Source organism: Triturus cristatus, chromosome 6 (genome assembly GCF_964204655.1).
Source record: "Triturus cristatus chromosome 6, aTriCri1.1, whole genome shotgun sequence".
In the NCBI taxonomy this organism is placed as follows: Eukaryota; Metazoa; Chordata; class Amphibia; order Caudata; family Salamandridae; genus Triturus; species Triturus cristatus.
This window is the reverse complement of record NC_140589.1, coordinates 138,964,592-139,036,680: the sequence shown is the minus strand read 5'-3', so window position 1 is coordinate 139,036,680 and position 72,089 is coordinate 138,964,592.

Genomic DNA, 72,089 nt, shown 5'->3' with positions numbered 1-72,089 from the left:
CAAAACATGTCGACCCCTTCCCCGTTTTAAGCAAACTCTGCACTCGTGGGTCTCTAGCTCACTACACCACTGGATTCAAGCTAGCCTGGCTGATGAAGGGTGATGCCCTAAAACTAGTCTGTGGATGCTTGTTTCTGGTCTAGGGAGGACCTGGCTTGGCAGTTCGGGCTCAACTGTTCCCACCAGGAACAGAGTCAACACTGATTTGCATATGGCTGGGTCCAAACTGGGGTGGTGTGGTGAGCAAAAGAATGATGGATTTAACCCAGATCCTTTTGACTGGGGGTGAATGTTTGTATTGGCCAGCATTCCGTCCATCAATTGTTTCTTTTGCACTAGTGGGCCTGCAGCACTCCTTGGGCTGCCCACTTAAAGAATCACTTTAAAAAACCTGTCTCAGGCCAGCCATTCCAGCCTGCAGTGCAGTTTTAACCTGTTGCTAGGCTTAATCATTCCTTGTTAATACTTTTAAGTGACCCCTGATGTAGGCCCTAAAGGTTCCTAGACAGGGGGGAACAACCTTTACAACGCAACTGTTACAACGCACTACACTTACAACGCATTTTTTACAACGCATAATCCATTACAACGCACTACACTTACAACGCATGACACTACAATGCATTTTTAAAAACTACCTTTACAACACATTCCATTACAACGCCTACCATTACAACGCATAATATTACACTACACTATCCAACACTTACTCTACTGTTGCACCCCCTGGAGTTAGAATAGTAATTTTTACCCCTACACTATCCAACACTTACTCTACTGTTGCACCCCCTGGAGTTAGAATAGTAATTTTTACCCCTATACTATCCAACACTTACCCTACTGTTGCACCCCCTGGAGTTAGAATAGTAATTGTTACCCCTATACTATCCAACACTTACCCTACTGTTGCACCCCCTGGAGTTAGAATAGTAATTTTTACCCCTATACTATCCAACACTTACCCTACTGTTGCACCCCCTGGAGTTAGAATAGTAATTTTTACCCCTATACTATCCAACACTTACCCTACTGTTGCACCCCCTGGAGTTAGAATAGTAATTTTTACCCCTATACTATTCAAGACTTACCCTACTGTTGCATCCCCTGGAGTTAGAATAGTAATTTTTACCCCTATACTATCCAACACTTACCCTACTGTTGCACCCCCTGGAGTTAGAATAGTAATTTTTACCCCTATACTATCCAACACTTACCCTACTGTTGCACCCCCTGGAGTTAGAATAGTAATTTTTACCCCTATACTATCCAACACTTACCCTACTGTTGCACCCCCTGGAGTTAGAATAGTAATTTTTACCCCTATACTATCCAACACTTACCCTACTGTTGCACCCCCTGGAGTTAGAATAGCAATTTTTACCCCTATACTATCCAACACTTACCCTACTGTTGCACCCCCTGGAGTTAGAATAGCAATTTTTACCCCTATACTATCCAACACTTACCCTACTGTTGCACCCCCTGGAGTTAGAATAGTAATTTTTACCCCTATACTATCCAACACTTACCCTACTGTTGCACCCCCTGGAGTTAGAATAGCAATTTTTACCCCTATACTATCCAACACTTACCCTACTGTTGCACCCCCTGGAGTTAGAAAAGTAGTTTTTACCCCTATACTATCTAATACTTACCTTAAATGCAATTTAATATTATGCGTTGTAATGGTATGCGTTGTAAAGGTAGTTTTTAAAAATGCGTTGTAGTGTCATGCGTTGTAAGTGTAGTGCGTTGTAATGGATTATGCGTTGTAAAAAATGCGTTGTAAGTGCATGCGTTGTAAAAGTGTGCGTTGTAACGTCATACATCCCTAGACAGGGTGCATTGTATTAAAAATGTAGGACATGTGTACTTACATTTGATGTATCCTGACACCAAAGTCACTTTCACTGTTATAGGGCCTGTCTCTCGCTTTGACTAACATGATGTTACTTTATTACACTTAATAAGTGTTAACCTTGGATTGGAAGAAGGTAGAGATATGTTGCTTTAACTCAAATGAATTGTAATATAAATTCCTCTTTAAGAGTAAAGTTGGATTTTTAGTTAGAATTCTGAAAATACCTTCTGCCAGTGTCCTGGTCCCAAGACTGTGAATGGCTCCCTGTTGGGGTTTGTTAATTGATCCCAGATAGCGAGACAAGGGGGGGCCTTAGGTGTGGACAGGATTGCCCATCCTGCCAGGATGACAGGCGGGGGAGCTGTACCCAGCCTCACTGACACTACAAATGGCTTTGCTTCCTATAAACACAAAATAATCTGACACCAGGCCTACCCTGTCTTTTGTCACCCCAGACAGTTTGGAACCTTACAAGGGAAAGGGAAGAACTTTCCTGAACTAGATGCAGGGTCATGACAGGGAGGTCCCCCACACAAAGGCTGGCACTAGGTAAAATATTGGACCTGCAAAGCCCCTCTTGAGAACATTCCTGGATCTGTGAAAGTTACAGAAGGACTCCCTGCTGCCAGAGGACTGTCATGCTGCTTGAGGACTGCCATGTTGTCTAAGAAGGAAGACTGGACCTGCTTTCCTTCATCCCAGGCAAACCAGATTGATTCCAAGGGTTAGTTGGCTGACCTCCTGTGTAAGCTGCAGGTCCATAACAAGCTTTAGAGGCTTCTCTACAACTGCCCAGCTGACTTGCTACAAACGGACTTGCCTGGACCTGCCTGAGCCCGGCTGGCCTCTGCTGGCATGAGTCCCTGATTCCCAAGAGGTGCCTCCTCGAGTCCTGGATCCTTGGCTGACAACAGAATGTTTTCCTCTGCAAAAAAAGATGTAAAAGATGTTAGCATCAACATGAAGCTATAGCAAAGATCATTTGAGACGCCTGAATGGCTCTTTGTGATACAACAATGACAGCCTATGACTCCTGACCTACTATTTGTGCTACAGTGATGACCATTAGCGGCGCTCTATGTGCTCCTCACAACCTCCTTCACCACAAATAGAATTGTTTACGTCGGACTCAGAAGATAACTCTTCAGTGGGACTAACCTGGCTCCTGCATCCAACTCACACTCCACCGTGGGCAGCCTGTACTTGTGCCTAGATGACTACGAGAGGAGTTTTGTGCTTTTAGGTGCTATTTTTACCTAACAATTTTGAATTGTATACCTCCGGTTCCACTGATTGGATTTTTGTCATTCTGGTATCATTTTAAATATTAACATTTACTCTATTTTTGTAAATTGGTATGGAATTTTTATTGTGTTGGGTTTTCACGTTATTACTGTTTGTGTGCTGCATTAATACTTTACACGTGTGCCTCATAGTTAAGCCATGCTACCATAGGGTTAAGCCCATGGTAATTTAGTGACTTCTCGTGGTTCACCACTCTCAACTATTAACTCACTTTCTTACAGTTCTGTGCTGCCAAAACACAGCCAAATGTGCAGAAGCACATTTACTTTCTACTTTTTGTTCTCCACAGGGGAATCATTTTTTGGCAATAAATGGCTAGGTAAAAATGGAAAACCTATCCTTTGAAAGGACCAGCCCACTCCAGTGGAGGCAATTTCTCAGCTGCAGGTAAAAATATCTGTCCGCTTCACCTTGCAGAGCACTGTGAGCCTATTTGTTGCACTATAGTGCATGCTTATGGCATCTTCTGTTAGCAACGTGAGGCAGCCGTCTACTGTGGCTTCAATATTGCATCTGCGCTAGGTTCAGCACAAAAGTTCATGAGTAGATGGCAGTTGCTCTTCATTTGCCCTCAGGCACATCAAAAGTGGCTTCTGGACATTTGGAAAGGGCAGACCTATGTTTAGAAATATACTGATGTTTAGGAGCCAAGGAATAGACTGGAAAACTCTAAACTGCTGCTTAAATATCCCTGTGCATGTGTGGACTGTACAACGCCTGCTATAGCTATATGCCTGCAGAGGAGTGAGGCAAGGAGAGGGTTAGCACCAGTCAGAAGTTTTCAGTGTTACTTAAACTCTAGCAACTCTAGGGCAAGACTGGATTACCTTTGCTCTAGATCTGGTTTAAAATACTTCCCACAGAGACTTGCAATCAAAAGTCCCTTGGTACATGACTAAATCGACTCCTACGATAAAATCCTGAAACAAATGACTGAAAGCTTGCAGTACACTGCCTCCCAGATTGCCTCTAAAACCTTGTACCTACAGGTCCTCAAGCTGTACAGAATCCTGATTTAGAATGCCAAAGATATTAAAATCAAAACCATATCTTGTCAGTGTCAAATATCACCAAATACGTTTTCAATATCATTGAATAGTGAGCGGAGGGACTGTCTTCATTCTCTTGCACTCCTCCCTGAGTGTCTTTTTACGAAATAATGTCCCTGCACTATATATATTACAATATAATTTTACCATATATAGAGACACATAAATAATTCATTTACTTTAAAAAACACCTTTGAGATTCACTGAAAAGAACAAAGGTAAAAGTAATGTTATAGTTAGGTGTAATAAAAATATGAGTTTACAATTAAAAGAACCTTAGAAATTCCCTTGAAAAACAAAAGGTTAAAGTAACATTATAGTTAGGGGAATTCCCCAGTGACAATGTTAATGATTGCTAAAAAAACACAAAAAATCTGGAAGTTATAGTTAGAAGCACTAACTATATCTTGTGCTCCTACCATGCACTGCTTATGACCTCACATATAAAATCTCTCATGACATCTTTTATGACATAACTTTTGACATCACTGATGATATCTCAGATGACATCAATGCCTGAACTACTGTTTCATAAAACCTGGTGCAAAGTAGTGGGAGCATTTTCCTGAGAATGTTCAGATAGCGGAAACAGCCGGAGGACAGTTCACAGACCTCTGCCTTAAGAGAGAGGACATTTTGAAATCCTAAACTGCACACTAAGTGCTAGATTTACGAAGATGCCAGGCAACGCAGCACAGCAACGAACGATATGTTACTCTCCTCCTTTCTCCCTAGCGCAGCGCTCAATCGGGATACCGAGTGCCGCACACATACCTCTGAACCGTAGTGCAAGTGTGTCTGTGTGAGCCTAGCATATATTTTGTACTGGAAGGGTACCATTCCTGTACAAAGTTTAATACTTAGACTAACTTAAGAACTTTACTCACTTTGTTTGTATTCTGTACAGTGCAGCACACATGCAAAGCCAGAAAATAAAGGAGAAATAAAAGTATTTCTCCTTTTAGCAGCTGCTTTAACTGATGCTGTTTTGTGGTGCAAAACACTGTCTACTATTGTTCATAGATAGGGCTTTGCATCAAAAAGCATGTGTGGTAGCACAGAAATGCCACACTACAACCATTGCAACGCCCTTCTACAGGTGTACAAATGCCTGACTATAATAAAGATGTAATTGTGTGTTCTGTAGTGAAAGCGATGGTTTCTCCCTCTGTGCTTTCACAGACCCATGTCATAGAAAAACTATTTTGCATATTTCTCCACCACTCTTGTCCCTGTAGCTGCAGTGTTGTCAGGTTTGCCTAAAGGCTGTGGCCGCAGTTGTTGTCAGCTTTCATCAGTGTGCAGAAATAGTTATGGGATATCCCCTAAGGTTTATGGATCCCCATTCTGTTCAGAGTTAGCTCACCCGCACAAAAACACAGCACATGACATATAGCAAGCTCACCAAGTATGGACAGCTCATTCTTGCCGAAGATAATATCACTCTGGAGAGATTTACTAGTCTCAACTCTTCAACATTGTTGCCTTTGCCTGTGACTGATGAAAATGATGATGGTGTTGACCACGACTGCCTGGATGTTTCAGAATTGTACCATGCCAAGACCCGTGTTTCGAGACGTCCTTTTGAAGAGCCCAGTTGTATGTTGTTTGTGGATGGCTCTTGTTTAAGAGATATATAAGGGGTTTTGGAAGTAGCATATTCCATCTGCAACGTAGAAAGTTGTTGTAATCTCTCTCCTTTTCCCCTGGTACTCTCCTCTGTGGTGTTCTTCTCTTTTCTTTCCCCAGTGGTAGCTTCCTCCCCCTCCCCCGCCCCTCCTCCCTCTTGGAACGTTCCGCCAGAGTTCACCATGGAATGTTGACAGGCTGTCAGTTGCGGAGAGTGGATGACAGAATAAAGACGCTTGAACTTACGTGCCTCAGCTTTGGTCTTTATTATAACAAAAGTGTAGTGGATTCTTCTTGTTTGTGCAAAGTAACCTCTGCACAGGTGCCCAAACTGATCACACTTACTAGAGCCTGTTGTGTCTCTAATAATGTAAGAGTCAACATCTATACTGATAGCAAGTAAAAGTTTGGTGTGGTCCATGTTTTCAGACAGCTTTAGTCCCAGAGGACTTCCATGACTTCCTCTGGCTCCCCCATCTGAAACACAAATTATGTCATGAACCTGCTTGAGGCTCTACAGTTGCCCACTGAAATAGCGGTTGTAAAATATGTGGCAACCATGAGTGTATGTAATTTTGTGACTGCTGTCAACTGCTTTGCGGACAAGCTGCACAATTTGCATATCAAATAGAGACCATTCAAATTATTCTGAAACTGAGGTTGCTGCTTGCTTGTCTTTTTTTGACTGTTGCTGATACGTAGGAAGAGATCAAGTGTTTGCAGGAAGACATCAAAGGAAGTGAACTAGATGGGGGAGAGGAGTTGGCCTAATGGCTAGGGCGGTTGACCTTGAATCTGGCGAACTGGGTTCAAGTCTCGGCAATGACACTGAACATCCTGTTATTCTGGGAAAATCACTTAATCTCCCCGTGCCTAACAAAAATGAATGTGCCCTCATGTAATGCAACTGGTGCTCTGATACCCGACACCTTCGGGTCAAGTTCGCGCTATATAAAACTCCATAAAATAAAAAAAATAAATAAATAAAAAAAATGGATGGTTCAGAACAGGGTGTCCAAAGAATCAGGATGGGATCTGGGTTTCAACAGATGGGAGACCTGTTTTGCCAGATACTATGCTGTATGCTATGACTGAACATTTTCATGGCCCGATCCATATAGGTAGGGAAACAACGGTGTGCCTGTTGCAGACCCACTGGTTCAATGCTTGTTTCCGTGTCATTGCAGAGAATCTGTGTCATTGCTGTGTCGCCTGCCGGCAGTTAAATACAGGGGGCCCGATTCACAGAACTAACTTAAGACAAAATCCTAAACTTACTACTTTTGGTATTCACAGAAGTTAGGATTTTGTCTTAAGTTTGTCTTAAGACAAACTTAAGACAGTCTTAAAACAGACTTAAGACAGTATGTATGTATGTATGTATTGAGTTCTTATTAAGCGCTACTGCCACCCCAAGGGTATCCTGGCGCTTGACCTTCAATGAGTCATCAGATCTAATACACTACATTACTTTGGAAAGAGATAGGTCTTCAACTCTTTTTTAAAGGAGGAGATTTCTTGCTTACTCCTTAGCAACAGAGGGAGGGTATTCCACAGCTTAGCTGCTGTAAAACCAAAAGCACGACCACCCATCCTCACTCTAACAAATTTAGGGACTGTGATCAAAAAAGCCGAGGAGGATCTTAAGGGTCTAGCAGCCTGGTACCACGAGAAAAGATGTTGGAGTGGCAGCGGTCCCAGCCCATGCAGCGCTCTAAACACAATACAGGCAGCTTTGAAGAAAATACGCTGCTGGACAGGCAGCCAATGGAGGTCAGATCATGCTTCTGAAGGTGACGCGGAGCGAGGTCGGGCTAAAGCCAGTTTGGCCGCCATGTTTTGAACCCTCTGCAGCCTACCTACTAAAGACTTAGGTGCCCCCAGTCTAAATTTAGGACTACTAAATTGAGAAAAATCCTAATTTTAAGACTTTCGGTATTCACAGAAGGCATTTAGGAGTCCTAAAGTTAGGAGTCCTAACTATACTACTACTAAACTGAGAAAAATCCTAATTTTAAGACTTTCGGTATTCACAGAAGGCATTTAGGAGTCCTTAAGTTAGGACTCCTAACTTCTGTGAATACCGAAATGAGTAAGTGCCTTCTGTGAATACCAAAATGAGTAAGTGCCTTCTGTGAATACCAAAATGGTAGTAAGTTTAGGATTTTGTCTTAAGTTAGTTCTGTGAATCGGGCCCTCACTGTGGCCAAGCTGTTTTTGAGGGAGTTGGTTCCTTGTTTTGGCTTACCCAGGAGTGGCCAGTGCAGGTAAGAGTGGTGAGGCAGTGCCTAGAAATATCTTTATTTCTCCTCGTTCTTCCTTTTTCTACGTGTGCTGCATTCTGGTGTGCCTGTTGTGAAGGGTGAGGGGGAGTTGACAGACGACACGGAGGGCAAGGTAAGTGATTTTCTTTTTTTAAAATTTCCTCTCATCGTTGACCTCCCCTCCACTGCCACACTGCTCTTACCTGCACTGGCCGCTCCTGGGCTTACCATTTGTTTCTGAGTCACATTGTGGGAGACATTTCAGTAATGGGATTATGTACATAATGTGTGTAGCCCTGCAAGTGGACCAAAGGTTTCATTGTAGTTATCGGTCACAGGCATCTGGGATTGTCAAAGTGATCATGGGAGGTTAAAGTCCAGACTTACCATATGTCAATCCACTTCTCTCAAGTGGCATGGTGCCCTTTCCTTGGTATTGATGAGTCTTCCCAGTACTCCTGATCGGAGGACAGGATTGTCCACCTGATAAATCCTTATGGGGAGAGCCTTGGGACATCCTGCTGTGCCTGCAGCTGCACTTATTATTACAGATGATGGTTCTTGAGTACTGCAAAGGACTGGCTGATGTGGTACGTTCTGTCTATCATCAGTTTTAGACAGAAACTTCCCTTCCGAACCATGAGCAGTGCCTAGGAGACTAGGTCCTAGTGAAGAAACACTTCAGGACATATTGTCAGAGGAGCGAATCCAGAGACAGTCAATAAAGAAACAGAGACAAATGAGCAAATTGATAGTGAGGATGAACAGACAGTAGTTAGGAGATCCAAGAAAACACACCTAGTTGAAGGTACTCAGCTTAGAATTAGCCTGAATGGAGAATACATGAAATTGATGATCAACAAAACATGCAGGAAAAACCTCCATGAATAGGGATACCACATTAACGATTGAATCCAAGTGAGCTGTATAAAACAACTAAGAACGTTGCTGAAATGTATTAAACTTCTTAAGGCTCAGGCTCCAGTAAAAGGGTAGGGTTGTCATTTTAGAAGAAGCTGATGTAGGGTTAGGGATAACTTCTGAAGGTAACTAGACATATACTCATCTCTGAAGTGATCAAAGTTTTGTCAATTTGCATAAGTAGAAGACAACAAATACAATGTGTTTTTGTGTTCCGTGATATCTGACTCTGAAGAAACAATGATATTTAATTCACAAAACAAGTATAGGGTGATACTAGCTGACCTGCCAGTTGTCCTGGTTTTTTTATGAGTGCTATATTAGAGGGTTAACTTCTCTTGTTAAGCATGCTTCCACCATAGCTAAGCCTACTTCAACTCACTTAGATGATCATCTTATTCTCAAAACACCTTGTTTTATGTGGACCTTATATGTACACTTTTATGATTGCAATTCTTCATTGGACCCATAACAATTTTAGCAACAAACATGGTCTCCTTGAAAATTTTGTAAATGGCCGATTTTTTGCTATTAAATAGTATTTAAGACTACCTCTTGTTCTAGCTTTAATGATGAGGGATTGGACTTTTGTTTTGCTTACAATATTACACACCCAGTCCTTCTTAGGTTTACAGGGAGCTCCTTTTGTAGATACTTCTACTTTTATATATTAACATACTGGCCCGTGGGCTTAGAAGACACTCTTTAGGGGTAGCATCTGAATATATAAAAATAGGAGTTTCCCATATGACAAAAACACTTTTCCCTGCCATGTATCACTGCAGTTCTTTAAACTGCAGACCAGCCACTGTACAGTGGCGCTCCTGGCAGAAATAGGTTTTGCCATATATGTTGGTGGTATAAATGCACATGGTAGGCCACTTATGACACTTAACTTGACCGTCATAGATGTGTTTCCCTATCCACAATGGTCTTCTAAGACTGTTAAATAGAATAGTTAATAAAAAACCAATTTAACGATACCACATTTATGGCCACAGTACACAGAGTGCAAGGGTGTCTGCGTGCAGGGGAGGATTGTTTATGTGTAGGAAGGTGTCCCTTGCTGCACATAAACAATCCTAGAAATGCCATTCTGTCACTTTCATGTGTGCTGCTTCTTGCAGCACACATGAAATTGACAAAATGGCATTTTAAAAAAAGGATTGTTTATATACAGGAAGGGACACCTTCCTGTACATAAACAAACCATGGCATTTCGCTTTTTCCATGTGTGCTGCACAAGGCAGCACACATTGAAAAAGCAAAAATGAGGAGAAATAATGCATTTCTCCTCATTTCGCCATCTTAAGACCAGTTTTTACCCGGTCTTAATTCTGGTGCTGCCTCCTATGTATGCCACCTTTGTACATAGGGGGCAGTGTCAAAATGAATGGGTGCTGCGGTGGAACTCCCACCGCAACACCCACTGCCCACCCCTTCTACACTAACCATAGCGTGAATGGGGGACTTATGTACAAGGCAGCGTTAAGCCATGTTAGGTGACATTTAGGTGACGTTGTGGTGGTGATAGGGCCTTGTACATATGCCCCTAAATTTTGCCGTATACGACAGGTTAAAAAAACGGAGTGATTCCTATGCCGCCTGCCATGGTTGCCGATATACTCGATTGCTCCCAATATATGGATTCAGTGTGGACCATAGCATTGAGTTACCTAAATACTTGAAGATTTTAAAATGGCACTCCAGGTCTCAATTTAGTGTAGATTTGTTCATCCAATATGGCCTCTATAGTTGATGTTTCAATCATAGCACACTGCATGTTGCGCCTATACGTAGTTAAAAACAGAGATGTGTCCAGGCAATTTCCCTATGCTACCAGTAGGCACAATGTTAGCCAACTGCTCCCGCTAGATTGAATCAATGGAGGTAAGAGTGCAACCATTCCTTAGTCTCCCCATGCATATACATTAGTTATTGGTACAACTGACTTGTAACCGGTTGAAACTGTGATGTGTTTCTCAAATTAACTTTCATATATCAGTAATGTAGGTGAGTGAGACGAATCTTCACCAAGATTTTTTTGATAAACATTTTCTTTTAATTAATGTAAATAAAATACTTCTAGCTCATAAATATCTGTATTAAGCTGATCTGTGCTAATCACATGTGAGAATGTCTTCAAAGTGACTGTTAAACTGTTGATATGATTATTTAACATAATGTGTTTACTCTTAGTGAGTTTAGTCTGAAGTGAGTCCTAAACAGGTACGGTCTCAGCTTCTTCATTACCCAGACCACAGAAGAGGCATCTCTTTCAATCACACTCCACCTTTGTTCCACTGGAAATAAGTTCCTACTAATGAAGCCAACCGGTTGGTCTAGGCCCTCCTCATTTAACTGTTCTAAGACAGCCCCCATGACATGCTCTGAAGCGCCTTTCTGCACTATGAATTCCTTAGAGAAGATAGGAGCCTTGAGTATTGGTGCTGTGCTCATGGCCTCCTTGTGGATATCAAAGGCTTTCTGGCAGGATTCTGTCCCGATCACCTGCTTGGCTCCATCTCTGAAGTCAGCTTTGTTAAGGTGGTAACAATGGTGCCATATCACTTAACACCCCTCCTATAGCATCCTTTAAGGCCCAGGAGGACCCTCACCACATTCTGTTTTTAGTAGGTTGCCAGGCCAGGATAGTCTCAGTCTTGGCCTGGAGGGACTGCACCTGGCTCCCGCCACCATGTGGTCCAGATAAACCATGGAACCCTGCCCCATCTGGTACTTACTGGCCTTGAAAGTCAGGCCTGCCTGCTGCTGGGCCTGCCTCCTTCCCAGCCAGGACCCTGTTGACCAACCTCTGAAAGATGGCAGGGGAATTCTTCAAACCAAGGGGCATCACCCTAAACTGGAAGTGGCCCTCTGGGGTTGAGAATGCAGAACTCTCTTTTGTCCATGTCAGAGCGATCTGCCAGTACCCTGATGTTAAGTAAAATGTATTGAGAAATTTGGCAGCCCCCCAGTCAGACAATGAGCTCATCAGCTCAGGAGATGGGGGTGTGCCTCAGTCTTCGTGGTGGAATTCAGAGCCATGTAGTCCATGCAGGCCCTAAGTTCTGGAGTGGCACCGGGTGGGACAGCCTTGGGTACCAGCGCCACAGGGCTGCACCAGGGTCTGTTGGAGGACTCAACCACCCCTATTACCAGCATCTAAGAGATATCCTTTTGGTATTGGCTCTCAACTTGTCTGACAACCTGTAAATCTTATTTTTAGAGAGGTGAACTTTCTCCAGTGTCTATGTCATAGACGGTCAGGTGTGTGAGTCCAGGGGTAAGGGAGAAAAGAGAGGCAAACTGCCCCAGTAACTGGTGAAAGTCACTATGCTGTTATGAGGTCACAGTAGGGAAGATGTTGACACACTCCACTGACCCATTGTGCTCCCGGACCGACTTGAGGTCAGGGAGAGGCTCACTCTCCTCTTTCACTTCATCACCTTTCATCAGGAGCATGGTCATTTTTAACCTCTCAAAGTGTGGTTTGAGGTGGTTCACATGGAACACCCTTAAAGGGGCTTTAGGGATCTTGTGATCCACCAAGTGGTGGGACTCATCCTTCACTCCTTCACCTCATATGGGCCTGCTTAGTGATCCTGGAGAGCTCAGGGCTCCACAGGCTCCATTACCTACACCTTCTGGTTAGGTTGCAACTCTGGTCATAACAGAGCTTCATAACTTCTGAAATGGCCTCAAGATTGTTTTGGTCTTCTGATTGGGAGGGCCAGCATGTAGATCACCACATTCTGAGGGGGCTTCTTGGAAGTCTGCTCCCAACGTTCTCTTACAAAGCTAACAGATCCCCAAAAAGGATGGCCATAGAGGAGTTAAAGGCGCTAAACCCAACCTCCTTCTGTAGCACCTTCCTGAAGGCAAAGATAAGGCAGGAGGATATCCTACTTACACCACATGGGCTCAGGTAGGCCCATTATCATGTCCTTCAGGGTCTTGTTGAATGTCTTTACAAGACTGTTGGTTTGGGGGCGATGGGGTGTGGAGAATTTATGTTATTTCAACTCATCCCACATGGACTTCATGTATGCTGACATGAAGTCAGTGCCTCTGTTAGACACTACCTCTTTGGGAACCCCACATGGTTAAAAATCTCTATCAGGGCGCTGTCCACTGCAAATGTTATGTTATAGGGAATTTGTTGAGCGGACTTACAACAAAGGTCTCTTGGCGCTGAGTTGGAAGCCACCTCAAAAGTAGAGTCTAGCAATTGGCTGGAGTGAAAAGCCAAGTTTTCAGTTTGTTTCTGAAGCACATGTAATCCATCGTATGCCTCATCTCAATCGGTAAGGAGTTCCAGAATTAGGGCCCTAGTATAGAAAATGCGAGCCACCCATTCTTTTGCACTTAAATCTTGGAATCGTAAGCAGGTTCATTTGTGCTGATCTGAGGTTCTGTTTAGAGAGGTATGGATGGATCTTCATAGAGATACATTTGGGGCCCCTGTCGTGAATTGCTTTGAAGATCATGAAGCCTGTCTTAAACATGAACCGCTGGGCCACGGGAAGCCAGTGGAGCTGCTTCATCAATGGCTTAGTATGGCAGTGTCTCAGTTGTTGGTAAACAACTCTGGCAGGTTGATTCTGTATCAACTGAAGCTTGTAGATTTGATTAGTGGGGTAGCCTAGGTAGATAGCATTGGCATAGTCTAACCTAGACAAAATCATAGCCCTCATAATACCATGCTTGCTTCCCGAGTAAAAAATCTCCTAATCTTTTTGAAGTTCCTCAGCTGATAATAGCAAGATGACATGACTATCTTAATCTGCGATTGCATAGATAGGTTAGCGTCATTTTGAATGCCAAGGTTCTTTACAGAATTCTTAGGGATAGGTGGAGTACCTAATGTATCCGGAGAGTGTGTTGGAGTCCAATGGTGTAGTCTGTTGTTGGAAACGACTATCTTTGTTTTATCAGTGTTTTGAAAAAATGCCTTGGAGTCCTCTGTCTCGTCAATTGGAAAAATCAATTGCATATCATCTGCATAGTTGTAGATCTTAACCTTCCTATGGTGGAGGGAGTGGATCAAGTGGCAAATATAGAGGTTGAACAGATGGGGGGACAGGGAAGAGCCCTGTGGTACCCCACAGGTGGTAGTGACACTGGCTGAGTTATAGGGTGCTAGCCTGACTGACTGGATGCAATCCCTCAGAAAGGAGTTCACCCAGTATAAGGCCATTTCTCTCTGACCTGCCACTGCCATTCTATCCATTACTATCATATGATCCATGGTATCGAATGCCGCCAACAGGTCGAGCAGGACCAGTGCCTGCGTGCACACCCTGTCTGCCCCCTCCTTCAGGTCGTACACCACGCTTAGGATGACTGATTCAGTCGATTGATATGGTCAAAAACATGCTTGATGGAAGTCTAAAAATGGTGTGTCTTCAACGAAGGCACATAGACGTTTAGCTACATGTGCCTCAAGGATTTTTGCTGGATATGGGAGAAGCAAGATGGGTCTGTAGTTGCTCAATTGTCGGGGATCCACACCGGCTTTCTTTTGAAGCGGGATTAGAACTGCGTCTTTGAAAGCCCAGGGAACCATACCTTGCTCATGTGAAAGATTGAGCAGAGAATTGGCGGTATTTAGGAAGCTGGTGAGAATGTCTTTTTGTATTACATGGAGGCAAGGGTCTTTAGGTAAGCCAGACTTTACTTTATTTGTTAATTCTGTGAGACAATCTAAATTTATGTTCTGGAAGGTAGAGAGTATTAATGGATTGGTGTGTTGCTGGTGTAATTTCCAGTCCTGTAAACGAGGGGTAATGGAGTCTTGTATTATCTTAATTTTGTTCACGAAAAAATAATTCAAGTCGTCGCATAAGACCTGAGAGGGAGTGATCGCAGGTGTTATACGTCCTAGTTGGATAGTTCCAACCACGCCCTTTCATAGCAAACTGCAATGTCCCGGGGGTGGCCACCCCGGGACATTGCTGAAGCCGGCCCTGGGGGGGGTGGATATCACTGACCATGTCATGAGTGATGTAATATGTGACGTCATCAGCAGTGCATTGGGGGGGCGCGAGTTATAGTTAGCTGAACTAACTATAACAGGGGAATTTCTAGGGTTTTGTACGAGGGAAATGTCCAGCTAACTATAACGCCCCTGAAACCTATGTTTTTTTCAGTGAATTTCTAAGGTTTTTTAAATGCAAATTCCTAACTATAACGTGCCTGAAACCTATGGTTTTTTCAGTGAATTTCAAAGTTTTTTAAATGCCAATTCCTAACTATAACGTGCATGAAACCTATGGTGTTTTCAGTGAATTTCAAAGGTTTTTTAAATGCTAATTCCTATCTATAACTTATCTCTGAAGATATCATGTTTAATGATTTTGATTGGATTTCAATATTTTTCAAATTCATTGTGTCATTTCATTAATTACATTTTTTTTAAATACTTTTTTATCACCATTTTTAAATGTATTTTTTCAATTAATTCTTTTAAAAATTAAAAAATATTATTTGAACTTAATGGGTTTTTCAAACATATTTTTCAAAATATTTTTTTAACTATATGTGCAAAACTTTATTTTATATATTTTTTTTCCATGTTTTTGGATCCGCGAACCCACCGCAAGAGGATCCGTGCATCCAATGCGATAGAATGCGCACACCATGCGCGCATTTTGACGTTTTTTTTTTTAATAAGGGGGGCCCCAGGAGGTCCTTCGGGGATCCCCTAAGCACCTCTAGAGGGTCAGAGTATTTCCACTCTGCCCCCTTTATATGTTTTACACACTTATTCCCCTTGCTTCTTCAGCCTCGCTTCTACTGAGGCAGAAAATGGCCACCAACAGTTCCTGGTTTCAAATGTAGAGAGACACTCGACAGCCAATTAGCATTCAGCACGCGATCGGGACGGTGCACGCTCAGTTCGGGGAGGGTGCGCGTACGGTGCGGGTAGGCTCCGCGGATCCTCCCCGGCCATAGATATCACTAACTTTTTTGCCCTAATTTTCTCGTGAACTACTGAACAGATTCACACCATTTATGCAAAAGGCACGAGTCTGAACTGAGGACTACCTCTTTGCCAAATTTGGTGTCATTCCGTTCAGCGGTTCGGGCTGTAGCTGCGACAACAGATCCTATGGGAAATTGCATGGGGGAAACGAGTTTTGGGACCCTCCTTTTTTCTCGACCCCCGCTTGACAAATCACCACAAAACTTTCAGGGTAGGAGCGGGGCGGAGCTGGCCAAAAGTTTGAAAAATTTCGCGAAGATTCGTCAATCGGCGCCAGACTCATTGGGAATAGAATGTTGCGGATTTCCTATGGAAAATGGGTCCTAACTATAACTATCTACTGGCGACTGCCAGTAGATAAAATATATATATAAATATATATATATATATATATATATATATATATATATATATATATATATATATATATATAGATATGTAGTTATAATTAGGACCTAGTTTCCTTAAGAAAAACGTTTTTTGTTTCACAAAATGTTCAAAACCAATGGCCTGCTCCAGTCATCTAGTGCCTTGAAAGTTTTGGGGAGATTCGTCAAGTCTGAATATGGTTTTATATTTATAGATTTATATTTATATTAATAACCTTTTATTATTGTGCATATGATCTGCAAATAGTAAGTTTAAGATTGTATAGACGTCTAGATGACCTACAAGAAATTCATGAAGATACTACCCTTTCATCTAATGTGTCGCGTAACATTTAGAAAAACATGTCTGAGGATAAGAACAATCGTATAAATTACATATGTATTCTATATTTTGATGATCGTATTGTTGAGCAAACAACAATAATTGTTTTAGATAAGAAAAACCTCACTGCTGCTAGCACAATAACACCTTTTATTTACATTTTTTTTTCACATTTAGCACTTTCCACTTAATTTAGGGTTTTTAGAGTTAGTAAGTGACATAACTCGCATTGATGTATATATGGATTTTGTGGACTTCAATTGTTAACCGGTATTTAACTGCAATTGCATTTTGTCATCAATGGATAATTCCTTATTTTAAAATGCATTCTAATCATCTAAATTCAATGATGATAACATACATTTATGTATATATTTAATTCATGAATCAGTGGCATTCTAATGCGTGTTTTAAAAAGCTAAACAAATTAGATTGTATTCATTTTTAGATGAGGGTACAAAAAACACATATTTATTAATTTGGTTACCGATAATATCCTTTTAGAAATGATGACGCGTAGTCTGTTTTCCACATCGATTAAGGAATATGTGTGCACATGTCACATTAAAAATGGGTGATCTGTATGAGCAGTTTGTCATGTGATCAAGGCCGAAGGCGGCCGCAACACGTAATGGCAGACAGCTCCTGTCAATAAACTGAGCAAGCACAGATCTGGTGGTCTGTGTCCATTTCTCTGTAAAAAAGAGGTGGAAGCGGATGTTTGGGATATATATGTATATATATATACAGTAAACTCCGTCTCACCGTCAATTCAACAGAAAAACGGATACGGACCGCAGTAGGTGCTTTGAATTTTTATTTGTGCACAGCCATAACTCGTTTTAACTCTCTACGAACCTTGATCACATGATCATATATATATATATATATATACGAACTGCGGCATTTGAAAAAGGCTTGACGCCGAAACCGGTCATGCCGACTTTTCTTTTAATAAATGTCCCAAACGTACCCCGCTGTGTCCCTTCCTTCTTTCAACCGAGAGAGGATTCCTGGCATAATTCAAGTGCACTCCTGTGGCACTTTTTGAAGGAACCCTTCCTGCTTGGGCTGTGATAACTACAGGACGTTAGGTAACTAACTTGGACTTCAATGAGGTATTGTATAATCACAGCCCGCCTGCATACCTGTGTTGTCAAGGAGTTGCTGCCAGATGGTGGTCTGGGACTTCCCGGGAGAGGCGTCTGCATTGTCCTACGCTTCCAGCCTTGGTGACATCGGTTATGGGGGCTAGGGAGTAGGGGACCCAAGGACATTTGTTTCCAGCATTTTCGTGGGTCACTTTCCGCTGCGGCTCATTGAATACCAACAAGGTGCATGATGGTATCGGCAGTCCGTGGCAGAGGCTGCTGGGACGTCAGCACAATAATGCACTGCAGCTGGGCCTTTCATCACTGCATGGGAGGAGCTCGATATCAACCTGACAGAAACACCTTTTACGAACTGCGGCATTTGAAAAAGGCTTAACGCCGAAACCGGTCATGCCGACTTTTCTTTTAATAAATGTCCCAAACGTACCCCGCTGTGTCCCTTCCTTCTTTCAACCGAGAGAGGATTCCTGGCATAATTCAAGTGCACTCCTGTGGCACTTTTTGAAGGGACCCTTCCTGCTTGGGCTGTGATAACTACAGGACGTTAGGGAACTAACTTGGACTTCAATGAGGTATTGTATAATCACAGCCCGCCTGCATACCTGTGTTGTCAAGGAGTTGCTGCCAGATGGTGGTCTGGGACTTCCCGGGAGAGGCGTCTGCATTGTCTTATGCTTCCAGCTTTGGTGACATCGGTTATGGGGGCTAGGGAGTAGGGGACCCAAGGACATTTGTTTCCAGCATTTTCGTGGGTCACTTTCCGCTGCGGCTCATTGGATACCAACAAGGTGCATGATGGTATCGGCAGTCCGTGGCAGAGGCTGCTGGGACGTCAGCACAATAATGCACTGCAGCTGGGCCTTTCATCACTGCATGGGAGGAGCTCGATATCAACCTGACGGAAACACCTTTTACGAACTGCGGCATTTGAAAAAGGCTTGACGCCGAAACCGGTCATGCCGACTTTTCTTTTAATAAATGTCCCAAACGTACCCCGCTGTGTCCCTTCCTTCTTTCAACCAAGAGAGGATTCCTGGCATAATTCAAGTGCACTCCTGTGGCACTTTTTGAAGGGACCCTTCCTGCTTGGGCTGTGATAACTACAGGACGTTAGGTAACTAACTTGGACTTCAATGAGGTATCGTATAATCACAGCCCGCCTGCATACCTGTGTTGTCAAGGAGTTGCTGCCAGATGGTGGTCTGGGACTTCCCGGGAGAGGCGTCTGCATTGTCCTACGCTTCCAGCCTTGGTGACATCGGTTATGGGGGCTAGGGAGTAGGGGACCCAAGGACCTTTGTTTCCAGCATTTTCGTGGGTCACTTTCCGCTGCGGCTCATTGGATACCAACAAGGTGCATGATGGTATCGGCAGTCCGTGGCAGAGGCTGCTGGGACGTCAGCACAATAATGCACTGCAGCTGGGCCTTTCATCACTGCATGGGAGGAGCTCGATATCAACCTGACGAAAACACCTTTTACGAACTGTGGCATTTGAAAAAGGCTTGACTCCAAAACCGGTCATGCCGACTTTTCTTTTAATAAATGTCCCAAACGTACCCCGCTGTGTCCCTTCCTTCTTTCAACCGAGAGAGGATCCCTGTCACAGATATTTAACATCGTCCCGCCAAGAGCCTCATTTCGAACTATCTGGCTGTCAACCGGCATTGATAAAGGCATCCGCCGAAACGCGTCTGCCAGGAGCAGTCTCTGAGGACATTGTTTTCTCTTTATTGTGCGTACTGGTGGCATTAAACTTACCACTGAGCAACTCCAGCATGTGTCTGACCCGTTTTTGATGTAAAGCGGGACTGGTGGTGTATTTGTAGCGGAAGTCGGCTCAGCTTTCAGGCACGCCTCTCGTTCTGGAGCTCCACGTATTACCGACAAAACTCTGTGGATTAGTGTATGAACTACACAACGTGGCGCCCCCCCAGCCTGGACTGTGTTAAAGGTACTGGGGAGAGAGCAGCAGATGGTCTGCTGATAGAGTCGCTCAGCGGTGATGGAATCCGCCAAGGATCATGCTGATATGAGGGGGCAAACACTTCAAATAGCTGACGAGGTCAGGGCATAACTGTATGCACGGGCGGGTTATTATACCTTGCTCGCAAAGTTGGATGTGCGTGTCCCTTTCTGTCGGATCGTTGCACAGGGCGGAGTGAGGGGAACCTTGGACGGACACATTGAGAGAGGAACAGTACTTACTGAATGGAATTCTCTTTGTCCTCTCTCGATGACTACATCAGTCATCCAATAGGGTTCCCTGCCACAGATATTTAACATCGTCCCGCCAAGAGCCTCATTTCGAACTATCTGGCTGTCAACCGGCATTGATAAAGGCATCCGCCGAAACGCGTCTGCCAGGAGCAGTCTCTGAGGACATTGTTTTCTCTTTATTGTGCGTACTGGTGGCATTAAACTTACCGCTGAGCAACTCCAGCATGTGTCTGACCCGTTTTTGATGTAAAGCGGGACTGGTGGTGTATTTGTAGCGGAAGTCGGCACCGCTTTCAGGCACGCCTCTCGTTCTGGAGCTCCACGTATTACCGACAAAACTCTGTGGATTAGTGTATGAACTACACAACGTGGCGCCCCCCCAGCCTGGACTGTGTTAAAGGTACTGGGGAGAGAGCAGCAGATGGTCTGCTGATAGAGTCGCTCAGCGGTGATGGAATCCGCCAAGGATCATGCTGATATGAGGGGGCAAACACTTCAAATAGCTGACGAGGTCAGGGCATAACTGTATGCACGGGCGGGTTATTATACCTTGCTCGCAAAGTTGGATGTGCGTGTCCCTTTCTGTCGGATCGTTGCACAGGGCGGAGTGAGGGGAACCTTGGACGGACACATTGAGAGAGGAACAGTACTTACTGAATGGAATTCTCTTTGTCCTCTCTCGATGACTACATCAGTCATCCAATAGGGTTCCCTGCCACAGATATTTAACATCGTCCCGCCAAGAGCCTCATTTCGAACTATCTGGCTGTCAACCGGCATTGATAAAGGCATCCGCCGAAACGCGTCTGCCAGGAGCAGTCTCTGAGGACATTGTTTTCTCTTTATTGTGCGTACTGGTGGCATTAAACTTACCGCTGAGCAACTCCAGCATGTGTCTGACCCGTTTTTGATGTAAAGCGGGACTGGTGGTATATATATATATATATATATATATATTTATATATATACTCTTTTTTCTTTGTATCTAATATCCAGGTACCTCATGTTATTGTTTGCTGTGCTCACAGTGTAAAGCGTTTTTATACGTTTGGGTCATGTTCGCGCTATACGAAACTCTAAGTAAATAAATGAAGTCTGGTGAAGGTATTTTCTTGCCCCAGATGTCCTACCAGGGGTATGTCATAGGCCAAATGCAGTAGGAGGTCTCTGTAACACTGGAAGACCACTAGCACACAAGCTGCCCCAGATCCACGAGCCATTTGGCTTGCTATATAGGAGGTAATTTTCCAATTATCATGTGAACTCTAGAGGTGTCACCTACTGCCACAGCCTCAGCTTGCTGCATCAAGCCCTCTAGAGTGGGACACTCCTTCTGCAATTAGCAGAATTCCTTCCTGTCCGGCCCGCCCTCAACTTGCCAACCAGCAAGCCCAGGCAGGTCACCCAGGGCTGCAATGTCCACCTTGGTTGGCTGAGAGGCATCCTCCTCCTCAGGTGCCACATCAACCAGAAGTTTGGTATCACCATAGCTGGTTTCCCCACGCATCTTGCTCCCACGATTCTTGCATGCTGCCTGGACCATTGCTCCTGGCTTTGGGTGCCTTTAACTCCCTTTCCGGGTAGCCATGGACATGACCCAATCAGGAAATCCCAACATTTTCAAGCATGATCTGTGCTCTTCCTCTCTCCAGATAGTGTTCTCTAGGTCGTTTCCCAACAGAAAATCTATAGGCAAGGAAGGGCTCACAGCTACTTTTCAAAACCCCGAGGACCCCCCACTCAAAGGCAACCATAAAATCCTGTGGATGACGATCATGATTGTCGGTGACAATGACTTGATGGAATGTGCTACGGAGGACCTGCTTGTAGGGTACCAGATGACACTTCACAGTAGTCATGCTGTTTCCTGTGTCTCTAAGAGCCTCCACTCGATATCCATTGATGGTGACCCACTGCCTGTACTTAGAAGTATTGATAGGCATATGGACCTTTGGCACCATCTCCTTATCCCCCAGGAACTAGATTCCCCTCTGTTTGCTCCCCAAAGCTTACTGGAAATGCCTCCTCCACAAGTGCTGCACTCGCCAACCCAGGTGTCTGTCCACCTGTGGGGGAGCTGTGTTCTCTTGGGACGTTTGAAGTCATCCTTGGAGTGCCCATACTTGTTGCACTCTGCCCATTGGAGTACACACCTTCCTGTCTGCTCATCAAGAACCCCTTCATTTTAGGCTCAGACTGGTATTGGTTACCACTATTCCTTTGGGAATTATTTTGTGAGCCTTTTGAGAACTCCTTGTTTTTAAGTTTATCCTTCCTTCCTTGTGGTGGGACCATTGACCATCTTGTGGGAGTTCCCCCAGATGGCTTTTTGGACACTCTGGTGCTGGTCCAGCGGTATGCCTCTGCCTCCTCTGGACTGGGGACCGCCTCCTCCACCTGGGCTCAGTCAGCTTGCTGTCAACTAGGTGCTGGCACAGCTCTGGATTGAGAAAATATATACTGAGCAAGTACGCTCTCAAAATTATACTGTACAACCCATTGCAGTCATTAACTTTGCTACCCTGCCTTGCTAGAGTAGTCCACAAAATACATCCACGGCTGGTTGGGGAACATCTGACTGTCCTTGGACCTCTGGTGGTCTTTTTCAGGGGCCAGTTCAAACTTAGCGATTAAAATGGCTTTTATGGGGGATTACCTGGTTTTGTCCTCCCCTTTAATGTAAGAAGTGGGTCCCGTTCCACTGTAGACATGTGTTTCCACAAGCCACCCCAATACTATTCTGGGATCTTGTGAACACTCAAGGCTACCTCATAGGCAGAAAACCACTAATCAATGTCATCTCTCATCACATATATGGACACCCGATCTTTGGTGATACAGACATTTTTGCCTCCTTCAGACACTGTAGATTGATGCCAACATCACAGCTGGACTCTGCATGCCAGGCCTTGAGATTCAGCTCAGAAAAACTCAGTTAAGGAGCCAGCAATAACTTTTTCTTCTTGAAGGCCCTCTCAGACGTCTTTTCCTCCATTCTGAACCTAGCTATTTCCAGATTGAAATCTCTCTCCTCCCTCCTTCCCGCCAGCTCCCTGTCTGGGGACTCCACTTCAGGAGTTACATCATCCTCTCACTTGAAGGCTGCATCTCAGGGAAGTCCTCTCCTAGTCATTCCATCCCATCATCCCCTTCTGTGGCTTCAACCAGTGATTGATGGACATCTGTCCTCAGCGCCGTTTGCAACTCCGTGTTCCTGGTGCGCTCTTGGCAGGAAGTGCACTCTGCATGCAGAACACCTTGAGCTGGGCCACAGTGTTGACATCCATGTTGGCCAGCTCGAATGTCATCCTTGCAGGTGTGGCTTCAGACCAAGAGGAAGAATTTAGAATGAACAAAAAGAAGCCAATCAAGGAGAATTTAAACCCAAATTGGTCTTAGATTATTTATGTGTGGGGGGTAGTGTAACACAAGTAACACATAAGGCACTGCACTCCCCCTGCTGCCACCAGTTTAAGGTTGCTGCATTTTGTGATGTTCGTCAGTAAAGCGCATGGTAATTTACAGATCTTGGTCTACAATGTAACCCCTAATATCTCCAAAGCGTCTGAACTGATTCATGCCAGTTTACAGAAGAGGGCTTTGTGGACTAGCACCCACCCTTCTGCCAAATCTGGTGTAATTCCATTCAGCAGTTCAGGCTGCAGCCATGTCTAGAATTCCTATGGGAATTAACATATGAAAAACATGTTTTTGGACCCCCCCTTTTTTCGGCCCTGCTGGATGGATCACCCTAAAATTTTCAATGCAGAACAAGATTCACTAGCACATTTTTTTGGGGAAGATTTTGTGAAGATATGTCAAACGGTGCAAAAAATATAGGCAAGTCAATGGCAACATGGTCCTAACTGTTGCGAAAAACCTAGGTTGCATATCCAGGAAATCCTGAACTTCATCGTTTATTTGTACAAATGTCAAATGTTTCTCAGAATTAAGACTTCACTACTTCTTTGTGCCGTAATTGTCCCAAGCTGTTTATTTTTATGGGTTCAGTATTATTGTGCGTAATACATAAGTGAAATACCGATTGTTGTAACCAATGCTTGTTGGTAGTATGCTTTTCCTTTTGACAAAACGGAGGCTTTGGTAATTATCTGTACACGTTCTACAGACATCTGGTATCCGCTCCGTTGAAAATGTGTATGTAAATCAAAACGTTTCAGGGCACGTTTCAACTGTTTGTTTAAACGCGTGCCTGGTACCTATTTAAGCCCCCACCCGACAACTCTCAGTGCTTCGCTTTATGTTAAAGTGTTACCTACCTGTCTCCGCGTTGTGACCAGCCCCATTTGTTCCATGCTCCAGGGGAAGACTTCCGGCTGGCTTCTCTGCTCACCCGGCGTTCTTCTCCCTGGTTTCAGTTTCCAGATTTCAGTTTCCCAGGAGCTTCTTCGCTGCAGGACTTCCGGCCAGATCCTCTTCCGCTCGCCCAGCTTCCTGCAAAACAAAACAGAAAGAAATCAACAAAGACGGTTGCTTAGCAACCCTTCATGAAGTTTAGCGGTAACATTTACTTCACTGCTTTTGAAGAACCGGTAAGAACAAACTTTGATTTAATGTTTATTTGCTTTGGAACCTTTTAAAAAAAAAGACATCGCAGAGCTCCTGAAGAAGCGAAAAGGAGAAAATATCTTCAAGAAGGAACAGAACATACATTGTATTGTTTATTGCAAGTTGATTTTTCTGAGGCGTTTGAAGGACTATAAAAGACTGTGGTCACAAGACATTTTATACGAACTTGGTGCACCTATAGCAAAACGGAGCTTATTATTGTTTGTTGCATATAGTTTTGTTTTTCTTTCTTGACCCCCTTTTTAGAACCAAAGTCTGGTGCTAGCAAGGTATAAGAAATTCTAGACAATTTCATTTTGATAATACAACTACTACAAAAACTATAGACTCAATCATAATAATGATTGTTTATTGCTTGTTTATTTCTCTGAAAGGTCAAGTAAGTTTTCTTGAAAACTCATTCACAGAATTACAAAATAGGAAGTGTCAAAATCCAGATTCCACAATTAAGGGTATGTCTACATGTAGAATTTAATAGCGTATAAAAGTTGAATGCTATTTATTTGTTAGAAAGGCACACGAATCATTACATGTGTATATGTGCTATTTCTTTTAGGACATTCCTCCAATACTTTGGCCAAAGCAAGAACCAGCGATCCCCTAGAATCATTTCCCCGAGAGACACACGCTAGAAATCGTTCCTGAAACCGACACAAAGTTGGGAGTGTTTTGTCTCTCTCTCTCTCTCTCTCTCTCCCATTCCCCCCTTCCCCGGGGATCAGACAGAATTGCAAGCGCAATACTACCTTGCTGTTCTGGCTGGTTTCAGGTGGAGTTGGGAACCAGCAGCATCAGGAAAGGAACAAACCGGAGCTCATGTGGGTATCTTTGCGACAATAACTACCTACTGATGACAGTATTTCATCTTGAAATGGGACATCCATTGCCGAGCAGAAAAATAAATCTACAGTCCTGACAATCAGGGCTAGGAGCAGGACCAGCAGAAGGCCTCTAAAAATGCTTCAGTGCACAGAGTGTATGAATGATGGAATGACTCCGAAGACTATCTAGAAGGTGCTAACCAAACCAGAGATGATGCTTCTAAAAAAGCACCAACTCTCCAAAATTCTGTGGGAAATTAGTCATGAGTAGTGACCGTATCTATGAAGAGAACCTTGCAACTTGAACTTGAAGATCAAACGTCTCCTTTGCAGATATTAAGGCCACATCTTTCTGAAACAGTAAGGCTTTCAGTCTGATCAAGTTGTCAATGTGCATGTTCGAAAGTCATATTGAAGGCCAAAGTGTTGTCTCCCTTACTGTATCAGCAGGTGGATACAGTACTTGAGTACAACAAGTTTCAACAGAAGAAACCGTGACCAGATAGGCTGTTCCCGGCTCATACCATAGCAACCTTGATCGTTCAACATCAAATAACTCCCATTAGAGAACTATCTGAAACCTGGTCGAACCACTGGGGAACCTTTCAAGTATTAAGATAAGTTTGCTATGGACGCATTATAATTCCTGTGAATTGTAACCTCTTTGTAAACTAAGGAACCACTTAAGGCATTCCCGCAGCCAGAACCACTGAGAAAAAATTCAGTTTCCTTATTCCAACAGAATTTAAAAGGCAATTCCCAATACTCATATACATACCCTTTCCCTAATGCTTTATATCTGCCCACTTGATGGTGTTGTAGACAGTATTGAAAATGGAATGTCGAAATAGGCAGAGTAACGAACCTGTGGATTATCCAATTCAATGAAGGCGTATCAGCAACAGTGAAAGGTAATTTCTCGAACTTAAAGGTGGTATCATGAACAGGCTTGTGGTATTAATATGTCACCATGGCAGGAGGCATGAAGAGCAGGGTCTGATGATTCCAACTCAACAGCATGATTGACCTAAGCTGTAACTGTCCATGTCGTAATGTTGGTATTTCATGCAGTATATTGTCCATTCCAGCCGACACTATGTCACCCAGGAGTACATTCTAGATGAAACGTTGTCATACAATTCTCTACCACTGCTCGAGCCTTTTCTAAACTAGCCCTGTCAATCTCGCACAGTCTCTCAGCAGCTTCCTGTTGAGAAACTTTCCATATTTCATTGTATATTGCATACACGAAGCATCTTTGACGTGGTTTCCGAGGAACCAACAAGAAGTCTTGTAGTTCCAGGTCATCCTTCAGAAAGGACGAGTGCTTCACCTGGGACATTGTTGAGGTTTTCAGCCAATCAGGACACTACTTCCCAACACTGTAAGTTGTCACCACCACAGAGTGTTCTGTCTGCATGTAACGCAGGTCAGGCCTGCTGCTCTTGAAACCCTTGATGTTGCCCAGGAACCGTGATTGACATCCGTTAGTATCTAACAGGCAAACTAACCATCCCCTCCAATTGGTGTTGGATGAACTGTACATGCCATTGCGCCGCATGTTGTTTCCTCCTTGTACTTTGTAAACTGCTGCCAGTTTTCAAAATGTGAAAATGTGGGAATGCATGGTGTGTTCAAATCCTTCATTTCAGCTAAACCAAGACATGATGTTTGTTGCACAGATGTGTTCAGAAAAAACATCTGTTGTGGTATAAAGCATGCTATGAACAAACCCTGGTTCCCTGAACCTACCAATCTTTTGTCCCTCAAATTGACTTTACATCAATAGTGTCCCTCCAAAAGTCAAACCCATGTGTGGACAGCTGGGACAAGAAAGAATCAGAGTATATCCGCTTGGTGTTTGTCAGCATATTTTTCTTTGCAGGTGATGGTGCAAGCTTATATTAAGTAAGACACTAGGTCAAATGCATCATAACCAGAAAAATAAGCAATTTTCTGGCAAATGTTTTTGAAGTATCTCGTGGTGGTGTAGGGCAATGTTCCCATTCTGCGTAATTTAAAACAACACGTGGAATACTTGCTTTATACAAGAAATGAAGACCAGAATGTTGGAATCAAAACATTTCATCATAGTTAAAGGTAAATGTTAAAAGATTTATAAAGCGTATAGCTACCCAGGGGCTTCCCACCGCTGAGAGTGGGTTGCGGTACTGAGAGAGTAGGGAGAATTTGTGGTGGTACTGCTGGAAGATCCATGTCTTCAGCTTTTTTCTGAAACTAGATTCAGCTTCCAGGAATCTTAGTTCATAGTTAGATGTGCCTTCAGACAGTTCATCAGACGAAAATACAGTAGAATCATCAAGATCATCTAGCATTTTGTGCACGGAATCAATATTCCAATCATCAGAGACAGTACTAGGGGGTGATGATGTAATTCGATGATAATTTAAACAAATGAGTACTTTGTAAAAGTTCTGTACGGCCATACACATCATACGATACCCTATCCCAAACAATACCATCAGGAACTGGGACAGCTGAAATGTTCACCAGAGAAAGGTGTGTTTGTGCTTTATGTTTTGACGAAGGAGGTCTCAAAACCAATTCAAAGGGCCAGGAAAAGTAACATAATTGTAATTCAAAGATGTAGCCATGGAGGAAGAAAATATGCCTTTTTCAGCCAAAGATAGAAAACACGCAGTCTCAGCAGAAATGGTAAAGGTGGAGGTGCTAGTAGACCAGATGAATCAGACGAAAAGTCATCAGAGTTGATGAAGTAGCCAGAGGCAGTCCAATCTATTTTTGGCTGCTCTGCAGATTTGGTAGAACTGGGAGATGACTCAGTCTTTGGTACATTGACGTAAACAGTATTCGTGGCTGGATTCTAAATTAAAATCTGTGTTTCTGTACCAGTTTTTTGTATAGTATTTGTTGTAGTAATAGGTAGAAGAGATGCTTCAAGGTTAGTTACTGCTATCTCTCATTGGGGGGGATGATGCTTCATCAGTAAGGAAAGCTTCCATTGGAACTTCCTACATGGTAGCAAGAGGAGGCAGGTAACTATCCAAGAGTCCACACGACCTACTGCTCAGAATCGGCCACATAGTGTGGTTTGATCAAATCAATAGAGACAAATATCTTGTTTCTGCAGTCAGCAAGAGGTGGAAGAAGTACAGTTCTGGTACCTTCAACAGCCAGGACAGGTACAGGTGTTCGGTAGGATGGCCTGAATTCTTACTTCTCCACAATTTTCTCCCTAGCGAGATTCCCAATCTTTGGGTTCCAACCAGCAGTTGCTGGCACTTCCTTCCGTTCATCAGTGGTGGTGCATTTTACTTGGACGTTGCTTTTTCCAACCCAGATGCTGTTCAATTCCTATAAACCAACAAGAGGTTCATTTATGTCAAAACGTGTTTCAGCGCCACTGTGATGGGACTGTCGTGGTATGGTACCCACATTTGTGCACTAAACAGGATCTCAAAGGGAGTCCGACCACCAAGGGATTTTCTAGGCAGATTATTCAGTGCCCTCTGGACCTCATATAGATGATGGACAGAACTGCAACATGAGCCTAGTACCCTAGCTTTTAAAGACTGCTTTAAGTTCAGTTTTTTCTCTCCATGACCAAATTTCCCTCGGGATTGTACAGAGAGGAATAATGCAGGGTCACAAACAAACTTCCCATGGCATCTTTGTAAGCCCTGGAAGCAAACGCCGGGCCTAGGTTGGAATTCAGTGTGCCAACTGCATATGTCCCGATAAAGACTTGCAGATCTTGTATAACAGTTCGGGCGTCAGCTGACCTGTGTGGCCATACCCATATGAATTGAGAGCAGAACCCACTGCAAACCAGATATACTTGGAAGACCCATCTGATGACAAAGGGCCACCATGGTCCAGATAAACACAAGCCAGAGGTTTGTTTGAAACCAGTAAGGGTGATTGTGGTAGACTTGCCATGGTGGAGCCTTTCATCTGCTGGCAGATGTCACATTTAAAAACAAAGTCCTTAGCCTGTTTATAGAGACCTGGCTACCAGTAGCGTTGCTGCAATTGTAAAATTGTAGCAGCCACCCCTGCATGTAGAGATGCTAGCAGTGGCGGACGGTGACATTTGAAAGTGGTGAGGCGTGAAATGATTGTCATACTTCAGCATAGCGAGCGAGCGTAGCGAGCGAGCCCGAACAACCTAAGGGGAGTTCGGGGGGGTTCTCCCCCCGAGAAAATTTTGAAAAAGAGTGGAAAAATGGTGCATTTTCAAGCAACTTTGAGAAAGCAGAAAGGTTAATAAAGCAATTAAGAAAGTGCAGTTATTACAGTAATAAAGAGATCATGTCATATAACATAGGTAGCTGCTTATTCAGTATAACCACAGAGCTTCATAACAGACTTTGAGATATAATGCATTTCTGAGTACCTCACAGGTGTTTTTTATTTAACAAACAACTAAACAGGTGGTCGGAAACTAGCAGCATTCAACATATGTTTACTTTTTGTATTTAAAATCAGCACGTCTGTCTTTAAGAGCAGCAAACTTTTCAATTACTTGAACGTTAAAGTCTGAGATATTTTGAACTAACTTGCTCTCTATAGAGAGCATTGCCAAAGCATTTAGTCTTTCTTGAAGCATGGTGTTCCTTAGGAAAGTCTTAATCCTCTTTAAGGCGGAAAAAGATCGTTCTGCCTCTGCTGTTGTCATAGGAGTGGTTATGACAATTTTAAGTAAAGCCACTGTCTCTGTAAATGTCTTTTCCATATTAAGTTTATGAATTAAAGCCAGCAAAGACCTGCCATCTCTGGCCTTTCGGTACACAGGCATTGAGTACAGTACAGTCAACTCACTTTTGAGGTCCTCTTGGTTGAGCATAGGATAAGCTTCCACAGCCTCATGCAGAGCATGCTCAGGGAAGGATTCACCATATTTTGACTTTCCAATAATGCGGCACTCACCAAATGTTTTGTGAAAGTAAAACGTTCTTGTGCATGCACAATTACAATGTCACATATCTCCTTTGCATTTCGGACCAGAGTGGTGATGTTTTTCCTATAGTTTGAAAAAGTTGAAGCCTCTGGTAGTTTGCTGTCTAAATTGTCAACCTCATTTCTCACTATGCTTATGTGCTCGACAAACATAGCGGTATTTCTTTTCACAGAGACAGTATCGATCTCTCGTGCTTGTAACTGATTGTATACATTTTTTACAGCTGACATTATGTCTTGAAATAAAAACAGAAAGAACTGAAACTCTCTATCTTCTAGCAAAGCCACGGGCTTCACTGAAATCAAAGGTTTGATTGACTTCGATAGTTTGAAAACATTTCACAAGGTCCTCCCTATATTGATATATTAGTTGGACTGTACGTATGTTAAAGTTCCAACGAGATGAGGATCCCCTTGGAACCCTTTTGTCCAAAATCTCCTGAAGTGCTTCCGTTCTTTTTGGGGAACGTGAGAAGAATGCTGCCATGCCTCCTACATCCTGATAGAAAAATTGTGTCTCGGAGATCTTTGATACTGCCTGCTGCATAATAAGATTAAGTTGGTGGGCGTAACAGTGCACGTAATGAGCATAAGGGTACACATCTCTAATTATTTTCTGTACTCCACCAAGGCTTCCACTCATTACGGACGCACCATCATAGCTTTGTGCAATAAGTTTTTTTTTTTGGTGCACCTCTGGAAAAATGAAGTTCAGTTGACGCAGTATAGCTGCAGTAATGGTTTCTGCAGTAGAGTCTCTTGAATGAGTGAAACCATAGAACCTCTCCACAACATTATTGTCACTGTCCAGGTACCGAAAGACTAATACGGACTGTGTTTGTGTGGCCACATCAGTGTTGTCATCAGCCTGAATAGCCACAAAGTCTGTGTTTTGCAACTCTTGGACAATATGGCTTCTCATAATTTTGAGCATACACTCAAGGAGTTCATTTTGTATAGTTTTAGAGGTGCCCTTAAAGACTGTAGCAGTTGCTAAATGTGCTTCCATTTCCTTGTCTATGCTTGCTATTAAATCCACAAGGCCTTTGAATATTCCTGGATTTGTGGAATCTTCTGATTCATCATGGCCTCGCAATGCCAAAATGAATGCAATCAATAATTTTTGATAGTATGTGCTTATTCCTATCAACTGCTTCATTGTGTTTCTGTATTGTTTGGCGGTATGCACTGTTTATGTGCTGCTCAATCGGTGTGTCTCCCAACATTTTCAGTCTTGTCACGTTTTCCATATGCTTTCTTGTGTGTGCATGCTTCTTGATTTTTTCAGACAGATGCTTCAAGTCTATCACCCCTTCTCTTGTCCAAGGAAAATCACCATTAAACAGCAAGCAGGGAAAGCAGAACAGTTTGTTTCTTGACGGACACCCTGTAAGCCAATCAGCTTTTGTGTACCAGGTGTTTGAGAATGTACGTGTGTAAGATTTTCCTCTGTCCTGGGTAACTTGTTGTGGTTGTAGGTCTTGCCGATCAGGTCCTAATCTCTTTATATGTAGTTTATCTTCTAGTGGCCGTGCATGGAATGACCGTGCAATTATTTGTTCTACTGTATTCATCATGGATGTCGATGCTGTCCTTACCAATATGAAAGAAGCCTGTCAATAGTCAAAGTACAACGTATAAGATTTGGTGCAATAATATCAAATTTCAGTATAAATACATCTATCATGTGCATTATCGCAATATATCTCCAAAGCTCCCCTTTGGACAACAGGACTGCTAAAAATACAGCCTTGCTGCTTTCTGCCTCTGTGTGCCATAGTGGTTGCTGAAGACACTGCAAAAGAGACTGTTTGAGGGCCTTGAACAAGGCAAGGAAGGAATAGATAGTGCCTTTAACAACCGTTATTGCCCAAAGCACAGGGCTAAGGCTCAGTATTAGTAAATGCTATCCACTGAGAGAACAATCTTCAGAATGTGCACCCACCCCAACCACCATCTAGAGTGACCAGTGACCACAAACATAGCCCTAATTCCAATCCAAAAAAAGATATCATCAGTTTCCTTACCTTTAACACTGTTGTTTGCTGGGTCGTAGACGGGATGAAAGAGCAGCAAAGGAGGTTGGGTCCTCCTGTTCTCTGTCCAGAAATTGCCCAAAAATTAGGTAGTGGTTCTTCAGTTAATGTTTCAGGCTTTACCAGGTGCTGAAAATAAAAATATAACAATTTATTTTTGAAACATTAGGGTAATCAAACAAAGACTGGGGGGGAAAAAACATAACGCTACAATTTTTACCTGCTTGCAGTTTGCATGCAGCTCTTAGATGACAGTTAATAATAGCTCACTGTTGTATGTTAGGATTACAACTTACAAACTGCAAGTAACAAAATGATCTCTCTGACAAATGCAGTGACTCACTGACCTATTTACATCATGTGCATTTTGTGATCTGCATCAGGTACATGTTCTTTGCAGCAGGCACATTAACCTTCGGAAGTTCTGCGCTACCTTTCCATGAGTCAAAACTTCCATTACACAAAACTCTGATCTCTCTCTAGGAAAAACATTAACAATATCCTCACAATATGCTCCTGACATAAAATAATTATAACTCATTTAGGGAAATTAGAAAAGGAGCAATTAAAGGACTCCCATGGTGAAGCTTTGCTGTGGGGAATGGATGATCTATCTATAGAATATTCTTTGAGAAAATAATTTTTGAGAGAAATAAGATGTCTGAGTGATTGATTTTTCTATGCTAAAACTTTTGAAAAGGCCCAAGTTTCCAAAGTTTGTAAACTTCTTCTCAGTAGATTTTGAACTTCCTCTACACGAATTTCTCCTTCTATTATTTCTGCAGGGATTAAAACGAGCGAGCTTTTTCCATATTTGTAATGCTAAACAACATAGTGACATTATAGAGGTACGTATCTGATTCAAAAAACACAATTGCAAATTTGTAGTTTAATAAACCTTTTGACTCACTTATACTTCAACATTAGCACACAATTGTGCTTACATAATCTGCTATCTCATAAGGTTACACTGTGCACAGTGGGCCATAATACAGGAGGCACGTGTACGTGTACAGTAGCATTTTATTATTTTAGTAGCTTTGTACAAGCGATTGCTACTCGTTTTCCTGTTAAAAACACACAGAGACGTGTCACCTCTGACAGACGTGAGCGGTTGAAAAGAAATGAACGGCACTCTCGAGAGACGGGTTTTCTGTCACTTAAGAAGTTTACATTTACAATTAAATTTCACATTTTTTGCAGTTTTTTCGAGTTGTGATCACAAGGGAACCCAATGTTAGCTCGGGGTCATTTAGGCTGTGTTCAAATTCAAGGCCCCCTCTGGCGCGAGCCGCCATCAATAAAAGTAAAAGATAAGGCGCGTGCCTCCAGTTTTACCAGTGGCAAACTGCTCATTATAGCTGGGCCCTGGGGCCACAACACGTCACTAATGGAACCAGGGGGGGAACGGGGAACCTGCGTAGCCGTGCGTGCTTCCAGTTTTACAGCAGGAAAAACTTACATTCACTTCAAGCATTCAATTGAGTCAAAATGTACAAATCCCTAAGCCGCTGGGAGCATTTCTCGTATGAATAACCGCTGATCAGCAGCGTCTCGGTTCACAGAGACACACGTGACACGCACACAATAGCTCCGACCTCCAGAGATATCTGTGTTTTGTTATTTTATAGTTTAACAAGATCACAATCAAGGCGGTTCGCAAACCGAGAGAACCGTCTGGCCCAAACCCCAGAACAGCGAAATCAAAGACTGCCAGAACCGGGCACGGAACCGCGAGCGCGTCCCAGAACCTCAGGAGCGCTCCCCGCTTCTAGGAGACCCCGACTCACCTAGGGGAAGCCGCAATGCTGCTCCCGCTTCCCACAATGTATTGCTAATTATTATCCCATGAAAGGTTAAGATCTTGTAGCGGGAGATGCTCCCGGCGCTTGGCACTGTGTCACGCCGATGCCACTGAGCACTTTTATGGAGCACTACTTATGTCACCCTAATTGCACAAAGGCTGCTCCACCAGGCCCCCTCCCTCCCTTGCAGGATAATTCTAGGAGAAACTAAATAAACGCAATCCGTAAAACTTTGAGTCTGATGTTACTGGCCACACATTAATAAAAACTTACATTATATGGAAAGAAAGATGAATGGATAATGGGAGAACGATTGCCTGACTGAGCTTCCTCTCTCTGCTCTGACTTTCAGTCTCACTCTCTCTCTCGACGACTCATGCTCGTGACTCACTGCCTGACTGGTGACTCTCTGACAGTCTGATCTGACTCTTCGTGTCGCGTGTCGTCTCGTGTCGACTCGTGTGGCAGCAGTCGCACTGGCGCGGTGACGTGGTGCGCCGACAGCGTAGGAATGGCCAATCACTATTGCAGGGCTTCACATTGCCGCAGTGTGATTGGCCATACGCGGCACCATGAGTCATCATGATGACCATGCTGCTGCACTGCGCGCTGCGCGGTGAAAGACTCAGCCAATCCTGGCGCTGCATTACCAGTGCCACTGCGCCAGCAGCGCCAGGATTGGCTTAAGAGCAGGGTTACTCCCTGCCCATAATGAGACCCGGAGGGCTGCGTTATGAGAAGCACCCTCGGGTCCCAGTCGCCACTGAAGTCGATGGTGCTATAGCACTACAGCACACACACGTGTGCGCATGTTCGGGCCAGGATTCAACAATAATAGCCCAAAACGTGACATGCGCACTGAATGTCTGCTGCGCTATTCCCACGTCAGCGGCAGCCCCGCCCCCACACACACCCACAGACTGCGAGTGAGTGCGCGGCGCGCGCTTGTCACTTGACGGTCACTCTACTAGTGCGCTGCGCTGGCATTTATTGCAAATATAATTGGGGAATTATAATTTATTATTTTTGTGTGACTGGTCGTCGTAGTGGGGCAACGCCCCAATGCCCCCAATGGATGCACCGCCGCTGGATGCTAGCCCCTGGTGTGCAGCTAGAATTAAACCTAACCTGCGGTCTTAATTTGTTATTACTCTTTCCCCCACTCCAGGAATATAAGCAAATGGCACATTTTGTACTTGAGTGGAAAGCTTTGCGGCAGGTGTTTGTCATTGTGCAAAGCATTGGCAGCCATCATGTTGTCTCTGTCTATTCTTGTACTTGAACAAATATTTACAGCAACTTCTGCAGTTTGCTCCGTGCTTTTGCAGCTTCATCAGCCATGGAATTACCTGCAATGTGTACGCCAACACGTTGGTGACTCAATGCGTGGATTACATGAGTCCATGGCAATCAATCATTCAGCTTTGCCAACTTTTCCTAAAGCATCTTGTGCTTTATTGTGCACCCTTTCGAATCTCTACATCCATTCTGGCTCCAGTAGTGTAAATATTCATTGTAGGATTGGACACAAAAATACGAATCACACACTATCAGTGTGGGGAATCCGTGATCTGTATTCTCTAGTGCCAGAATTAGAGCTCTAGGTTTTGCCAACTGTGCAGTGCAGTCACCAAGTGACTGCGTGAAGGTTTTCTCAGGATGGAATTCTCCATCCTGCAAGCGCCCTTTACAGCAGCACACGCTGCTGAGTATTGGTACTTTGTCTCTGCATCTGGCTGGGCAGTACCATCAGTATATATAATGTAATTGTACTGAACTAGAGGCATTATTTTGTTAGGCAGAGGATATTCATGTTAAAATTGAAGAAAGGCTTGTGTTTGTAGTGTAGAGTGGAATCTATAGTCTACATCTTTTGCATTGAGTGAATTAGCCCATTGTATTCATCTCCCTCACGACAGCCGCCTGTACCACTGTCGGTATTTATTCGGTGCAAAGCATATTTTGGCATTTTATGTATAAATGATATGTATATGCAATTGGTACAGTATCACGTTCATTGAATGAAACAAAGGTGTACCCTGATGCCCCCACAATTCTGCCGACCATCAAGTTTGTTGTGTTTACATGTGTGTCTAAGTGTTTTGAAGCAAGCATGTCAGCTTGTACTGAATATAGTATATTTCTATGTTCAGTGGTCCAGTGTGTGCTTGGGAAATCTATATGAATCAGGTTGTAGAACTGTTTAACACATACTGCGAAATCTGGAATGTATGTTCTGCCAAAATCTAAAAATCCCAATATGGATTGTAACCTCTTCAATGTAGTAGGACATTGTAATAGCACACAATTCTTCAAGAGATGTGTCGCAAAGCTTTTGCCTTCACTTGAGAGCTCATTTCTCAAAACAGGACATTGAAGTGGCCAATCTTTGATTTTTATAAAGTTAAATTTGTAGCCCATGTGAGCATGTCCCAGAATGTTGCAATCTACTCTTGTCAAGTGTACTGAAAGGTCATCATCCATCAAATACATCTCCTTGAAATAAGACAAAGCCTGCTCGTCAAATTTAGTAAAAGTTCTGTTACTCTAGCTGAAAACAGCCTGGGGTTATTCTTATTCTCTTGAGGCAATCAACAGATTTGCCTCTGAGAGCCTAGTGCAGAAAATGTTTTGGCAGAAAAATCCATTAGAAATATCTAATGTTCTTTTTCCTCACTATGTTGCTCATTGGTGTGGCGCTGTGTGTGTTTCGTACTGTCAATGTGCGAGTAGCTGTGTTCAAGTGTCAGTAATCCAATACTAGACGTATGAATGATCGGGTTTCATCACGGGAATCAGAGGATTATTCATTGATGAGGTGCAATTTTCAATTACACCCTGGTATTCAAGTTGTTTTTTATCCTCATTTATAATGGGATTTTGTCTTTGAAGTTGTGAGATCAATCTCAATGGTACTTCATGATAAGATGAAGCATCATTCCACCCCACAGGATTGCAGTATAATGAAGCTTACTCTAATGGCCCACTCTTTTGCAAATGAATGCTTTATGTGTTCTGGAACGAGGTTGGTGAAGGCAAGTTAAATTATTGTTTTTCCATTTGTGCAGTCCATGACGAATTCTGGTGCCCAATCCTTTTCGACCAAGAGAATGTCATATCCAAATGACAGGTTCTCCCAAAAGAGAACTTTAATGGGTCTTTGTATGTCCCCCTCTATCTTGAGTTGCATCTCCCATAGGCGATGAGGAACACTTACTCCTGTATCCGGTGTTTCCACCCGGATATAATCACTCAGCGCTACTGCCGCCAGAAAATCCATCAGGTTCTAGTGAACTATCATGACCTTTGATATAATGTCCTGCATGGTCAGAGCCCACTCCCCTCCCAGAAGCAGTGTCCTCAATATCCTTGACTTGACCTTAAGTCTAGCTACCTTCTTCTTTTTGAATTGAGCTTTGGATAATTTAGGTTTGTCTTCCTGTTCAATTATGTAGCCAGATGAGCATTGTGAGTCCTTCTTCGGTTTCATGCACTCCTCCAATCTGCGCTCTGACCATCCACCTGTCACTGAACGTTTTCAGTGACTCCTGAAAGAAACGAGCCAAATGTGCATCAGTATCCTGATACCTGTTAGGTAGTTCAGTATTATCACAGTTCCGGCAAAACAGCTAATGAAGGGGCACCATGAGTTCTTGTGTACTTTGCAGCACAAACTGTACCGCACGTGGTGCAGTCTTCCACTGGGAAAGCCATCCCCATTGGCAAGTATATAGTTAAAATCCTGTGTTTTTCCCAGTGTCCCACATGAGGAAACACTGCTTCAAGGTGACTCGTTTTTTGTGCAATCCAGAACTGAATCTTCTCCCGTCTGATGGCAAACTTACCCATGACTGCATTTAGTGTTTGTGGGCTGATGTCCGGTGTAGCCAATTGTGGTTGTGCAGCTTGAGCAGTCCTTGCAGGATTTAATGTCAATGTTCGCATAACGAACTGTCTCAAACATCTGTATATTGTTGCTAAATTTGTATATAATCTACACACCTGTGCTGTTGTCAAATTAATGACATCAGGATGCAGTGTGTATCCTGTTAAGAAAGGCCATGTTTCTCCCTCATTGCTAAGGGGTCCTATCTAACATTTTCTGTTGTGTGTGGTAGGGAATCTTCAAACCAATTTCTGTGATATTGGTATGTTAATGATATTTCTATTTCTTCATATGGTGTGTTGTTTAGAACTTCAGTTGGTGTGCAGTTGTGAAACAGTCTTGTCATGTTTTCTGCTGCTGGGAATGTAACCCATGAATGGAATACCTCTGTCCTACATGCTTTGTGAGCCTCAACCACAAAGGTAAAATCCCCATCCATAAATGCATGACCATGTTGTAGCAATTTCTGAGTAACCACATGTCTGCAGTTCTCAGTAATGTTAAGTTTTTCTGTTTCTGACTTAATAAAAAATTGAATTTATAGGGGGTAACACAAAGGGAAAATCCTTTGAATGGCCCAAGCTTGAACAACCTGCAGCCAATACATAGGGGTTACCTAATCAGCTGAGTAGGATAGTCCCTACCATCACGGACGTCTCTGGTTAGGAGGTGTGTTAGGGTCTCTGGGTATGCAAAAGAGAACTACTCAGTCATCCATTAAATAAGAACACAATCCACCAAAGTTGGCGATGCCATGTCGTATGGTTTCAACTTTCTCAGTAGCAACTGTTCACTTGTTAGACATCATAAACGCTGGGATGGTGGTAGACTGATTCCATGTACCCCCTTAGGATATGTTGGCCTATAGTCCTACTAGCTCACAGCGCCCCATGAATGCCCCTAAATCTAGTAAGGGTAACAATGATTTGGGCAACCTCAGAACATGACAAGCCTGACTCCCCAGAGAATCATGGTAACAGATCTAGAACCTTTTCGCTCAGTCACTCTTGTTTATCCAGAAATATACACAAGAAATACACAAAGGAGCATTTCAATATTTATTGAATCATTGTGATTCTTGTCTGGGATATATGCACTGCAATGATTAATATACAGAAGCAGATGAAAGTGATTAACAATATAAAAACAGTGGAAAGGATAAACAATTCCACCATTGTGCTAAAACAATGTATATATGTTAGCATATAAATACTGTGTATAGTGACCTCCTGGAGCGCTCCTTAACCTAGATGCCAAGGGCAGGTGTTTTACCAAGAATCCCCTACTAGATGATCTAACTCCCCATTACCTGAAGGTAAGTGTATGCAGGTTCCCTCTAGTCCTGACCCCTTAATATACCTTTGTAAAAAAAATTGTAGTCCAGAGATTTTCCTTTTTGATTTGTGTTTTTGTATTACTAGAGAAGTAATTTAGCTCAGTAGAAATTGCTAATCGGGGCCGAATTTTTCTAATCAACATTTTGAAAAATGGCAGATGTGTTGCAGTGATGATATAATATTTCAGGAGCCATGAGATCTATATACTTCATTTTGGTGTCAAAACAAAGGTTTTGGGGGACCCATGTTAATATCTATAGGAAAATTTAGACACGGATACAGCCCAAACCGTGAACGAAAGGACACCAAATTTGGCAGAAAGGTAGCTCTTGGTCCAGAAAGCACTTGTTTTTTATAAATGGTGTAAATTCATTCAGTAGTTGCTGAGGAATTTAAAGATTTCTCAGACATACAACTGATGCCGCAGTAGATTTGCAACCCCTCCCGAGGTCGAGCCCGAGATCTGATTGGCTTCCAAAAGACACACAATTGATGGACGGAATGCAGAACAAATCAAACACTTTCACCCCCAGTCAAGAGATCTGGGTTAAATCCATCATTCTTTTGCTCACCATGCCACCCCAGTTTAGACCTGGCTATTTGCAAATCAGTCTTGACCGTGTGCCTCATGGGAATAGTCCAGCCACTGGAATCAAGCTATCCTGGCTGAAGCCCCGAACCGGTCCTAGGATGCTTGGTTCCAGTCCAGGGAGGACCTGGCTTGGCAGTTCGGGCTGGACTGTTCCCATGAGGCACAGGGTCAAGACTGATTTGCATATGGCTGGGTTCAAACTGGAATGGCATGGTGAGCAAAAAAACGATGGATTTAGGCCCAGATCTCTGTACTGGGTGAATGTATGACATTGTTCTGCATTCTGTCCATCAATTGTTGTTTTTGCATTTGTCACCCCGAGTGGGACGGGTATGCTCAGACGTGAGTCCCGTGCTCTCCATGCCACTGGAATCAAGCTATCCTGGCTGAAGAGGGGTGAAACCCCGAAACCGGTCCTAGGATGCTTGGTTCCAGTCCAGGGAGGACCTGGCTTGGCAGTTCGGGCTGGACTGTTCCCATGAGGCACAGGGTCAAGACTAATTTGCATATGGCTGGGTTCAAACTGGAATGGCATAGTGAGCAAAACAACGATGGATTTAGGTCCAGATCTCTGTACTGGGGTGAATGTATGGCATTGTTCTGCATTCTGTCCATCAATTGTTGTTTTTGCATGAGATCTGATTGGCTTCCAACATTCCAAACCAGGAAGTGTTGGCAGCCATCTTGTGACTCGGTTGAATCGAGTTCCAAGACAAAAAGTTAAAAAAAGATAAAAGAGCAGGGTAGAAACAGCCTGACCCCCTAGGCCTCTTGAGGGGGTCCCACAGGGACCCTCCAGGATCAAAAAGCATTAGAAAAAATTTGGTGGCAGTCACATTAGATCGGTGACTCCCGTGAAAAATGTTTTGTGAAAAAGAAGCGCGGTCTCCCGTGTTTCATTAAATAAAGGCCCCCGGGGGGCAGTTTATGAGTTAATGTGGGGATGTCTATGTGACACCCCTGCCCTCTGGGGACTGCCACCTCACTGGGGCAAACATAATTAAAGAGGTGTGGGGAGCTTGCACAGCCCCCCCAGCCCAGGGGAACACCACCTCCCCTGGGCTAATTGTTAAAAAAAAAGGTATGGGGAGGCTGTATGGCCACCCCCGCAACCCCAGGTACTGCCACCACCGTGGGGCTAATGTGATACTTGAGGACCCCCCGGCCCCTGGGTCCATCACCTTCCAGGGCTTTAACATTTTTATGTGGGAGAGCCTCACGGAGTCCCCCCGGAGACCACCACCTCCCCAGGGCTAAACTCTATTTCAGAAATGGGAGTGGGTTGGTGTGGCCCCCCTCCCAGGCCATTCTGGGCCCCAGGGACTGCCAACTTTCTGGGCAGGCCCCTATACAAGGAAGGAGGGGGCACAACCCCCTACAGGAGTCCTAGATGGCCCTGGGGACCGCCACCCCCAAGGGCCGACTCCAGCACTGCTCCCGCCATGTCAGAGCAAAACAGTGCTCTGGTTTCAGAAAGCGAGAGCATTTTGCTCTTGCCTGCTGACAGCGGAGCACTTTGCTTTTTACACACAGGGAGCTGCATGTGAGCAGCTCCCTGTGTGTAAAAAGCAATGCTGGCTCCCGCAGGAGGTGGGGAGGCGGCCGGCACTGTGGGTGACTTCAGGCTCCCCCCATGGTCTCCAATGAGGTGGCCTGGCCCCGGGGGATGAGGTCCTCGTGGCTGAAAATGGCCCAAGGAAGGGGGACCACGTGGCCCCCATCCTTTATTTAAAAAAAAAAAATGGAAGGTTAGGCCCCTGGAGATGGGATCCCTGGGGCCAAAATCAGCTCAGGAGGGGGGCGTGCGGCCCCCCTCTCTTTTTATTTTATTAAAAAATGGGTCAGGCCCCAGGGGAGGGGGTTTCCAGGGCTCAACATGTTCCAGGGAAGAGGGGCCACACAGCCCCCCTTCCCAGAACATATATTTTATTTTGAAAGCTGCCAACACATCAGAGGTCCCATTCTTTTTGCCACTACTCTGCAAATGTGCCTCCTGGCACCCTACTGGTTGGAGGATGAAGTCCCCTTGGCTGCTGATGGGCTAAAGGGGCCAACAAGCCCACCTATGGCCTCCATTGAGCCCCACACAGTGGGATTGCTGAGAGGTCATCAGAGGCCACGCACCTTTCTGCACCATTCTGCAAACGTGCCTTCAGGTGCACTGCTGGTGGGGAATGAGGTCCACTGGCCTCCTGAGGGCCTCAGGACTCATGTGGACTTCTTTCCCCTAGCAGCAGTGTGCCAGAAGGTACGTTTGCAGAGTGATGGGGAAAGAGGGCATGGCCTCTGACCACCTCTCAGCAATCCAGCTGTGTGGGTCTTACTGGAAGTAACAGGAGAGCTAGTTGGCCACCAAGGACCCACAAGAGCCAAAGGGACTTCATCCCCCAACAAGTAGTAGGCCAAGAGGTGGTAGAGAAAGGGTGCATGGCCTCGTCCCAGGTCTTAGCAATCCTGCTGTGTTGGACTTATTAGAGGTAACAGGAGGGGTAGTTGCCCCCAAGGACATCCTTGCGGGCCAACTACCCCTCCTGTTATATTCCATAAGTCCCACACAGCGGGATTGCTAAGAGGTCTTCAGAGGCCATGCCTCCTTTCTCCATCACTCTGCAAACGCGGCTCATGGTGCACTACTGCTTGGGTATGACGTCCACTTTACTGCTGAGGGACCGGGTACCTCCTATATGTCCTACACAGCTGGATTTCTGAGAGCTGGTTGGGTGCCCAGCCCCCCTTTCTCCACCTCTCTGCAAACGAGCTAAAAAAGTAGAAATTCACTGAAAAATACAAAGGTTACAGGGACATTATCGTTAGGGTCAGATTTCACTCATAAAAAAACAGTTACATTTAGCAGCTATAGTTAGCTGCGCTAACTATAACGCGCGCCCCCGCAATTCACTGCTTATGACCTCACATACTACATCACTCATGACATGGTCATTAATATCACTGATGACATCTCAAATGACATCACCGATATCAACATTTAGTGACTGGGAGTGTTTTTAAAGGTTTGTGAGTATTAAATATACATACCAAGGTGTATTGTTCAATAAATGGGTGTATGATTGCCTGTATGGCTCATTCAGTAGGTGCCTGACTGACTGTATAGGTGAGTGATTATGTGTCTCAGTGAATGTATGGGTGAGTGACTGGCTGTGTGAATGTTTGTATCAGTCTGGTAGTTGATGTCTAAGTGGCTGTACCAGTGTGTGAGTGGATTTGTGAGTGGCTATATGGGTGATTGATTGGTTATCTGAGTACCTGTATGGATTTCTGACTGTCTGTGTGGGTGGGTGAGGGTGTGTGCGACTGTATGGGAGAGTGAAAGGGTCAGTCAGTGGCTGTATGGATTAGTGAGTGTGTGTGTGAGTGGCTGTATGGGTGAGTGAAAGGGTGAGTCAGTGGCTGTATGGATTAGTGAGTGTGTGTGTGAGGGGCTGTATTTGTGAGTGAGTGTGTGTATGGCTTTGTGGATGAAGGGATTTTGTCAGTGGTATATAGCTGAATAACGTGGTATGTGAAAGACAGCATAGGTGAGTGTTGGGGTATATGAGTGACTGTATGGGTGAGTGAGTAAATGTGAGTGGCTGTATAGGTGAATGAATGCTTGTATCAGTGACTGTATAGGAGAGTGAGTACCTGTTAGTATCTATATGAGTAAGTAAGTGGGTATGTGTGTGTAACTGTTGGGTGAGTACGTTGCTGTGTGATTGACTCTATGGGTGAGTGAATAGGTGTGTGAGTAGCTCTATGGGTGACTGACTCAGTGTGTGAATGGCTGTGTGGGTGTATATACTTACATATACTATGGATGTGTATAAAGCTTCTCAGTGCTGAAAATTCTTTATTCACTGTATGGTCATAAAAATAAAAAAAAGATAAAACTAAAAAATTTACTTCGTCTGTACAAAGCACAATATTGGCAGTTGTCGCTGGCTGAGATGCACTGAGATTGTGCATTGCTCTGGGAAACAGGATTACCTCCCAGACATAACATCTTCTATTTTCTTCCTGTGTCATCAATATATGAGCATTACATTTACATCAGCATCTGTTTAGTCCTAGTCACTGGATGCAAATAAAACAGAGAAAGAATGCCCCTGCCCTTGTGCCACTCTGCTTTTTATTACTGCAGTAACATCTGCCTAATAGTTGCCACACTGTATGCAAATTGCTCAAGGTAGAACAACTTTACCCCTGTGACACTATAAACTCTTTAGAAGAGTACAAGAAAATACAAAATTAATGTATCATTTAAACAACTAGTACATTGTATTAAGAAATGAGCTGAATTCCAAGTTAACCAAGGATATTTAAAGGGCTTTATACTATGATTCTTATAATGAGAGTCGCAAAGCTCACAATGTGGTAACACCACAATTGTGCAGGTTGTGTTAATTTCTGGGTGTGGAATTACTACGCCATAGTGAGATTGTCCTTATGAAATGGGGAATTACAGTAAAAATGTTACAGCTAGTGAAATGAGTGTGTGAAACGTGTATTACCGGGCAAATTAGTATAATACCGCCCTAAATTACATTCTGACAAGAATTTATTAAGCTAAAAACACAATATTGAAAAATCCTCACAAGAGACCTAGAATCAAAATAAACATTTTAGAATATAAAAATAGGACTGAAAAATAAAAGAAAGCAAGTGGGGCTTATTTCGAGTCCCAATGTCTTTGATGAAGTAAAGGAAACAGCCTTTACAACACAGACATTACCACACAATGCCTTTACCACACATCGTTTACAACACAATGCCTTTACCATGCATGTTTTTACAATGCATATGCTTAACCGCGCCTGCCTTTGCAACAAAATGTATGTATATTCAAGGTAAGTGCATGTGTGTGCCATACACGTGGAGCTTAAAAATTACAAAGCCTTTCTAACTCGTTGTGGACGGCACTGCGCTAATGCTATGCTTAAAAACTCTGCTAGAAAAAAAGACATTTGTGGTGAGCAGATTCAGAGTGTTGCTGGTGTTGTAGGGAGCTCCATATAAAGGAGCTGCTCTCCGCTCAAATTTGTGAACTATCCAGAGAACCCTGCTTCCTCTTTTGCATCATTTATGCACCACTCTAAGCCTGAACAAGTATTATCTTTATATACATATATATCTAAAAGCGAATCCCAAAAGTAGATGCTCATTCAGGTGGACTTGGAAAAGCTTTACTTTCAACAAGACGTGTTTTGGCCATTGCTGTGGCCCTGCTCATATGCTTCACTCATTTTGCTATTCTGTCTGAGGCCTCTTCTCCATACTTGAATCCATGTACTTGGACGTCCATTCTCATCCACACAGCCAGCAGCTTCATTGCCAGAGTAAAATGTAGAGGAGACAAGGGGCATCCCTGCCTGGATTGGAAAGGGGTTGGATCGGGCACCATCAACATGCACCTTCACCACCAGGCCCGTGTATAGTAGTTTAACACCTGAGAAAAACTTGGGGCCAAAATATAGGCAGCTGAGAAGGGCAAACAAGTACTGCCAATTCACTGAGTCAAACGCCGTATCGATGTCTACAAGGAGGACCTCGAATGGTCCCCGCAATCCACCTGCCAGAGCCAACACATTACAGAGGCGCCTGACATTATGCTGGGTAGCCCTGTGTGGCATAATCCCAGCCTGATCAGTGTGTACTAGGCTAGGGTCCAACCATACTAAATGATCTGCCAATGCTTTCACCAGTACTTTCACTTCTAAGTTTAAGAAAGAAATCGGACAGGTCGAGGAATAGTCCTCTGCTTAAGAATTACAACTATCTCCACATGTTGCCAGTCCGAGGGCAGAGCTTAGTGGTTAACAACATAACGGACCACAGACAACATGTGTTCCAGGAGTTTGGGCATTTATGATAGAAAGACCTTCCAGGTGTGGCAGGTAAGGGCCCAGTAAGCAGATGCGATGCTTACTGGCCAACCACACACACACACACAACCACACAAACACACCCACAACCACACACACACAACCACACACACAACCACACATACAACCACACACACACAACTATCCACACACACACAACCACCCGCACATACACACCCACACCCACAACCACACACACACAACCACACACACACAACCACCCACAACCATACACACAACAACCACACAACCACACACACACAACCACACGCACACAACCACACACACAACCACACGCAACCACACACACACCACCACACACACACAACCACACACACAAACACAACCACATACACAACCATACACACACAACCACACACACACAACTAAAACCACACACACAACCACACCCGACCACACAACCACATGCACAAACACAACCACACACACAACCACACACACAACCACACACAACCACACCCAACCACACACACACCCAACCACACACACACAACCACACATACACGATCACACACAAACAACCACACCCACAACCACACATAACCACACACACAACACACAACCACACACACACAACCACACACACACAACCACACACAAAACCACACACAGCCACACACACAACCACACACAACCACACACACACAACCACCTACACAACCACACACAAGCACACACACAACCACACACACAACCACACATACACACACACACAAACAGCCACACACACAACCACACACACACATAACCACACACACAACCATACCCACACAACCACACACACACACAACCACACACAACCACACACACACAACCATACACACACAACCACACACACAACCACACACACACAACCATACACACACACACACAACCACACACATACAAATGCACACAACCCCACACACAACCACACACACACAACCACACACACACAACCACACACACACACACAACCACACAACCACAAACACACACACAGCCACACACAACCACACATCCACAACCACACCTGCCCCCACAACCACACCCACAACCGCACCCACACACAACCACAACCACACACACAACCACACACAACCACACACACAACCACACACACACAACCACACACAAAACCACACACAGCCACACACACAACCACACACAACCACACACACACAACCACCTACACAACCACACACAAGCACACACACAAGCACACACACAACCACACATACACACACACACATACAACCACACACACAACCACAACCACACACACAACCACACACACACATAACCACACACACAACCATACCCACACAACCACACACAACCACACACAACCACACACACACAACCACACACACACAACCACACACAACCATACACACACTCACACAACCACACACATACAAACGCACACAACCCCACACACAACCACACACACACAACCACACACACACAACCACACACACACACACAACCACACACAACCACAACCACACACACAACCACACACAACCACACATCCACAACCACACCTGCACCCACAACCACACCCACAACCGCACCCACACACAACCACAACCACACACACAACCACACACAACCACACACACAACCACAACCACACATACAACCACACACAAAAGCACACACACAACCACACATACAACCACATACACACAACCATCCACACACACACAACCACCCACACACCCACACCCACACCCACACCCACACACACAACCACACACACAACAACCACACAACCACACACACACAACCACATGCACACAACCACACACACAACCACACACACACAACCACACACAACCACACACACAAACACAACCACACACACAACCACACACACAATCACAACCACACACACAACCACACCCGACCACACAACCACACGCACAAACACAACCACACACACACAACCACACACACAACCACACCCAACCACACACACACCCAACCACACACACAACCACACATACACAACCACACACACAACCACACACACCCACACAAACACAACCACACACACAACCACAACCACACAACCACACACACAATGACACTTAGCCACTCACACAACACACAACCACACACACACAACCACACATACAACCACACATACATAACCACACACACACAACCACACACAAAACCACACACAACCACACACACAACCACACATAACCACACACACACAACCACCCACACAACCACACACAACCGCACACATAACCACACACAACCACACACACATAACCACACATACAACCACACACACAACCACACACACACAACCACACACACAACCACAACCACACACACAACCACACCCACAACCATACCCACACAACCACACACACACATACAACCACAACCACACACACAACCAACCACACACAACCACAACCACACACACAACCACACACACACACACACAATCACACACACAAACAACCACACACACACACACAACCACACACACACAACCACACACAACCCCACACACAACCCCACACACACAACCACACACACACAACCACACACACACAACCACAACCACACACACAACCACACACAACCACACACAACCACACATCCACGCACACACCCACAAACAAACCCATACCCACACCCGCAAGCACACCCACAACCACACCCACATACAACCACAACCACAAACAACCACAACCACACACACAACCACACACAAAAGCACACACAACCACACACACAACCACACACAACCACACACAACCACACACATAAACACACACAACCACACACCCAACCATACACCCTCAACCACACACCCATAACCACACACACACATCACACACACACAATCACATACACACAACCACACACAACCATGTCCACACCCAACCACACCCACAACCACACACAACCACACACGCAACCACACCCAACCACACCCAACCACACATCCACAAACACACACCCACAACCACATACACAGCCGCACCCACAACTGCACCCACACAACCACAACCACGCACACAACCACAACCACACCTGTCCCCACAACGCACCCACACACAACAACAACCACACACTACCACACCACAACCACACACATAGGCACAACCACACATACACAACCACACACAAAAGCACACACAACTATACAACCACACACAACCACACAACCACACACACACAACCACAACCACAAACTCACAACCACAACCACATGCACACACAACCACACACACAACCAAACACACAACCACAACCACACACAAAACCACACACACAACCACACAACCACAACCACACACAAACCACACACACACAACCACAACCACACACACAACCACACACAACACACACACAACACCACACACACAGCCACACACACAACCACAAACACAGAACCACACACACAACCCAAAACCACACACACCCACAACCACACCCGCACCCACAACCGCACCCACAACCGCTTCCACACACAACCACACCCACAAACAACCACACACACACAACCACACACACAACCACACACAGAACCACACAACCACACACACAACCACAACCACACACACAACCACACACACAACCACACACAACAATATACACAACCACACACACAACCACACACACAACCACAACCACACACAACCACACACACACAACCACAAACACACACACAACCACACACAACCACACACACAACCACGCACACACAACCACACGCACACAACCACACACACACCCACATCCACACACACACAACCCTAACCACACATACACATCCACAACCACACACACAACCACCGCCACAACCACACACAACCACACACAACCACAACCACACACACAACTACAACCACAAACACAACCATAACCATACACACACAAACACACATACAACCAAACACACAACCACACACACACAACCACATACACACAACCACACACACAACCACAACCACACACATAACCACACACAACCACACACACAACCACACACACAACCACAACCACACACACAACCACACGCAACAATACACACAGACAACCACAACCACACACACAACCACACACACACAACCACAACCACACACAACCACACACACAACCACACACACACAACCACACACACAACCACACAAACAACCACACACACAACCACACACACACAACCACACACACAACCACACACACAACCACAACCACACACAACCACACACACACAACCACACACACAACCACAACCACACACACACAACCACACACACAACCACACAAACAACCACACACACACACACCCACACACAGCCACACACACACAACCACACACACAACCGCACACACACACAACCACACACAACCCCACACACAACCACACACAACCACACACACAACCACAACCACACACACAACCACACACACAACCACACACACAACCACACACACACAACCACACACACACAACCACACACACAACCACACACACACACAACCACACACAACCCCACACACAACCACACACAACCACACACAACCACACACACAACCACACACACATAAGCACAACCACACACAACCACACACACAACCACACACAACCATACATACAACCACAGACAATCACACACACAACCACACACACAGCCACAACCACACATACAACCACACATACAACCACACACACAACCACACACCACACATACAACCACACACACAACCACACACCCTCACACATACAACCACACACACACAACCACACACACACAACCACACACACAACCACACACACAATCACAACCATACACACAACCACACACAACCCCACACACACAACCACACACACACAACCACACACAACCACAACCACACATACAACCACACACACAACCACACATACAACCACACACACAACCCCACACACAACCACAAATACAACCACACAAACCACACACCCTCACACACACAATCACACACACATCAACACACACACACAACCACAAACACACAACCACACACACAACCACAGAACCACACACACACAACCACATACACCACACACACACAACTACACACAACCACACACACAACCCCACACACAACACACACAACCACACACACAACCACACACACAACCACACACACACACACACGCACACATACACACACAACCACACACACACAACCAACCACACATCCACACATCCACCCACAACCACACCTGCACCCACACCCACAACCACAACCACACACACAACCACACACACAACCACACACACAACCATATACACACAAACAACCACACACACAACTACACACACAACCACACCAAGCATTGGCATAGCCAATAGGTCTCGTCTTTGGGACCTTATAAGTGTTTAGCCACACAACAGTTGACGTGGTTGCACCAAGGATATTGTGCTGCATAACTAAATACTTCGAAGGTCCCAAAAGCGAGACCTATTGGCTATGCCAATGCTTGTCTCCTGTGGTAGTGAGCAAAATTTCCCATGAAAGTTAAAAGCACACACATAACCACACACAAAAGCACACATACAACCACACACACAACCACACACAACCACACCCAACCACACACACAAACACACACAGCCACACACCCAACCACACACCCACAACCACACACCCTCAACCACACACCCACAACCACACACACACATCCACAATCACACACACACACACACAACCACACACACAACCATACCCACACCTAACCACACCCACAATCACACACAACCACACACACACAACTACAACCACACACACACACACAACCACAACCACACAGACAACACACACACACAACCACACACACACGCACAACCACAAACACACACACAACCACAAACACACACACACCCACAACCACACACACAGCCGCACCCACAACTGCACCCACACACAACCACAACCACACACAACCACAACCACACCCGTACCCACAACACACCCACACCCACACACACAGGCACAGCCACCCACACACAACCACACACAAAAGCACACTCAACCAAACAACCACACCCAGCCACACAACCACACACACACAACCACAACCACACACTCACAACCACAACCACATGCACACACAACCACACACAACCACACACAAAACCACACACACAACCACACAACCACAACCACACACACACAACCACAACCACACACAACCACACACAACACACACACAACACACACAACCACACACACAATCACACACACAGCCATACACACAACCACACACACACAACCACACACACAACCCCCAACCACACACCCACACACCCACAACCACACCCGTAACCACACCCGTACCCACAACTGCACCCACAACTGCACCCACACACAACCACACACACACAACCACACACACAACACCACACACAACCACACACACACAACTAAACACACAACCACACACAACCACACACACAACCACACACAACCACACATACAACCACACACACAACCACACACACAACCACAACCACACACACAGCCACAACCACATACACAACCGTACACACAACCACACACACAGCCATACACACACAACCACACACACCCACAACCACATACACACAACCATAACCACACACACACATCCACAACCACACACACACAACCACAGCCACAACCACACACAACCCCACACAACCACAACCACACACACAACTGCAACCACACACACAACCACAACCATACACACAACCACACATACAACCAAACACACAACCACACACACAACCACATACACACAACCACACACACAACCACAACCACACACATAACCACACACAACCACACCCACAACCGCTCCCACACACAACCGCACCCACAAACAACCACAACCACACACACACAACCACACACACAACCACACACAGAACCACACACACACAACCACACACACACAACCACAACCACACACACAACCACACACACAACCACACACAACAACACACACAACCACACACACAACCACACACATAACCACAACCACACACACACAACCACAACCACACACACAACCACACACACAACCACACACACACAACCACACACACACAACCACACACACACCCACAACCACACACACACACAACCATACCACACACACACATCCACAACCACACACACAACCACAGCCACAACCACACACAACCACAACCACACACACAACTACAATCACACACACAACCACAACCATACACACACAACCACACATACAACCAAACACACAACCACACACACAACCACATACACATCAACACACACAACCACAACCACACACACAACCACACACACACACAACCACATGCAACAATACACACAGACAACCACAACCACAAACACAACCACACACACAACCACAACCACACACAACCATACACACAACCACACACACAACCAGAACCACATACAACCACACACACACAACCACACACACAGCCACACAAACAACCACACTCACAACCACACACACACAACCACACATACAACCACACCCACGACCACAACCACACACAACCACACACACACACAACCACACACACAACCACAACCACACACACACAACCACACACACAACCACACACACAACCACACACACACACAACCACACACACAACCGCACACACACAACCACACACAACCCCACACACAACCACACACAACCACACACAACCACACACACAACCACACACACATAAGCACAACCAAACACTCAACCACACACACAACCACTCACAACCACACATACAACCACACACAATCACACACACAACCACACACACAACCACAACCACACATACAACCACACATACAACCACACACACAACCACAAACCACACATACAACCACATATACAACCACACACCCTCACACATACAACCACACACACACAACCACACACACAATCACAACCATAGACACAACCACACACAACCCCCCACACACAACCACACACACACACAACCACACACAACCACACATACAACCACACACACAACCACACATACAACCACACATACAACCCCACACACAACCACAAATACAACCACACACAACCACACACCCTCACACACACAATCACACACACATCAACACACACACACACAACCACAAACACACAACCACCCACACAACCACACAACCACACACACAACCACACACACACAACCACACACACACCCACATCCACACACACACAACCCTAACCACACACACACATCCACAACCACACACACAACCACCGCCACAACCACACACAACCACACACAACCACAACCACACACACAACTACAACCACAAACACAACCATAACCATACACACACAAACACACATACAACCAAACACACAACCACACACACACAACCACATACACACAACCACACACACAACCACAACCACACACATAACCACACACAACCACACACACAACCACAACCACACACACAACCACAACCACACACACAACCACACGCAACAATACACACAGACAACCACAACCACACACACAACCACACACACACAACCACAACCACACACAACCACACACACAACCACACACACAACCAGAACCACACACAACCACACACACACAACCACACACACAACCACACAAACAACCACACACACAACCACACACACACAACCACACACACAACCACACACACAACCACAACCACACACAACCACACACACACAACCACACACACAACCACAACCACACACACACAACCACACACACAACCACACAAACAACCACACACACACACACCCACGCACAGCCACACACACACAACCACACACACAACCGCACACACACACAACCACACACAACCCCACACACAACCACACACAACCACAACCACACACACAACCACACACACAACCACAACCACACACACAACCACACACACACACAACCACACACACACAACCACACACACAACCACACACACACACAACCACACACAACCCCACACACAACCACACACAACCACACACAACCACACACACAACCACACACACATAAGCACAACCACACACAACCACACACACAACCACACACAACCATACATACAACCACAGACAATCACACACACAACCACACACACAGCCACAACCACACATACAACCACACATACAACCACACACACAACCACAAACCACACATACAACCACACACACAACCACACACCCTCACACATACAACCACACACACACAACCACACACACACAACCACACACACAACCACACACACAATCACAACCATACACACAACCACACACAACCCCACACACACAACCACACACACACAACCACACACAACCACAACCACACATACAACCACACACACAACCACACATACAACCACACATACAACCCCACACACAACCACAAATACAACCACACAAACCACACACCCTCACACACACAATCACACACACATCCACACACACACAACCACAAACACACAACCACACACACAACCACAGAACCACACACACACAACCACATACACCACACACACAACCACACACAACCACACACACAACCCCACACACAACACACACAACCACACACACAACCACACACACAACCACACACGCACACACACACACACACACATACACACAACCACACACACACAACCAACCACACATCCACACATCCACCCACAACCACACCTGCACCCACACCCACAACCACAACCACACACACAACCACACACACAACCACACACACAACCATATACACACAAACAACCACACACACAACTACACACACAACCACACCAAGCATTGGCATAGCCAATAGGTCTCGTCTTTGGGACCTTATAAGTGTTTAGCCACACAACAGTTGACGTGGTTGCACCAAGGATATTGTGCTGCATAACTAAATACTTCGAAGGTCCCAAAAGCGAGACCTATTGGCTATGCCAATGCTTGTCTCCTGTGGTAGTGAGCAAAATTTCCCATGAAAGTTAAAAGCACACACATAACCACACACAAAAGCACACATACAACCACACACACAACCACACACAACCACACCCAACCACACACACAAACACACACAGCCACACACCCAACCACACACCCACAACCACACACCCTCAACCACACACCCACAACCACACACACACATCCACAATCACACACACACACACAACCACACACACAACCATACCCACACCCAACCACACCCACAATCACACACAACCACACACACACAACTACAACCACACACACACACACAACCACAACCACACAGACAACACACACACACAACCACACACACACACGCACAACCACAAACACACACACAACCACAAACACACACACACCCACAACCACACACACAGCCGCACCCACAACTGCACCCACACACAACCACAACCACACACAACCACAACCACACCCGTACCCACAACACACCCACACCCACACACACAGGCACAGCCACCCACACACAACCACACACAAAAGCACACTCAACCAAACAACCACACCCAGCCACACAACCACACACACACAACCACAACCACACACTCACAACCACAACCACATGCACACACAACCACACACAACCACAACCACACACAAAACCACACACACAACCACACAACCACAACCACACACACAACCACACACACACAACCACAACCACACACAACCACACACAACACACACACAACACACACAACCACACACACAATCACACACACAGCCATACACACAACCACACACACACAACCACACGCACAACCCCCAACCACACACCCACACACCCACAACCACACCCATAACCACACCCGTACCCACAACTGCACCCACAACCGCACCCACACACAACCACACACACACAACCACACACACAACACCACACACAACCACACACACACAACTAAACACACAACCACACACAACCACACACACAACCACACACAACCACACATACAACCACACACACAACCACACACACAACCACAACCACACACACAGCCACAACCACACACACAACCGTACACACAACCACACACACAGCCATACACACACAACCACACACACCCACAACCACATACACACAACCATAACCACACACACACATCCACAACCACACACACACAACCACAGCCACAACCACACACAACCCCACACAACCACAACCACACACACAACTGCAACCACACACACAACCCACAACCACAACCATACACACAACCACACATACAACCAAACACACAACCACACACACAACCACATACACACAACCACACACACAACCACAACCACACACATAACCACACACAACCACACCCACAACCGCTCCCACACAACCGCACCCACAAACAACCACAACCACACACACACAACCACACACACAACCACACACAGAACCACCCACACACAACCACACACACACAACCACAACCACACACACAACCACACACACAACCACACACAACAACACACACAACCACACACACAACCACACACATAACCACAACCACACACACACAACCACAACCACACACACAACCACACACACACAACCACACACACACAACCACACCCACACCCACAACCACACACACACAACCATACCACACACACACATCCACAACCACACACACAACCACAGCCACAACCACACACAACCACAACCACACACACAACTACAACCACACACACAACCACAACCATACACACACAACCACACATACAACCAAACACACAACCACACACCCAACCACATACACATCAACACACACAACCACAACCACACACACAACCACACACACACACAAAAACATGCAACAATACACACAGACAACCACAACCACAAACACAACCACACACACAACCACAACCACACACAACCATACACACAACCACACACACAACCAGAACCACATACAACCACACACACACAACCACACACACAGCCACACAAACAACCACACTCACAACCACACACACACAACCACACATACAACCACACACACAACCACAACCACACACAACCACACACACACACAACCACACACACAACCACAACCACACACACACAACCACACACACAACCACACACACAACCACACACACACACAACCACACACACAACCGCACACACACACAACCACACACAACCCCACACACAACCACACACAACCACACACAACCACACACACAACCACACACACATAAGCACAACCAAACACTCAACCACACACACAACCACTCACAACCACACATACAACCACACACACAACCACACACACAACCACAACCACACATACAACCACACATACAACCACACACACAACCACAAACCACACATACAACCACATATACAACCACACACCCTCACACATACAACCACACACATACAACCACACACACAATCACAACCATAGACACAACCACACACAACCCCCACACACAACCACACACACACACAACCGCACACAACCACACATACAACCACACACACAACCACACATACAACCACACATACAACCCCACACACAACCTCAAATACAACCACACACAACCACACACCCTCACACACACAATCACACACACATCAACACACACACACACAACCACAAACACACAACCACCCACACAACCACACACACAACCACACACACCACACACACACAACCACACACAACCACACACAACCCCACACACAACACACACAACCACACACACAACCACACACACACACACAACCATACACACACAACCACACACACACAACCAACCACACATCCACACATCCACCCACAACCGCACCTGCACCCACACCCACAACCACAACCACACACACAACCACACACACAACCACACAACCACACACACAACCACATACACACAAACAACCACACACACAACTACACACACAACCACACCAAGCATTGGCATAGCCAATAGGTCTCGTCTTTGGGACCTTATAAGTGTTTAGCCACACAACAGTTGACGAGGTTGCACCAAGGATATTGTGCTGCATAACTAAATACTTCGAAGGTCCCAAAAGCGAGACCTATTGGCTATGCCAATGCTTGTTTCCTGTGGTATTGAGCAAAATTTCCCATGAAAGTTAAAACCACACACATAACCACACACAAAAGCACACACACAACCACACACACAACCACACACAACCACACACAACCACACACACAAACACACACAACCACACACCCAACCACACACACACAACCACACACCCTCAACCACACACCCACAACCACACACACACATCACCACACACACAATCACACACACACAACCATACACACAACCACACACACAACCATACCCACACCCAACCACACCCACAACCACACACAACCACACACACACAATCACACACACAACTACAACCACACACACAACCACAACCACACAGACAACACACACACACAACCACACACACAACCACAACACACACGCACAACCACAAACACACACACAACCACGCACACACACAACCACAACCACACACACAACCACACACACACACCCACAACCATACACACAACCACACACAACCACACACACAACCACACCCAACCACACCCAACCACACATCCACACACACACCCACAACCACACACAAAGCCGCACCCACAACTGCACCCACATATAACCATAACCACACACACAACCACAACCACACCCGTACCCACAACGCACCCACACACACAGGCACAACCACACACACAACCACACACAAAAGCACACTCAACCACAGAACCACACACAACCACACAACCACACACACACAATCACAACCACACACTCACAACCACACACACAACCACAACCACACACAAAACCACACACACAACCACAACCACACACACAACCACACACAACCACACACAACCACACACAACACACACACAACACACACAACCACACACACAACCACACACACAGCAACACACACAACCACACACACAGAACCACAAACACAACCCCCAACCACACACCCACACACCCACAACCACACCCACAACCACACCCGCACCCACAACTGCACCCACAACCACACCCACACACAACCACACACACACACACAACCATACACACAACCACACACACAACCACACACACACAACTACACACACAACCACAACCACACACACAACCACACACACAACCACACACAACCACACACACAACCATACACACAACCACACACACAACCACAACCAGACACAACCACACACACAACCACAACCATACACACAACCACACACACAACCACACACACAGCCACACACACACAACCACACACACACACAACCACACACACACACACAACCACACACACACACAACCATAACCACACACACACATCCATAACTGTTAGACGGACCGGGAGGGTCGGCCGAGGACAAGGGGAGAGGTCTCCGGGGAGAGCCGTCTCCAGCGATCGTACAGACGAGTAACTTCCCCCCCACAGATGTACACCACACAAGGATAAGGTTTAACGTTCTTTACAAGCGATCTCTTAGGTACGATAGAATGGTACAAGGAGGTCTGGACTCAGGGGTCCCCTCGATTCTAGTCTCTTGGTTGGGAAAGGGGGTAGCGGGACAGTCTTGTTACCAATCTGGTAGATGCGATGATATGATGAATAGCTCACAATCCTCGAGCTCGGTGTTCTAGATGGACGGGCCGCGGCAGCGCCAGCAGGTCCCGGTGAAGGTGGTCGTTACAACGGTCCGCGGCAGTGCCAGCAGGACCCGGTGAAGGTGGTCGTTACAACGGTCCGCGGCAGCGCCAGCAGGTCCCGACGAAGGTGGTAGTCACAACGGTCCGCGGCAGCGCCAGCAGGTCCCGACGAGGATGGAGGATGCAGAAGGCCGCGGCCGCGCCAGCAGGCAGGACGGTAGTTCACAAGGCAGGGCTACGGCAGGGCCGGTAGTCCGTCAAGGATGAGTTCTTCACGGTGTCTCTCGACTCCAGGATACAACTGCCTTCCTGCTCTGGAGCTACCCCAGTTATAGGTCTGGCGCCCCTTTGATGTCCGGACCCTCGCGCTTGGAGGTCGGGAGGTCCGGGATGAGGGAGTCCAGACACCCAGCAGGGGGGTGGAGCCAGCGCCCGGGGGAGCTGGGGGGTGATCGGCACCTGGCGGGGGAGAGCCATCGACACTTCTTCCTCCCATCGACCTGCCAAGTGGTCCGTTCACCTCCTGGGTGGATGGTGGTGCCGGGATGTCGGGGCCTGGCCAGGCCCAGGGTTAGGGTCGAGCTGAGGCCACGCGGCCTCGTGGGGCAGTGTCCAAGATGGCGGCCGGGCCGGGCGAGTGAGCCGGTAGTGGTTCGGCCCCATGATACAGAGATGTCCGGGGGCAGGGGTCCCGTCTGGAGACGGGGTGCGGGTTGTTTCTGTGGGTAACACCTGGAGGGCCGGGGCTCGGGCCCTGTCCTGCGGGGAGGGAGCAAGCCCTTCATGTGGCCTGTCCAACATGCGTCCCCCCCAGCTGAAGGCGGGGAGAGTCACCCATCCTCTTGGGGACTCTCCTCGTCGAGGCGGAAAAAGCGTGACAGGCCATCTGCGTTGGCGTGGTCTTGGCCCGGTCGATGTTCCACAGTGAAGTCCATCCCCTGCAGGGAGATGGACCAACGCAATAGTTTGGGGTTTTCCCCCCGCATCTGCATTAGCCACTGCAGGGGTCGATGATCTGTTTGCACCCGGAAGTGGGTACCGAAGAGATAGGGCCAGAGCTTTTTGAGGGCCCACACCACTGCGAAGGCCTCCCTCTCGATGGTGCTCCAGCGCTGTTCTCGGGCCAGGAGGCGTCTGCTGATGAAGGCCACCGGTTGGTCAAGTCCCTCGGAGTTCAGCTGGGAGAGGACCGCCCCGATGCCATGGTCGGAGGCATCTGTTTGCACGATGAATTCCCGACTGTAGTCGGGGGCCTGGAGCACAGGGGCAGTGCACATGGCGGCTTTCAGCTTCTCGAAGGCCGCTTGACAGTCTGGGGTCCAGTTGATCTTCTTCGGGTGGTTTTTGGATGTGAGTCCCGTGAGGGGCCCCACAATGCTGCCATAGTCCCTCACGAACCGCCGGTAGTAGCCGGTGAGCCCCAGGAAGGCTCGGACCTCGGTCTGCGTGACTGGGGGCTGCCAGGACTGGATGGCAGCGATTTTGAGTTGCAGAGGGGCCACCAGACCGCTTCCCACCTGGTGTCCGAGGTAGGTCACGGACCCCTGACCAATTTGGCACTTGCTGGCCTTGATTGTGAGGCCGGCCCGTTGGAGGGCCTGCAGGACCTCTCGGAGGTGGTGGAGGTGGTCGGACCAATGGCGGCTGTACACAGCGATATCGTCCAGGTAGGCGGCGCTAAACTCCTCGAGCCCCGCCAAGACCTGGTTCACCAGTCGTTGAAAAGTAGCTGGGGCATTCTTCACGCCGAAGGGCATGACCTTGAAGTGGTAGTGGCCATCGGGGGTAGAAAAGGCGGATCGTTCTTGGGCCCTGGGTGTGAGACCGATCTGCCAGTAGCCCGCTGTCAGGTCGAAGATGCTGAGGTAGCGGGCAGCCCCCATGCGGTCGATCAATTCATCCGCTCGGGGGATGGGATGAGCGTCGGTTCTGGTGACAGCATTCAAGCCCCGATAGTCGACGCAGAATCGGAGCTCCGGAGTGGTGCCGGGGGCAGCAGCTTTGGGGACCAGCACGACCGGGCTGGCCCAGGGGCTGTCCGAGGGCTCGATGACCCTGAGCGTGAGCATCTTTGATACCTCCTCTTGGATGCAGGCCCGTACCCGATCTGGTACGCGGTACGCCCGGTGTCCCTGGGGTGAGGGAAAACAAGGTAGCAAACTGCAGCAGGAGGTCCCGGCAGCCTTGCCGCTGTTCTGGGGTGAGGGCATCGGAGAGCCGGACCCCGTCCACGGAACCATCTTTCTCCCAAGTCTTCAGGAGATCAGGGAGAGGCTCGGAGTCTTCTTCCGCTCCACTGTCTGTAGCCATCAGGAGGCTGAGCTCTGAGCGCACAAAGCGGGGTTTGAGTCTGTTGGTGTGGAGGACCCGGAGGGGGTTCCGTGGAGATTCCATATCGATGAGATAGGTGACGGGGCTCTTGCGTTCGACCACTTTGAAGGGCCCCGTCCACTTGTCCTGCAAGGCACATGGTTCGGTGGGGGACATCACCCACACTTGTTGGCCAGGTTCGAATTCGATGGAGGAGGCATTTTGATTGTACCATTTTTTCATGTCCTCCTGACTGGCCTCAAGGTTCGCTTTTGCCATTTCTCTGAATCGCCTGGTCTGATTGCGTAGGGTCAGGAGGTACTTGAAGACGTCTGGAGGGGTCTTCAGGGGGGCCATCTCCCAACCTTCTTTGACTAGGCTGAGGGGCCCTCGCACAGGGTGCCCGTACAAGAGTTCGAAAGGGCTAAAGCCGAGGGACTTCTGGGGAACTTCTCGATAGGCGAAGAGGAGGCACGGAAGTAGTACATCCCACTGGCGACGGAGGGGCTCTTCCAACCCCCCAATCATTCCCTTGAGCGTGCGGTTGAACCGCTCGACTAGTCCGTTTCCTTGAGGGTGATAGGGGGTCGTGAATCGGTAGGTGACCCTGCACTGTTGCCAGAGGGACTTCATATACTTTGAAATAAAGTTTGTGCCTCTGTCGCTGACGACTTCTCGGGGGAAGCCCACCCGGGAGAAGATCCCCATTAAGGCCCGGCCGACCACCGGGGCTGTTACAGTTCGCAGGGGCACAGCCTCGGGGTAGCGGGTGGCGTGGTCCACCAGTACCAGGATGTACCGATGTCCTTGTGCTGTACGGGGGTCCAGGGGCCCCACAATGTCTATTCCCACCCTCTCGAACGGGGTGGTGACAACTGGGAAGGGTTGCAGAGGTGCTTTGAGTTTGCGGCCGCTCTTCCCGCTGGCCTGGCACGTGGGGCAGGACCGGCAGTGGTTGAGGACGTCGTTTCTCATCTTTGGCCAGAAAAAGTGGGTCACCAGGCGACTGTAGGTTTTGTCCTGGCCCAGGTGTCCAGCCAGAGGGACATCGTGGGCCAAATTTAACAGGAAGTCTCTAAAACGGAGGGGCACCACCAGCACTCGACTGGCCCCTAACTCCGCGATTCTCTGTTCACTGTACAATAGGTCGTTGTCCCAATAGATCCAATGGGCTCCGGTGGTGTCCCCTGCGCTCTGGGCGAGGGCTTGCTGGCGGAGTCCCTCGAGGGAGGGACAGGTCTTCTGTTCTTGACGGAACTGTTCCTGGGTGGGCCCCCCTTCTTGACACCACTGAGCCAGGTTGGGAAGGTCCTGGGGCTGAGCGAGCCCTTCGGGGGTTTGCTCTGGGGGGTCGGTATGGTCGGTGTCCTCTACTGGAGCGATCGGGGGAGGAGGTGCTGGCCATTCTGGTTCTTCTGGTCGGGGGATGGCACGGGCGGCCATGGACCGGGTGGTTACTCACGCCCAGTCCGGGAGGCCCAACATCCCCAGGTGCTCTCTTCTTTCTACGGCGGCCCACGGGGAACTCTCAAGATCATTCCCCAGGAGACAGTCCACGGGGGCATCATCTCGGACCGTCACCTTCAACATGCCGGAGACTCCTCCCCATTCGAAGGGGACGCAGGCCATCCGACATAGACTCTCCGAATTGTCGGCTGAACGGACGGGGCAGAGAATGTTCGGCAGGATCTGCTCTGGTTTTACCAGGTGACAGCGGACGGCCGTCACACTGGCCCCCGTGTCACGTAGTGCTTCGGCCCGGCGTCCATTAATGTTCACCCACTGACTATATTTTCTGGTGTTGGCGGGTAGGGGAGCCCGCGGGACCATGTCTCTTCCCCCTAGGCACGCTAGAACCATGGCGGCCGGTTCCCACTCTTGTTGTTCCTGCTCGTATTCTTCCTGTTCTTCGGAGATTTGTTCTCCCCCCAGGGCGGCGGCAGCTACCTGGCGGGGTCTCGGAGTTTGGTTCTGTGGACAGTTCGGGTCATTGGCGTAGTGGCCGACTCGCTGGCATCGGTGACACGTGACATTGGCTCGGAACCCCGGGCGCATCGGGGGGTTGCCCCGGCTGGCTGGGGGCGGGGTGCTGGCAGCGGGAGCGGCCGGGACGGTGTCTCTTCCTCGTCCCTGGCCTCCTCCTCCTCCTCGGGGACGGTGCTGACCTTGGTTGTTCCGGTTCTGTTCGTGCGGCCCTCTCCGGCCCACTCGGGTGCTTTCCCACCGGTCAGCTTCGGCGGCGAGTTGCCGTGGGTCAGTCAATTTACTGTCGAGGAGGTGCTGCCTGAGCTCGACGAAGCAGTTGTTAGAGAGGTGCTCCCACACCATGAGATTAAAAAGTTGCTCGTAGGTCGTTACGTGGTTTCCCTTGATCCAACCCTCGAAGGCTCGGCTGAAATAGTTGACATATTCCACCCAAGTTGTACCCGGGATCCGGTTGCAGTCTCGGAACCTCTGGCGGTACATTTCGGGTGTGAGCCCATATCGGGTGAGGAGGGCAGCCTTCATGTGGTCATAGGATGACATCTGATGGTCTGGGAGCTGTAACAGGGCATCGCGGCCTTCATTGACGAACCTCCCCCATAGACCGGCTCCCCAGTCACTTCGATCGATCCGGTGGGAGGTCATGGCGATCTCGTAGGCCTTGAACCACTGTTGTATGTCGTCCTCTCGGACATACTCTCGAACGACATCCTTGGGGATGTGGACTTTCTTTTCTGTCGCTCCCGGGGTGCGCGGTCGCTCGGGCACCTCCAGTTCTTTGTTCTGCTTCCGTAGGTCTATTTCTGCCAGTTTGCGCTCGTGTTCGTATGTTAATCTCTTTTCTTCGAGCTCTCTCTGCCTCTGTTTTTCTTCCCGTTCTTCTCGGAGTCGCAGATGCTCTAGGTTCAGTTTTTGTTCGGCTAATTTTAGTTCACCGTCCATTTTGAGCCGTGCCATTTCTAACTCATGTAGTCTGTTTTTTTCTCTCTCTTGGATTTCTTCCTGCGAGAGGCCCGTTCTTCGCTCTTCGGGAGCCGTGGTGTTCCTCTCTGATGCTGCAATGTTTTGGTCCGGGGATCTGGCGGCCCCGGTTTCTGCCCACGACTCAATGGCGTGCTTGAAATCGTCTTTGGTACTCAGGCCGGTGGTAGCAATGCCTAGTTCAATGCAGAATTGTTTCAATTCACGATGGCTGTACTCTTCCAATTTCTCCATCTGGAATTTCTCGGTGGATCCGCTCTCTTTGGTTGACATTGTGGTTTCGTCGTGGGGTGAGCTACTCTCTGTACGATTACGCGTTGATTCGGATCGCGCCGCTGGCCACCAATGTTAGACGGACCGGGAGGGTCGGCCGAGGACAAGGGGAGAGGTCTCCGGGGAGAGCCGTCTCCAGCGATCGTACAGACGAGTAACTTCCCTCCACAGATGTACACCACACAAGGATAAGGTTTAACGTTCTTTATAAGCGATCTCTTAGGTACGATAGAATGGTACAAGGAGGTCTGGACTCAGGGGTCCCCTCGATTCTAGTCTCTTGGTTGAGAAAGGGGGTAGCGGGACAGTCTTGTTACCAATCTGGTAGATGCGATGATATGATGAATAGCTCACAATCCTCGAGCTCGGTGTTCTAGATGGACGGGCCGCGGCAGCGCCAGCAGGTCCCGGTGAAGGTGGTCGTTACAACGGTCCGCGGCAGCGCCAGCAGGACCCGGTGAAGGTGGTCGTTACAACGGTCCGCGGCAGCGCCAGCAGGTCCCGACGAAGGTGGTAGTCACAACGGTCCGCGGCAGCGCCAGCAGGTCCTGACGAGGATGGAGGATGCAGAAGGCCGCGGCCGCGCCAGCAGGCAGGACGGTAGTTCACAAGGCAGGGCTACGGCAGCGCCGGTAGTCCGTCAAGGATGAGTTCTTCACGGTGTCTCTCGACTCCAGGATACAACTGCCTTCCTGCTCTGGAGCTACCCCAGTTATAGGTCTGGCGCCCCTTTGATGTCCGGACCCTCGCGCTTGGAGGTCGGGAGGTCCGGGATGAGGGAGTCCAGACACCCAGCAGGGGGGTGGAGCCAGCGCCCGGGGGAGCTGGGGGGCGATCGGCACCTGGTGGGGGAGAGCCATCGACACTTCTTTCTCCCATCGACCTGCCAAGTGGTCCGTTCACCTCCTGGGTGGATGGTGGTGCCGGGATGTCGGGGCCTGGCCAGGCCCAGGGTTAGGGTCGAGCTGAGGCCACGCGGCCTCATAGGGCAGTGTCCAAGATGGCGGCCGGGCCGGGCGAGTGAGCCGGTAGTGGTTCGGCCCCATGATACAGAGATGTCCGGGGGCAGGGGTCCCGTCTGGAGACGGGGTGCGGGTTGTTTCTGTGGGTAACACCTGGAGGGCCGGGGCTCGGGCCCTGTCCTGCGGGGAGGGAGCAAGCCCTTCATGTGGCCTGTCCAACAATAACCACACACACACAACCACAGCCACAACCACACACAACCCCACGAAACCACAACCACACACACAACTACAACCACACACACAACCACAACCATACACACACAACCACACATACAACCAAACACACAACCACACACACAACCACATACACACAACCACACACACAACCACAACCACACACATAACCACACACAACCACACACACAACCACACACACAACCACAACCACACACACAACCACAGCCATACACACAACCACACACACAACCATACACACAGACAACCACAACCACACACACAACCACACAACCACAACCACACACAACCACACACACAACCACACACACAACCAGAACCACATACAACCACACACACAACCACACACACAACCACACAAACAACCACACACACACAACCACACACACAACCACACACACAACCACACACACAACCACACACAACCACACACACACAACCACACACACAACCACACACACACAACCACACACACAACCCCACACATACACAACCACACACAACCCCACATACAACCACACACAGCCACACACACAACCACACACACACACAAGCACACACACACACACACACAACCACACATAAAACCACACACAATCACACACACAACCACACACACAACCACAACCACACATACAGCCACACATACAACCACACACACAACCACAAACCACACATACAACCACACACACAACCACACACCCTCACACATACAACCACACAAACAACCACACACACACAACCACACACTCAACCACAACCACACACACAACCACACACAACCCCACACACACAACCACACACACACAACCACATACAACCACACACACAACCACACATACAACCACACACACAACCACAAATACAACCAAACACCCTCACACACACAACCACACACACATCACCACACACACACAACCAAAAACACACAACCACCCACACAACCACACAACCACACACACAACCACACACAACCACACACAACACACACAACCACACACACAACCACACACACAACCACACACACACACACAACCATATACACACAACCACACACACAACCAACCACACATCCACACATCCACCCACAACCGCACCTGCACCCACAACCTCAACCACACACACAACCACACAACCACACACACAACCACACACATACAAACAACCACACACACAACTACACACACAACCACACCAAGCATTGGCATAGCCAATAGGTCTCGTCTTTGGGACCTTATAAGTGTTTAGCCACACAACAGTTGACGTGGTTGCACCAAGGATATTGTGCTGCATAACTAAATACTTAGAAGGTCCCAAAAGCGAGACCTATTGGCTATGCCAATGCTTTTTTTCTGTGGTATTGAGCAAAATTTCTCTGAAAGTTAAAACCTTAAGTCTTTTTTTCTTTAATCTTCCCTCCTAACTTTTTTCAATGGACAAAACTGCTTGAAATTTTCTGTTCCAGGTCTTTTCTGCATAATCTAAGTGAGTGCAACATTTAGGGCCTCATTACGATGTTGGTCGGAAAAGCTCTGGACGGCTGTTGGATTTTCCTAACCCGTGTCGAAACCTATGTTTCCGACTGACTTGGAAACATTTCTGACCGACCGATTACGATGGAAAGTTAACCATTCGGTCATTCCGAATCATTTCCGACTGGCATTTGGAGACTCTGAGTCGATTGGAGCCGAATCGTACAGTTCTTCGGACTGCGTTTCCAACCGACGTATTATGATGTCAGATTCGGACCGCCTTTCCGAATCGGTTTGTCCGACACGGAAAGGCTGTCGGAAACTGACTTTGGGGGCCCGTAGCAGGCCCCCTTCACCCTGAGGTCTCCGGTTTGCGGCCTTGGGGGTACCCATGGGACCCCTCTTTCAAACCATGCTGTGTAGTCAGCACCATGGGGTGCAGGGTTCTCAGCAACCACCCCTTTTTTTAGTGGGAGCCTGAGTAATCGGTCGAAACATAGGCTCCTATTGAAGTCAATGGGAGACTTTTCGAACGGTGTTTGGAACCATCGTAATCGGTTGGTCGAAGTCGCCGAACCTGAGTCGGTCGGAACCGATTCCAGCAATGAGTCGGTTGAATTGCTTTCCGACCGACATCGTGATGAGGCCCTCAGTGTAAATCCATCTATTAGGACCAAAGTTTAAAAAAACATAAAAACCTGCCATTTCGATTGAAAGTTTGGTAGGACCATAGCTAAATAGCAGTGATGTCAACAATTATGTAATTTGACATGTCTTCAGCGATCTACTATGTGTGGTCATGCGCTGTGCATTGCTGCGGTGAGAGTTACGGTTAGCTAACCTTACCATACTGGCAACTTTCAGTGGTTTTTACGTTTTGTTTGGTAATCATAACTGCAATTTAACTGGCTTTTTTCCAGTGTATTCCGAGGGTTTTTTTAAAAGTCCAAATGATTATATACGTGTACTTTTATATAACTAACTGTACTTTGACTGGTCTTTAAGGCCCTGATCACGACTTTTGTTGGAGCGGTGGTGCCAAAAGTCATCTCCTGCCAGTTTGCGACTTTTAAGTGGTATGGTGGGCGGGCGGCGTGGCGGTCCTGCTGCAGTGCCTCTGAAAAAGGCACCACAATGGCACTGCACATTAAGGTTCCTGCAGGGCATAGATTTTTAAAGTCCATGCCTTGCAGGAACCTATGTGAATGCACACAGGGGTGCACATGTTATGCCACCCTGTGTGTATCCACATGTGGTAGAGGTCCCCTTTGTTTCCTCTCTACCAGGGTTTTTCATTAAGGTGGGACCACCATGAAAACCCTGGTGGTTAGGAGACTCATAATATGCTTGGCGGGACCACAGCAGTCCCGCCAAGCATATTGCAGCCCACCATGCTACCTGCGGGGAATGGCAGTTCCCTGGCGGTGGCAGAGATCACAGGGCGGTCCGAACACCCAAGTCGTAATCAGGCGATTGGACCAACGATGCAGCGGTGGCTGGACCGCCACCTCAAGCCTTGCGGTCCTCGGACTGCCAGAATCTTAATCGGACCCTAAGTGAATTATCCAGGCAAGTGCTTAGTGGTAGGACATTTGTGCCGTCACAATTCCAGACAGAAATGTGAGGAAAATTTGATTATTTTAGCTAAATTTGAGATTTGCAGGGGATTCTGGCTATGAACACTTAGGGGGATTGTTGGAAAGCGTTCCCCGGGGAGGCTGCGGAATACGTTCCTGACCACCCGGAGGCCCACCGTTCCCAGAGTTAGGCCGAGCAAGAGCAGGGAGGCCCTTCCTGGAAGGGTCTCGTACCTAGGATCGCACACGCTGCACTTACTCTCTTCAGATAGAGGGACACCACACAGTAATTCTTTGCGAGATAATAGATTTTATCGTAGGTTGTCAGGGATCTTTATGATCCGGAAGGCAGGAGCAGAATTAGTGCCACAAGCGGCAGCGATCTCGTGATGAGGGGTAAGGGGTAGTGGGACAGTCTTTAAATCAGTGTCTCTGCGGAGTATCCGGTGCACAGCTCTCAATCCTCGAGCTGAGGGGATGTTGCTTCTCTCGGCAATCTCTGCCGATTCTCTTGGAGGAGCGGGCCGCGAGTCACTCAGCAGGCACCGGAGGTTCGTAGTTCGAGGAGCCGCGACGGCGTCAGCAGGGCTCAGATGGTTCAGAGTTCGGGGAGCCGCGACAGCCTCAGCAGGGCTCAGATGGTTCGGAGTTCGGGGAGCCGCGACAGCGTCAGCAGGGCTCAGATGGTTCAGAGTTCGGGGAGCCGCGACAGCGTCAGCAGGGCTCAGATGGTTCAGAGTTCTTCGGTTCGGGGAGCGATCGAGCCGCGACCAGGTCAGCAGGCTCTCGTCAGTCCAGGTCTTCTCTGTCTCCCGTCCCTTCAGCACCCCTTGTTATACTCCCCCTCCTCTTTGAAGTCCGGAGTCCTCGCGGAGAGGGGTCTGGTGCCTGGGGGCTGTGTGTCGGCATCTCCTGTCGCTCGGCCCTTTGATCTGTTCAGGTGGGTCCGGGAGGGACTCCAGACACCCAGCAGGCGAGGCGCCTGCTCACCGGGAGCCTGGTGGTCGATCGAAACCTCCCTCGGGGAAGAGACCAGAGGTGTGACAGGATCGGCGCCTCTCGGTCGGGTTTTGGGGGGGTTTCGCTCTCCCTCGGCCGGGCATGCGTGTTGGGGATCTGGCCGGCCCTCGGGATGTTGGCCCACGGGGGCCGGGAGGCTGTAACATCGAGGTTCGGCGTGGTTGCAGGGTAGCTTGCTGGTTGGGAGGGCCCACGCCACGAGGCCGGTCTCACACGTGCCCCCCCAGCTGAAAGGCGGGGAGAACTACCCATCCACTTGGGGGTTCTCCTCGCTGAAGCTGAAGAGTCGGGACAGGCCATCCGCGTTGGCGTGGTCCGTACCGGGGCGATTTTCCACAGTGAAATCCATCCCCTGGAGGGAGATGGACCAGCGTAGCAGCTTGGGGTTTTCCCCTCGCATCTGCATCAACCACCGCAAGGGTCGGTGATCCGTTTGTACTCGGAAGTGTGTTCCGAACAGGTAGGGCCGTAGCTTTTTGAGGGCCCAGACTACTGCGGAGGTCTCTCTTTCAATGGTGCTCCACGGCTGTTCTCGGGGCAGCAACCTTCGGCTGATGA